The sequence below is a fragment of the Quercus suber genome, unplaced genomic scaffold (assembly GCF_002906115.3).
Source record: "Quercus suber isolate HL8 unplaced genomic scaffold, Cork oak 2.0 scaffold_25, whole genome shotgun sequence".
In the NCBI taxonomy this organism is placed as follows: Eukaryota; Viridiplantae; Streptophyta; class Magnoliopsida; order Fagales; family Fagaceae; genus Quercus; species Quercus suber.
In genome coordinates this window covers 310,751-382,839 of record NW_027069490.1, presented here as the reverse complement: position 1 = coordinate 382,839, position 72,089 = coordinate 310,751, and the positions used below count along the sequence as shown (strand labels likewise).

At 32.9% G+C, this 72,089-nt stretch overlaps 2 protein-coding genes, 1 long non-coding RNA gene and 1 pseudogene across 3 annotated transcripts; 2 read left to right on the top strand and 2 right to left on the bottom strand.

The window, feature by feature from the left end:
* The first annotated feature begins 22,514 nt into the window (after positions 1-22,514).
* LOC111998072 (probable auxin efflux carrier component 1b) lies at positions 22,515-26,635 on the top strand. Its single transcript, XM_024030186.2, has 6 exons — positions 22,515-24,400; positions 24,812-25,088; positions 25,174-25,259; positions 25,522-25,679; positions 25,784-25,860; positions 26,208-26,635. The coding sequence occupies exons 1-6, from the start codon at positions 23,281-23,283 to the stop codon at positions 26,272-26,274; spliced, it is 1,785 nt and encodes a 594-aa protein (XP_023885954.1). The 5' UTR covers positions 22,515-23,280; the 3' UTR covers positions 26,275-26,635.
* Positions 26,636-37,163: 10,528 nt separating this feature from the next.
* On the bottom strand, positions 37,164-40,296 carry LOC136065031 (uncharacterized). The gene is made up of 3 exons (XR_010626678.1): positions 40,040-40,296; positions 38,769-38,849; positions 37,164-37,535 (listed from the first exon to the last, which is right to left on the bottom strand). It is a non-coding gene; the product is annotated as an uncharacterized LOC136065031 (long non-coding RNA).
* Positions 40,297-46,649: 6,353 nt separating this feature from the next.
* Positions 46,650-48,719, top strand: LOC136064774 (transcription factor bHLH106-like). Its single transcript, XM_065766949.1, has 2 exons — positions 46,650-47,090; positions 47,932-48,719. The coding sequence occupies exons 1-2, from the start codon at positions 46,800-46,802 to the stop codon at positions 48,352-48,354; spliced, it is 714 nt and encodes a 237-aa protein (XP_065623021.1). The 5' UTR covers positions 46,650-46,799; the 3' UTR covers positions 48,355-48,719.
* Positions 48,720-65,172: 16,453 nt separating this feature from the next.
* On the bottom strand, positions 65,173-66,162 carry LOC111998066 (probable galacturonosyltransferase-like 9; annotated as a pseudogene).
* Between the last annotated feature and the right edge of the window lie 5,927 nt (positions 66,163-72,089).

Here is a 72,089-nt window from a genome sequence, read left to right as displayed (position 1 = left end):
TTTAATGTTTTCATGCTTTATTATTTTATTTTATTAAATTTCTTATTTAAATTTTCCTCACACATATAGATATATTAGTCAATTTTGCTAATTTTATAAATTTAATATCTATATTTAGGTTTTAATTCATTATTAAAGTAATTATGACATTATTGAGGTTCGATCTTGGTCGAACCTCTGTCTGACCTTAAAAACCTTGAACCTCTTCCTTTATCGGTTCTTTAAATTCTAACAACCATGTTAAATAGAATGGAATATTGTGAAAATAAGAAAATTACCCAATTAGGGAAAATGTTGAGAAATGAAGAAAATATTTTTTGAAAAATGATTTGCACCAAAGCAAATATGTCCTTGGAATAATTTGGTCTTTTATTTTTTATTTTGTACTCTAGTTATAGTCTGAGACTCTGAATTTGTTTCTTATTGTTTGCTTTCCAAAAATGTGGAGGAAAAGGAAGAATTAGAAGGAGTTTCTCTGTCTCTCGAAGAAAGCTCTCTTTAGCTCTCTTGTAGACAGTAGAACAGGGGTCACTTCCTTCACAGAGGTGTTTGAGCCTTTCTTTGAATTCACAACATTAGTTCAAAGCTTGTGGGGTTCCTCTTTTCGTGGGATTTGTGGGAAACAGTTGACCAAAATTTTCTCTAGGTTTTTCAAAATTGTTAACCTTAGTGGGATCATTCTTCCTAAAATTTCTAGGTTCAGCAGTGTAAGTACCTCTTGCCTTTCTATTTGTATTCCTAAGAAAGTTCTTAAAGTTTTTGGCAAGATAGGCAATCTCTGTAGCAGAGAGCTCATCATCAAATCCACCACCATCAACATCATCAACTGACTTAAGAGCCATTGATTTGGATTTGTTCACTTTAGGTAGGTCAGACTCATAGGATTGAAGAGATCCTACAAGCTCATCAACAGGGATGGAGTCCACGTCCTTACTTTCAGTGATGGCAGTCAATTTGGGTCTAAAATCTTCAGTTAAAGATCTAAGAATCTTCCTAACAATTTTAGGTTGATCATAGATTTCACCCAAATTAAAAGCAGAATTTACAATATCATTTAATTTAGCATAGAATTCATCAAAAGATTCATCGTCAGACATTCTAATGCTTTCAAATCTATAAGTCAATTGTTGCAGTTTGTTTATCTTAACTGCCTTTGTGCCTTCATGCACAGTTTGGAGGATTTTCCAAGCAATATGAGCAACCTCAACATTAGAGATCCTCTTAAATTCCTCCATAGAAACAGCATTAAAGATGGCATTCATAGCTTTGCTATTGAAGCTTGCTGCTTCTTTTTCAGAAGTTTGCCACTCACTCACAGGAGTAGCGGGCCTCACCCATCCGTATTCAACGGAATTCTAAACCCTTTCATCAATGGATTTCAGGAATGCTTTCATCCTTACTTTCCAATAAGCATAGTTGTTCCCATCAAAGTGAGGAGGAACAAATAGAGAGTGTCCATGCTCCATGACAACAGGGGTCAAGGATCAGCTCAGAGATTAAAAATCTCAAACAAAAAGAGCTACCTGCTCTGATACCACTTGACAGGAATTTAGACTCCTTAAACAACCAGATTGCGTAGCCTAGATTAATTAGCCAAGTTGTTACTTAGTCAATTAAGCAATTCTAGGTTAAAACAATCCAAACAATCATATCAAGAATATAAAGCAGCGGAAAATAAATAACACAAGATATGATCACCCAGGAAACCACAAGGTAAAAACCTGGGGAGGATTTGACCCACCGATCCTCAAGGCATAACAGAATTCACTATGAAATAATTGAAGTTCTTACAAAAGGACTACAAGCTCCCCGCTCGACTTCCTAATGCTACCCACCAGTAGAACTTCTTGACACGACCACGCGCAGGCTCCGAATCCACGGACTACTTCTTTCTTGAATTCCTCAATCAGCTACAAGCTCCCCGCTTGCTTTTCTTTTAAGTTCCAATGGTTGCAACGGTAATGATCTTCAAGATGTTGAAATCATCTCTACCTTGAAAACCCTAAGTTTTGTGTAAAGAAAAGCTCCTCAAAGATCTCACAAGAGATTCACACAAAACAGCAATGTATGAGCAACAAAGTAATATGGACAACCTCCAAAAACGTGGCTAGGGTTTAGTTTATATACCTAGGGTAAAAACATAAAACCCTAAACGTTTAATGAAGTAAGGCTGAGTTGGAAATTCTGCAAAAAAATCAACCTTTGCGATTTTCGATCGATCGAGTCTATTCTTGGATCGATCGAGCCAGGCCAAAAGTCCCAAGAACTTCTGCAGCCACTCGATTCCAACTTTACAATATTAAACCAACTTTGAGCAAGTAAATAAGACTAAATACAATGTTTTGATCATGGTTTGCCAACATTACAAATTAGAGTTCTAAATACATAAAATCCTAAGACCTTAGAACCTAACAGACGACACTGAACTACTTCGGAGTGGGTCCCAAGTTGCCTCAATAACATCCTTGCATCCTTCCTCCCTCGTCCATATAGCCTCAAACATAAAGCGCTTCCTTATCGGCTTTCTTGGTTGACTACGTTTGAGGGACAGAGCCAACAAACAGTGGTCGGATATCGACATTGAAAAATGGTGGACACTTGCCTCTGGGAACATAGACATCCAACCTTTATTCGCAACCATCCTGCCTTCGTCCATTACACCAAGTGAAGCGTTGCCCCACAAAGCCCATATCCACCAAGTTGCACCGACCCAAACAATTTCTGAACCTTTCCATTTGCTTCCCATCTCTTTCTTGTCCACCTGATTTTTCGTATAGGTGGATTATCTCCTTAAAATCCCCAAATACGATTCACGGCATATCACACTGGGTGCTCAATGCTTCCAGCAATTGCCACGAGATAGTCTCGGGTTGGCTATAAAAACCCATAGCCTACCATAGGATTGACGTCGAGCTTTCACAGACAACCACATCTATATGTGAGTTTGAACAACTTCTAAAATCTACATTTGCGCCTTCTTTCCAAAGTAAAGCGAGGCCGCCACTCCTACCATCACTAGGAACTACAATACCTTGCGTGAAATCGAGCTTCACCTGGATTCCCTTTATCTGACTTACGCTGGCTTTGGTTTCTGCAAGAAAAACTAGCAGTGGATCTCGAGTTCTCACCTCATCGGTGAGGGTTCGAACCACTAGGGTAGACCCCTGACCCCGGCAGTTCTAGGCAATAACATTCATGGGGCTCGGCAATGCTGCGTTGCATCCATCGCCTCATCGCCATCCATTTGCTTCTCATCCTCTAGGATAGGTTTGTTCTGAGTCTTCCCTTTTCTTCTTTTCTAGTTTACTACATTTGGGTCCAACTCTTGGAGCAGGGCTGGGCCCTCACATTTCTGGTTTATTAGGCCAAAGCCCTCCCGAGCTTTTACTCCTTTTCCCTCCCTTGCCAAGCACTTCCAGTGCCGACTTTTTTTTGTTGTATTTGTGAATATAATCATCTGTATAAATTTGATTGGGAACCTAAACTACAACACTTAAAATTTGTACCTAAATTACATCATTCATTATAATTAAAAGAAGTAACAATTACTTATAGGAAGGAAACTTTAAAAGGTGAAGTATTTGACCCAAAATAAAAAAATAAAAAAATAAAAATTTAAGATGGAAAAAAATTTATTTAAAATAATACTACTAAAAAAAGGGAAAGGACGATTTGATTGGGGTGAAAAGGGAGGATTAAAACTAAAAGAAGGAAAAAATAAATAATTTTTTTATTTATTGTTTGGTTGAAGTGAAAATAGAGATAAAAGAAACTAGAGTGGATGGGCCGAGTATTTTTTTTTTTTTTTTCCTTCCAAATTGTGAAGACAAGAGGGAAGAAAATGACATTGAAAAGAAAAATACTAATTTACCCCTCTTTTCATAATTTTATTTTTAATAATAAAGATATAATAAAGTTTTTTATGGTTGAATAAGAGATCTGTGATTCAATCCTTGCCTGTACTAGAAATTAATTGATATCTTTTTTTGATAATAAAGAGCTATTATCAAGAGTGAATGTCATAGGTTAAAACTCTCTAAAAATAATAATAAAGATATAATAGTAATTTACTTTTTATTTTTCTACTTTGTCTTCTCTTTACATACACTAATGGTAAAAAAAAAAAAAAAAACAAAAACAAAAACAAAAACAAAAACAAAAAACAAATTTGCATGTCTTGGAATTTCTAACATTCTAGATCAAATCCCTCTACTTCCAACTTTTTATATGAGAAATGTTATGTTAACAATATTTTTACTACAAATTATAAGTAGCAAGTTCTTACGAATTGTTATAAATGGATAAAGAAATAATTTTATTAGTGAATTCTAATTAAAACTAATAACAATTTATCGTTTAAAATTTATTTTAAAAATGTTGTGAATGTTACTATTATCATTTGGTATATATCCTGCTAACATGTTTTTGTCCTCTCAATCTCTCACTTTTCAAATATCCAACCAAATAGAGCACGGAGAGATTAAACACAATAAATACAATAAAACAGAAAGGAACTGTGTTTTACTGCTTAATGTGAGGAATATTAAACCATACTGCTGCTGCATATATAGATTTTGGTCATCAATGCAGCTTTTTACAGTGCAAGAAATCCCGGCAACCTGCGCGCTTTCATATATACAAATGCCGTCTGCCAAATATTCCTAGACGTCACTTTGATGTAACTCTACATTGCTTTGCCTGTCTTCCAATTCTGCATGCACTGTTTCCTGTGACTTTTGCCATTATCAAAATCCTTTTCATTTCATTTTATGCTTCTTTATTTTTCTTAGATTCTATCCTCTTTTCCATCATCATAGGGTTCCGTGATTATATATATTACTCCAGAATTAAATACTGCACCAACATACAGAATGCTGAAGATATTGGGCAGCCCCAACGGGTCTCCAGCATTGGAATACGAGAATACACTCCGGCAAATACGTGGCGACCGGCTTGGGATATGAGCAAAGAACAAAATTTTTCTTTAAACTTTTCATATATTTCTTTTTAGGGTGTAAATTTTGAAAATTTAACTGTTGAATTTCATGTTCTTTATGTTCTTAACATACATATCAAATTTTATCAAATCAAATATTATTTACTATTTGATCAATTAATTTATTTTTTATATATAACTTTAGATTACAAAAACTTGAAATTATAACATTTATTTGATGACATTGCAATTGATTTTTGATCTTCTTGAAATTTTGTAAGCATCAAGAATTAATAAGAACATGTAATCTAACGGTTAGATTTTCAAAATTCACACTCAATATAAATATATATGATGAATTTGTAGGGTTTCTCTCCAAACCAGTTTGAAGAGAAACTTTGTTCATGAGCAAATGGGCAAATTCATTCATGTGTTTGAATACAAGAGTTTGGAGGATTTGAATTTTGGACATATTTATTGGAAATGGCCTGATGTTAACAAATTGAAAGTTACACAAACATGAATATGTGATTGTTACTTGCAATGCGAGCCGGGGCTTCTATAAAAAAACATTGGTGCCACAATTCCTAAGAAATTTCGAGGTTTAGGGATCCTTGTATTTCAATTATTAGCAACAATCCCATCTAAAAAAACCAAACCAACAATAAACTTTGATCCCAAGATTTGAAGTTGAATCCATATTTTGTTCTCTATTCCATTATTAGTCTTATCAATCCCTCTTTCTCAACTCCTAAGTTTATTTTTACATTTAAGCATTAGCGTTCGGTGTCTAAAAAATATCATATTTTACCATCTTAAAAACTACTTTATTTATTAGACCATATAATTTCACAATACATCCAACATCCCAAACTCAATTTCTTTTGTCACTTTATTCAAATATTCTTTATTTTATTATTTCTCTCTCTTCCTCTTCCTCTCTCTCCCTTTTCCCCTAGGCAACTCACATCCCATTTAACCCACCAGACACTAGCCAACAACCACCATCACAACCACCAAGCCACCACCATGTCAACTTGCAAACCCATAAAAAAAAAACCCACCAAACCTACCACCAATAACAACCACCACCAAAACCACCAACAACAAAAAACACACACACACACACACACACACACACACAAAAAAAATCACCAAAAACCATCAGATAGTAGCCACAAAAACCACGCCACCACCAAGAGGAAAAAAAACACACACGCACACAACAACAACAACCAAACAAAACCTACAACCCATAACCCCACGCCACCACAACCTAGACCTACAACTCCCACGCCACCACTGTGCCACCACTGCACCACCACGCCCTAGATCCACAACTCACAACGCCTTTGCCACCAGATCTGACTCACACCTCAACCAGTAGATCGATGGAGAAGCTTTGATCTTTGCTTCTTTGCTTCATTGGCGTGGAGGCCCAACCACTAGAGATGTGAGGAAAGAGAGAGTGAAAAAGAAAAGAACTGATACTTGAGAAAGAGAATAATAGATGAGAGAGAAACAATAAAATAAATTAAAAGAATGAGATGATAAATAAAAAAGAATATTTTATTTTTGCAATTGAGTTACAGTACCGTCATAAATTTAGGATAGTACTATAACATAATTGTAAATTTTTTTACAATTACAATACCATATAATGCATCATTTTAGTAATTTGATGCTAAAATTTAGCATATTCAGAGTTTTACAACTCCGAATACTGATGCTCTAACCTACATCTTTGTGTTATATATATATATATATAATATACAATTGAATTTTTACATCACTTCTGTGTTAAACAAAATCAATCAATAAAAATGAAGTCATTTAAATGCACTCTGAACAAAATAAAAAAAAGTTCTTCACTCCATTTGTGTGTGTGTATATATGTGTATATATATATATATAGGATTTTATTAACATGTACCCTTATGGCACATAATAATATATCATTTTTTAAAAAGTTATATTGAGAATTGAAAAAATTTTGACAATTTTTTTAGTTTTGGATAAAAAGTTTTCAAAACAAATTTTCACCAAACCATCTATATATATATATAATGTACAATTGAATTCTTACATCACTTCTGTGTTAAACAAAATTAATCAATAAAAATGAAATCATTTAAATGCACTCTGAACCAAAAAAAAAAAAAAAAAAGCTCTTCACTCCATGTATATAAATGCACATGATAATAATGGAAAGCTTTGCATAGGACCACCCAATTATTTTATTTTTCTTGGAACCCCAAATAAAGACTTCATCATTTATAATCATGTATACTCATAAATGTGGAAGGAAGCATATTGGTAAATTAGGTCTAGAGCTTGGGAGACAGTGAAAGGGAAAGATTTTGTCTTTATAGAGGAATTTACAGACAGCATAGTAGACAAGGTAGTAGATTGCAAATAAAGCAACGTATCTAAGCAATAAGGGTCTGATTTTATTTTAATTAACATCAAAAGCACAGCACCTCAGGCAAAATATTGGTGAGCACGTAATTGGTGAGGCATTTATGTATAGGGCGGTGAGTGACTGATGGTACAGCAAATGTTGTAATGTCTCTCACTATATCACTGTCAACAGCGGCGCCGCCTGCGTTTGGGACAGACAGTATTAAAGAGAGCTATAAAAGTCATTTGGACTCACTGCCTTTGGTCAGATTGATTATATAGGAATTGAAATGACAACAAAGGCATGTGTCACGCGATATTAGTCTCGCACAATTGGCGTTAATTCCTTCCTGGTTTTGTTTAATTTTTGTTTTTGCTAAAAAAGTAAAAAAGATTAGTTATTAGCGTTTGCACTGCGATTTTGAGCTATTTTTAATATCGTATTTTGTGATGTAGTTTAACTAAAATTATAATTACATCGCACTTTATTTTTTTAATTATATGTGATGTGCGGTGCGGTGTGGTATAGTTTAGAGTTTAGCCAAAACCATAACTGTGCCGCACCTCATTTTTGCGGTTATATATGCGATACTATATATAAGATGCGGTTTAAAGTCGGTATATTTTTCAAATTTTGAGCTTTTTCTACTCAGCCAAAAACTAATTTTTTCATTTTTTTGAGCCAAGTTTTAAATTATTGAGCTAATTTTTCTTTATTTTTGGTTGGTTTTTCTAGTCAACACATGCTAGAGTTATTAATTTTTTTTTTAAAAAACTAGGGTTATTAAACTATTAAAAATATATTAATATTAAAAATAAATAAATATATTAATATATAGAAAGGGTGCAGTGCGGTGTGGTTTTTTTATTATAAAACCGTAAAGGCTTTTATAGTCAACACTTGTTAGGGTTATTAAACTTTTTTTTTTAATTAGAGTTATTAAACTATTAATAATATATTTAATATTAAAAATAAATAAATATATTAATATATAGAGAGGGCGCGGTTTTCTTATTATTAAACTGAAAACCGCACTACACGCGAGGTGTGATGCGTTGTGGTGTACTATTACTTGCGGTGTGGTGCTGTTATGCCATTTTGATGGCAGTTTTAGTGCGATTTTTGCAGTTTGTGCGGTTTAGTAAACAACCCTAAGTCATGGAATTAAGATGGGGACTTGGATTAAGTCCAGTGACAGAATTACATTTAAATAATGACACGTGTTTAGCAGTAGACACATAGCATTCTTTAGATGGGTCTGATATAATTGGATACATGATTTAATCTTTACCCTAAAATCTAGTATTAATTTATTAGTTAAAGTCAAAAATATTATTTTAGTTCTTATATTTTGGAGTTATTGTCAATTTATCGTGCGTTTGCGTAGCAATTAATCTACGTTTTGCATTTTGGAGCCTAGGTCTCACGGCACTATTCATGGACTAGCCACCTAGGGAAAAACGCAACAATAAGTGTTATATAGTGTTTTCAGCTTTAAAAATTATTTTGTTACAATATTTTCAGTAATAAGTTTTCAGTTTTCAGCAAAATAAGCGGTATCCAAATAGATCCTTAGTCTATACATTTTAATAGCTTATAATTTGGACTATATTATTTTTAATTTGCAGTCAATTTAGCTTCTACCAAGTATCGTCAACTCGCAACTTTTCTTACGTACTTTCTTGCTCACCAAATACAAATCAAATTTATCAATCTCCAACTTTAGTAGAAGCATATATAATCTCAACAACTAAAACAAAACCCAAATTTTGACTTAGAATGAATGTAAATTAAAATTAACAGGGATCAAATTGAGTACAAGTTGAAAATAACATAAACTAATTTGACCACTATCAAAATGTAATGACCAAAAAAATATTTTTACTTTTAATAAATTTAGTAATAAATTTTTTGTTTACTAGAATATTATACTTTATCCCTAAACTTTATATAAAATTCGTTTTAATTTGGTTCCTAAACTTTGTAAAGACTTTTTTTACAATAATTTATGAATAAAAAATAAAATTTTCCAATATTTTAAAGATTAAAACATTATATATATATATATATATTAAAGTTTTAGGACGGAGAATGGAACATAAAATAAAATTTTCCAATATTTTAAAGATTAAAACATTATATATATATATATATATATTAAAGTTTTAGGACGGAGAATGGAACATTTTCAATAGTTTAGGAAAAAAAAAACACTTTAAAGTTTAGTAATAATAATAAAAAAAAAATAATGCAAACTCCATGGACGAAAATACTATTTTAGCACTTTTTTATACTAAAAATATTTAATCATAGAATCAACAATTAGGCTCTATCTCTCTATTTTATTGGGAGGATGTAAAAGTGGGATGGTGGAAGGATATAAAATATTGGGAAGATAGAAAATTTAGAGGATATAAAGTATATGTGTTCTTAGTCATTTGCGGTTGGTAGAAAAGATAGAAAAGTAGAAGGATGAAGAGTTAATTACTATTATGCTCTTATTATTAAAAGCATAATGATGGAAAAGCGGGGGTAAACTTGACATTTTGCTTCTCCAAAGCTTTCTCTCTATTTTGGAGAGAGATTTGCGGGTCCAAAGGGAAAACTTGAGCGCTACCCCCATTTTTCTTCCTTCCAATTTTTCCTTTATTAAGCAAAAGAAAATGACATTTTCTCTCATTTTTTCATTCCACTAATTTGCATCCTCCCTAAAACACCTCCAACCAAATGCACTTTTAAGTATACATGCATGTATTAGTTTTATATTAGATTAGTAGATTATTCACGTAGGCTTGTTTTATAATTAAATTAATATCTATGATAATTAGCCTGTATATGTTTTGGCCTAAAAGGGTTTTCCACAGAAAATGTTTTTAGTTGAAAACATAGTAATGTTTTGATGTTTAGTTGCGTTATTAAAAGAAATTTTGAAAAATATTTTTTTGGTATTTGTTTCATACTGAAAATTACTATTTAACAAAATTTGTATAATTTCTCAAGGATTTCTTATATATTTTTTAAATAGGAAACCAATAGATTTCCTATTACACAATAAATTTCCTCAATTTCTCTTAAAAAAACCCATGAGTGAAAGAAAAGCCACAAATGTATTCCCCCATCAAAATAAATAGTATATATAATCCCGATTCATACTATTGATTTCCTATCAAATGTACAAAGAAGAGAAAAAAATATGTACTTCATTTCCACTCATTTCCATTCTTTTTTACTCTATTTATTTGATTTGATGCCATTCAATTTTATTTATTTCCTTTATAAATTATATATGTATGTATGGATTGGATTGGGTTGGGTTAATGAGATTTTTTTTATAATTCAACTTACCATGGGTGGGTTGAAAAAAATTCTCAGCCTTACAGATTGAGTTGATTTTGGCGAATCGGTGGGTTGCCGCTCGCAACCCTCACCTGAAAGGCTGAAATTCCCCAAGACTGTGTTAGAAGTTAGCATGCACGACGTTATTAACGGAAAAAAAAAATTGTTAATAATGTTGACAAAGAAAATTATTTATTTAATTATCGTCTGGTTTGGCAAAGAAACCATCGGAATAAATGCTGCACAGGCCAAGACCAGACCCATTAACGCACAGGCATGGACCATTGTTACCACAACGGGTAATGGTGGCCCATTGTTTTTTCTAATAATACTGGCAGAAAATGGCCCATAATACTTGCAGGTTCTTTTTTTTTTTTTTTTTTTTTGAAGATAATAATTGCAGCTTGAGTGGGATTAAACTGATTCAATTTTCAAACCATGGTGATAATTAGAGGCAATAATCTTGATTTTTCTTTTTACGCATAAATGAATGAAAGACTTTGGCAAAAGTGGGGGAAAATAATTACTTCTATTTTTTTTTTTTGAGATGCAAGAAAATAATAACTTTTATTAGTGCTTAATCTTTTTGCTGAATGGATGATGTATAATATTTCCCTAGAAAAAGAGTTATAAGCCTTATGGCTATAAAAGTGATACATTCTACTAAATTAAGAATTTCTCATGTTATCGAGTAGCTAATCACCATCCATCATCTAAAAATTTAACATATGATCACCCACTATTTAAAAACATACTTATAATTTCACAATATATATCAACTTCATTATCTATATTACATTTCATTCTTCTCATTGCATTTTATGATCATGTAATATAATAAAGATAAAACTTAGATACAGTAGCTTATGTGCTGTTTCTTAAATTCTCATTTTAAGATCTAGCCATATTGCTATTTAATTAAAAAATATACTTTCATTTCATGAAGAAAAATTCATATGGCAGAATCTTAAAAGAAAAATCTAAAGAACAATAATTAAATATTGTACCTAAATCTTGCCTATACAACAAATAATATATGATGGTTAAGTAGTAGTATAATAATCAAATTTCTAAACATCTTTTCAAGCAGGATTTTCACTTTTTTTTTTTCTTGGATCGAGGAATTCATTGACTTAATTAAAAGAGTATTAAATGTAGCTATTGGAAGACATCAAATAAACCTATAAATTAACCTAATTAAGTAGTGTTATGGGAAGTAAGAAATAAACTGACTTCAATCGGCACATTGGTGATGTGGGATTGGTGAATAATTGTAGTAGTACTTTAAGAATCCGAAAATTTTGTCCCAAAATATAAAATTATTTTATTTTATTTTTGAAAAAAAGACAGGACTACATTGAAGTTTTGGTGATTGTGCGGGCGCTATTAGCTAGTGTTTTGTAAGCTATATGGCAGACAACCCCAACCAAAGGGAATGAATGACTCCCATTCAAGGATTTTAGCGTGTAATATTCTCTACAGCTTTTGTCAAGATTATGAATAAAGTGTCTCTCAAGCCTTTTTTTTTTTTTTTTTTCTTTTTCTTTTTTCGGTTTGAGATCATCTATATATTAGAGGCTAGGGTAGTTTAATTAGTCATTTTCCTAATCTCTACTTCCCATAAGACGATTGGGTGCTTTGTGATGATAAAAGGAAGGGGTTCACTTTGTTGTTGGAAAAACAATTTTTATGTCTTCTCATGATTGAAGACAAGTGCACAATCAAATTGATATTGATAATAATTTAAGAAAAAAAAATGTTATGTTAACTCATGTTCTAAAGGCATGTATTAGTGAATCATTTTAGAAAAATTTTTATGGAAAAAGAAAAAAAAAAGCAATTAGTGTTTTGATAATTTTTCTATTTTTTATATAAATTGTGTCGAAATTTTCTTAAAATAATTTGTTAATAATGGCATTAAGGTTACCAGTTAAAAAAAAAAAAAAAAAACAAACAAACAAAAATGTTTACATGTTGCATAGTTGCTCCCTTAGGAGATAATGTCGCATTTATTTATTTTCACAACTTATCGAATCTTTGTATAATGGCCTAGGTAGTATGTTAAATAACCAAAATCACTTTAGTCTATTTGTTTACCAAAAAGGAGAGAAGGAAAAAAACAAAGTAAAAGATTTTATGTTTTGAAACAACTAAGATTAGATGATAAGCCATTAGTCAATTGTTTAAAGTAATGGTCATCTAGAAAAGCACTATACATGGTGTGGCTTTTTAATCTGGTTGGAAAGGAATTAGTTCTTTTCAAGCTGAAACATGCAAAGTCGGCATTGTTTTCTCAACTCTTTTGCTGACTGACTTTATATTTACTAATGAAATACGCAATTCCGAGCATTTTGATAAGTAGCATCCGGTGCTAGACATGCACTCACACCTGGGCTGATCTTTCTTTAAAGAAAGTAGTTACTTTTTTCTTTTATACTCATTACTTTGAGAGAGAGAGAGAGAGAGAGAGAGGCAAATTAAGATTTCAGTTGAAGTATGTTGAATTGAATTGAGTAATTCTAGAGACACATCTAATTACACACTAAATTTCACAATTTGTTAATTTGTGCAACTGTGAGTGATCAACACTTTCTGTTCATATAAATTCATCACTTTTGATCGACTGCTCACAATTATACAAGCCATTAAATTTAAAATTTGGTGTGAAAATGGTTGTGGATAATATTGTTGAGTTGAATTTGTCTTAAGGCACAATCAGGATAGATATTTAGACAGACCATGCGGATTTAACAAAGGCCAAAAGAGAAGTTCCAATGATTGATCACCGTGATGACCGAAAGACAATGATGCATGATGTTCATAAAAAAAATGATGCATCTCATAGTGGTGACAAATATTTGTTTGGTGCACTTTGACTTGTTTTCATAGGTTCACTGAGATCATGCAGCATATTCAACGTTTGTGGTCAATTTTAGGTAAAAACTTTAACTAAATGTACTTATTTATTAATGAATGTTAGGTAGCAGTACTTTCAAAGCCCTAGCCATTTCTCCGAGTCTCATTTATGGCTTTGGAAAGTTAGCTCTTACATGAAAAATGAAAAAGAAGCAAATTTATGAAGTGCAAACTTATGTCATATACTTTATGATTGTTGTTCTTTATCGTCATGTTAAAATATCAATTAGTTTTTTTTTGTGTGGGTGGCATTCAAATTCATGTCCCTTATTAGATGACAAGAGTCTTTGAATAGATTATTGACAATCACATTAAATTTCAAGGGCAACATTAAGCACTCGTTAGCATGACCCTTAATAAAATACCAGTTATTTTTTATATTGAATGTCAACAAATCGTTTCACCACATTGCCACATATATGTGTGTGTATGTGTGTGAAAGGTATTGATGATGTTTGAAATTAATGTTGTCCCACTCAACTTTTGGAAAACCTACAATAAAACATGACAAAAATCTCAAAGTAGACCCTAGTATAGTGTTGGCCAAAACTATTCTAATACCTAAGTTAGTAGTCATAAGATGATATTTCAAGATATCTAGTGATTAGGGGAGTTCTTCATACCTTGTCATGTTAAGACGATGATATTTATACAAAAGACATTTTCGACATGCCCCATGATTCTAAGCACATCCCATAATTGTGAGGTAGGACACGGTTTAATATTTAAATTTCATAAATATTTAGTTTTAGTATTTTATGTATTTTTTTTTTTTTTTTTTGGTTTAGGTTATTCATTTCCTTTTTTTTAGGTGCTTTTAATGTTGTTAAGTCAAATTAGGGTTTTATATGCTTTCGTAGCCGCCTTAAGGTTTCTAGTTTCTCTATGTTTTCTTTTTACTATTTAAACGCATTGTAGCATCCAAAGAAAATTCAAACTTTAGATTTATAAAAATACAGACTTTGACTATTTCTCTCTGGTGGATTCCAGAACCCTATTACCTTGTGGATTCAAGAGATCTCTCGTAGATTCGAGATTTACTACCCATAAACTTAAAATTTAGTTTATGTCCATCAAAGAGAGCATCGTGTGTACTTTCTTCATACTTCCACGACATTAGTTGGTATCAGAGTCTTGACATACCCTGGTTTGATGGCTAATACGCGAGACAGTGACCACCATAACAATGACAGCGGCAACGACATTGACAACATAGTCCTCACTAGGGCTGCGTTCCTCAAGTTTCGTGAGGAGGCTTGTGATGAGAATCAACAATTTCATGAAAAGAGTCAGTAAGTTATAGGCAAAATCCAGCAAATGATTGCCACACTTCTAGCTAGGAAATCATTTCACAACAACAATGATCAATATATTCAAAGACGCACTCCTAACTACAAAAAAAATTCCATTCTTTGATGGAGATATGTGTAAGTTGGATTTTATTAATTGGCTTCTTGATTTAGAAGAGTATTTTAATTTTTGGAAGATTTGTGATGAAGAGAAAGACATTCAAATTGATAGAAAGCGACGAGATAAGCATCCAATTCGCTCTTGGCAAAGAATAAAAAGGGAATTAATTGATTTATGATTTCCTAATGACTATTATGATATACTAGACTATACAAGTGTTGATTATAAATTTGTATATTCATATGAAAAGCAATATGTTCAAAACATGAAAGGTCAACCACAAAACCAAAATTATCACAACCAAGTCCATGTGTCAAGTAAAGGAAAGGGTTTGAGGGTTGAGAAGAAGCAGCCTATTTCTAAAGTAAATTTTGAAGTAATTAAAAAAGATTAAGACTTGCAACAAGTTAATGAATTGAAGATTGAAGATACCACTTGTCAAAAGTTTGATGACGATGTCAAAGAAAAAAAAGTTGAGTTGATTGTGGATAATGATAGAAGTCAAGAGATAGTAATTATTGAGAATATTGTGGAAGATCCAATTAAGGTTAAATATAAGGATGAGTTCATCACCCACAATCCCTAAGTTCCGGTTGATTTGTTGAAGATGACTACACAATATGTTGATTCTCTTGGAGTAGAAAATATTAATTTTATTATCAACCCCTTGTTGATTGATGTTGCAAATAAATTGAAGGTAGATGAGAATAAATTTTATGAAGCAAGTTTTAAAACCGGATCAAGTTATTAAAGCATTCAAAGTATTTGTTTATTTGCAGCAGAAGATTTCAAATTTCAACCATCAACTCGATGACGAGTTTGTTTCAAGTGGAGGGGTCTGATGTAAGACACGGTATAATATAAATTTTGTAAATATTTAATTTTAGTATTTTTTATGTAATTTTTGTTATTTTAGGTTTAGGCTATTTATTTCCTTCTTTTTAGGTGCTTTTAATGTTGTTTAGTCAAATTAGGGTTTTATATATTTTCGTAGTTGCCCTAGGGTTTCTAATTGCCTTAGGTTTTCTTTCTATTATTTAAACACATTGTAGCCTCCAAAGGTAATTCAGATTTCCGCTTTATAAAAATACAGACTTTGTCTATTTTTCTCTAGTGGATTCCAGACCCCTATTACCTTGTGGATTCAAGGGATCCCTCGTAGATTCGAGGTTTACTACTCAAAAACTAACAGTTTAGTTTTTGTCCATCAAAGAAAGTATCATGTGTGCTTTCTTCAAGCTTCCGTGACATCAAGGTGGAAATAGAGGAAATAGTTTTAAGAGCTTGTATTAATTCCTGGATACAACGTATTTCTGGCCAAAAGCACAATGCAAAAGCTTCTAGATTTGGGCTCTCTTAATTAAGATGGGTCGTTCACATTTCTTCTCCACATCGTGGTTAGACATGCTGTATAAATGAGATGAGCTATATAGATGACCTTGATTTAACAAAACTGATACCCATCACTCCATCGGATGATATTTATCATTAGGCAAAAATATCAGAGTCTTTCTTTTTGGTGTTGGCAGAATTCGATTCCAAATCTCTAAGGGCCGTTTGGTAACGTTGTTTATATTTTTTTGAAATATGTGTGAATGAAAAAATATGTAAAAATACATGTAATATTATTTAAAACTGAAAATATGTGTTTAAATACGTCCCAAACGAAAGTGTCTTATATTTATGTTGGGGTTTTGGTTTTTTTTTTTTTTTTTAATTTTTTTTTTAAAGGTTTTGGTTGGGGTCATCGGCCATTTTAAAGGGCCACGCGGCTGAGGAAACACAAACCAAAATAGGCCCCGTCTTTAGCTAGGAATTCAATGATTACATGAGAACGTGACACATGCCTATTGTTGCGGATGAAGTTGTGGGATTCGGAAATTTCAGATTCCCTTTTTTTGCAGCAATCATTCCCAGCATTTGAGGGTTTTTATGCTTCTTCTTTTGATCTGTTCTGTTGCTATTGTTTTTTTTCTTAATTTTGTTGTTCATGATTTGTTCTTTTCATGGTCCTTCTTCCTGTGTTGGCACAGTGGCAGAGACTATTGTCTCTTCCCATTGGACTCTTTCCAAACCTCTCCATCTTCTATCAGCGTATTCATATTTTTCTAACAAATGAAAAAGAAAAAGAAAAATTATAAGAAAAGATTAGTATATTATTTAGAGTTTGTTTGAAATCAACTTATTTTATTGAAATTAATTTTTTTTGCTAAAAGTATGGTAAATAAAAGTAAAAGTAGCTGAAATAGTACCGTAGAACTCATAAATAGTCAGGGACGGAACTATTCAAGGGCAGAGGGGGGCCATTGCCCCCCCCCCCCCCCCCCCCCCCCTCACAAAAAAAAAAAAAAAAAAAAAAACCCAAAAACCCAAAAACCCAATAACTTTTATCCAATTTCTCCGTCTCTCTTAAGAGCTCTATACCCCTCTCAAATGACTCCACCCTCATAGCCATAGAGACAACTCCTATGCCACATATTGATTGCTTCATCCACACATTAATTAGACTTTAAAAATATTAAGTCGTGTCAATTGACTTGCAAAACTCTTGATTATAAAATCCTATTATTAATTTTTTTTCAAAAGAAAAAATACAAATAATAATTAATAAATTAATATTAATAATGCAACTTTGTCAACCTCTAGTGTTGATATTCCAATTTTTTAAAATCTAAGAACAAAGAACTTTGGCCCCCCCTAAGTTTGAATCCTAGTTCCGTCCCTGCTATTGCCCCAGTATCTTCGATGTTTGGGGTACATTGGGTGATCTCAGGGGGAGTCATGGATGTAGTTTTGGGTGGAAGAACTGGTTTGGTAAACATGGCAGCCCCTTTGCTTAGAATATAGCTCCTCTATGTTTTATGCGGGCAATGTGGAGAGCGAGAGGAGCAACTATACTTTAAATGGTGCAGGGAATTTAATTATGGAGAAGAAATCTTCATTCTTGAGTCTTGATGTCTTTGTTTGAGTGGTCTCGTAACCTTCAAACTAGTAATTTGCATTAGGTGTTAGATTTCATTGATTCTCTTCATTTTAGATTGTAATTTTTTGTCTGTAATTCTTTGGATGCATCCTAAGTACTTAAAGCTGTTCCTCTTTTTTATAAAGGTTATTGCTTCTTCATTTTCTTTCCCCTTACTAGTTCATGACAAGTGATTTACCTGAAAGAGATAAAGAAGATTATGAAACATCTACCAATGTATATATTAGTTGCATTTGTAGGTGGGGTGGAATTGGAACCGATTAAGAGAGAGGTGTCTAAGGTGGTTTACACATGAAGAAACAAAGACTGATGATTCCCTCCCCTTATAGCCAAAACTCGCTTAAAAAAAAAAAAAAGACTGATTATTGCATATAAGTGAGAAATAGTAATATGATTAAAATTGGAGTATGCTTTTCTTTTCTTCTTTTTTCGTCATTTCATAGAAGATATATATTCAATGCCAAGGTCTTTTTGTCAGGACTGATCCTACATGTTATGATGTACTGATATTAAGAGTCCTTTAGCCATTTATCAGCATTAGGAGTATGCTTTTCTTCTTTCTTTCTTCCTTTTTTCTTCTTCTTCTTCTTCTTCTTCTTCTTTTTTTTTTTTTTTGGGGGATCATTTCATAAAAGAAATATATGCAATACTAAGATCTTTTTGTAGTACTGGTCCTCCATATTATGATGTATTGGTATTAGGAGTCCTTTTGCCATTTATTTATTTTAGGCGAAACTACACTATTGGTCCCTGAAGTTTACCCTATGTGCGCAATTGGTCCCTTAAGTTTAAAGCGAGCACAACTAGTCCCTTAACTTTTAAAACTGAGTTGTATTGGTCCTTTTACTAATTTTTGTTAACGGTGTTACTTATGTGGCTAACTTCATAATGATTTGGCATTTTCTTTAATGACGTGGCATATTTTTAATTAAAAAATTACAAAATAAGTGAGGACAAATATTAACCGGTACCAAATTTAAAAAAAGAAAAAGAAAAATTCTGCCCACTGTAAAACCACAGCGAGAGAGAAAGGGAGAGGAAAGAAATCAAACCCAGCCGCCGCCTGAAACTCCATGCCCTAGCCACCGCCGGCAATAGCCCAAGCAGTAGCTGCCGCCGGCGACAGCACAAGCCCAAGCAGCCGCCGACGACAGCCACTGACCCACTGACTCGCCGCTGCTCCTCCTCTTATTGAAACCCCTCTCAGGTATTGCTGATTGTTGTCTTCGCCGGGGTGTTGTCATGTTGGGTGGGTGTTCAATGGATATTTATAAATAATTTTGAATGGATATTTGTTAAAGCCTTTTTTTTTGGGGGGGGGGGGGGTCTAAGTGGTAAAGAGTCGATGAAGTTGGGGAAATCGCACATGGGTACTTTTTAATAATAATAATAATAATTGCGGGAGCAGGTGATTTAAGCACATTTTTGGGCTATGGGCCTTGTCTAAGGCTGATTAAAGATCCATGTGCACATAGGCAGGAAGACCGAGGAGAAAACGGAAAAGTGGCGCATGAACTGAGGATCCCGAGGAGTAGAGGCATCTCAAGAATACTTTAGGTAATCAACCATACTAGAAAGAGGAGCTCCAAGGAAGGTAATAGAGTTGTGTAAGCAATGGAAAAAGAAATATTTGGGAAGGTGATTGCCACCTCCACATTTAATGCATTGTACCAACTGAACTGACCGCATTTATGAGGAAATGACACTTGAATAGTGTCTTCACAGCTCATAGCCTCTCTTACCACCTCTAGAAGGGTCTTGATGAGACAAGCATCCAAAAGGTTCCCTAAGAATTAAATAGATGGAGGGCTGGGATATATTGGAAGGAATTATATAGGGAAATGACCCCCCACAAAAATGGGCATGTGATACTAAAGAGAAGAGAGAGAAAAGAAAATACAAGAACTCATTGTAAAAAGATTATACTTGATCAATATATGAAAAATATGTCCTCGGACTTGCCTGAGGAGGGATTTTATGTTGAATTTATGTCTCTTACTCTTTTAACTTAAGCCTAGTTGTTCTTGAGCCTGAACTTACGCGGCCTTATAGTTTGCTTGTAAAATCCACTATTTAACAAATTTATTGTTTTGGACTTATTGGACTGGTTCACACTGTTCTAAGTGGGTTTAAGCCGTGATTTGAGTCCTTACAACAACAAGAACAACAACAATAATAATAATAAAATAAATAACACGTTTAGTGTTCCTAACAAGAAAAAGAACAAGGAAAAAAAAAAAAAAAGGAAAAGGTTTCTATGCAACTGGGGTTTTAGGGATTTTTATGCAACTTATTACGTGGCAGTTAAAAAAACCATCCACTTATACTTATAGTTACTCGACATTTTAATGAGTCATGTGATTTATTTAAATAATACATATAGATGGTTTTTTTAATCAACACATAGTGGGTTGCATAAAAATTCTTGCAATCCAAGTTGCATAAAAACCTTGCTAAAAGAAAATTCAGAAGCATACTCAATTTAAAAAACTGGTGATGAGTATAAAGAAAAGAAAATTTGAATTTCTCTCTTAAACATTGATCTACATAATTATATTTCCAACTTCAAAACAAAGGCTCATTGTACAACCCATCAAACTAGTAAATTAGTTCATATTTATCTTTCTAGGCAATGGAACATCTTGGCTCTACTATTGATAGACTATCACTCAATACCAATATATATATATATATATATATATTTCCTAAGGACAAAGTTTGGTTACAAACTTAGTTATAGCTTAATTAATTAGATGTGAGTTTTTGACAAATTTACCTTTGGATTATATTTTCTTCTTATACCCTCAATGCTTGCAAAATTTTTAGAAGATTAAAGATCAATAGTTATGTCATCAATTAATTGTTTAAATAACAAATTTTGTAGTCTAAAATTAAGCATAAAAGTAAGTTTATGGATCATATAGTAAATAACATCCAATTGAAACAAAATTTAACATGTGTGCTAAGAGCATAAAAAATATGCTATCCAGTAGTAAAATTTTTAAAATATATAGTCATACTACTTTTTTTTTTAATGAAAGTTGTAGTCTTAGACTATAATCAAATTTGTAGTCAAACTTTATCCTATTTTAAATAAGTGACAATTTATTATAGAATCAAAGGAGATGGCCATTGGTTTAAATTCTCTCTCCATTTACATGTGATATTAAAAGTTAAAGATTTCACATATTAGGTATACTTATGCCAAGTGCCATGTATTGCAGCCCTAAAAAAAAAAAAATCTTGTGGCATATGGATCAGTAACATTCCATTTTCTCTTTCATGACAAGAATTATGGTTTGAATAATTTTTCTCCATTATTGTAACTGTCAAATAATAAAAAAATTGGCACATTTATTAAGGGAACCCAAGGGGTTGGTCTAATAGTTTAAAATTGGCTCTCAAAGTGCTCCGGATAAAGTTTAAAAGTCGTGGCATAAGGCAAACAATTCTCTCGATTTCTCTCCAATCCTCCCTACCTTTTCCTTCTCTACTTTCATTTTCTTCCATTCTCACTCAAATCAAACATAGTGCTGTATGTTTATAACCTTGGACTAAATTTTAGTTTCTACCTCTTAACTAAGGGGGGTAAGTTCATTTTGGCGTAATGACACTTTCAAAGTTCCTCCCTTCTCTCTCCAAATAATTTCGCTGGTCATTTTATGGGAGAATTAGGTAGGTTGAAATGTATAAAAGTATAAATTGCATGATGCAATTGAAAAAAAAATGGTAGTGCCTAAAGTACACAATGTGTTCATCAAGGGCTTCATCTGTGCTTATTTCAAGCTTCTTAAATACAAACTTATTGCTCGTGATTGATCCATGAACTTGCAAGAGTATATTAGCAATAATAATGAAGATTGTAGTAAGGATCAATGAAACCTTTATCAAAGAACCAATGCGGACCAAAGAAGCAAGGATCAAGTGCCTAATGATGGTGCCAAGAGTCTAGTAGCTCTCGTGGTTGGCATTTTTTGGTGTTTCTAATAAAAATATCAAATGTTCAAATTCTCCCTCCTCCTATAATTGAATTATTAAAAAAAAAAAGTATATAACGTTAGAAAAGTATATAATGATGTAATAATGATTATGCAATTTCTAATCAACTATCATGTAAGAAAGATATTAAAAGTTAGATACATTCACACTTAAAAGAGATATATTCACACTTTAGTGTATATTTTCAATTTGAATAATTTTTTTTATTATATAAATAGATATATTGAGCTAGTTATTTAATGCCTTGAAAGCCCATCTAAAAAAAACTTTGTGTTAATTTATTACTTTTTCATTTATAACCTTGGGCTAAATGGCATTTTGTACCTCTTTCCAAAGGGGAGGTTCTTTTGGGCTGAATGACCCATCCTAGGTTCCTTCCTCTAGCTCCCATAGGGTCTTATGTGTAAATTAGGAAGTTATTAGTTCACTGGGTAGGGATATTACATATATATTAATAAATAAAAAAATTGAAGGGGTCCACTCCTAGTGCCAAAAATATTAATATGTTCCGACAGAGAGAAAAAGAAGAAATATATTTCTTATCTATCTCATTCTCATGTGCTATAAGGACGCTATATAAATTGCAGAAAGTGGAGAGAATCTTGTGAAGCTCTCCTGGTTTCTACTTTTCTTACCCTTTTCCTCTTCTCTCTCTTTCTCTCCGATGCTGCTTGGTCTTTTCCCTCTCACTCGCAGACTCCCTTTTACTTTCCTCTGAGGTACTCATTCCTCTCTCCCTCTCATTTTTCCAAATCCAAAAAAAAGGCTGAAAAGAAATAGAAAAAGAAAACAAAAACCTTCAGAAAAGCCCTCAGCTTTTATTTCTTTGTCTGCCATTAAAATACCATAAATATAACCCTTTGCTTCCCTTTCCCATCGCCACTTGCTACCTTCTTTCTCTTTCTCTCTCTCTCTAACCCTCGCCGGAAAATAACCTTCCAGTCATTTTCCGGCGGTTTCCTCTATTTACTACTGTAACTATTTTCCCCCTTATTTTCTTAGCTTTGTTTCTTTGAGTTTATAGAAAAATGGGTTGACTTTATGTGCTTATTTTCTTCTACAAATTTTCCTCAACATCAATATTGGACTCTTTTAACTCCTAAAAGAACTAACTTTCCTAAGCTGGACTGGTTTTCCGAATAGAAAGCACAAGAAAATCTCAGAGAAAATCCTGGAAAGTTAATAGTTTTTCTTCCACTTTTTGCAAAACCCCATCTGGGTTTTCTCTTTGACCCCATTTTCTCATCTTGGTATCATTCAAAACCCTCCCAAAACCCCATCTGACAAAAGAAAAAAAATATGATTACTCTCACAGACCTCTACCATGTCCTCACAGCGGTTGTGCCTCTCTATGTGGCTATGATCTTAGCTTATGGTTCTGTAAAATGGTGGAAAATCTTCAGCCCTGACCAATGCTCAGGCATCAACCGCTTTGTTGCCCTATTTGCAGTCCCTCTGCTTTCCTTTCACTTCATCTCCACCAACAACCCCTATGCCATGAACTTCAAGTTCATAGCAGCTGACACTCTTCAAAAAGTTATAGTCTTGGTGGTCCTAGCCATTTGGTCAAGGGCCAGCTCAAGAGGCTCACTTGAATGGTCCATCACGCTCTTCTCTCTCTCCTCTCTCCCCAACACACTTGTCATGGGCATCCCCTTACTCAAAGGCATGTACGGTGATGCCTCAGGGACTCTCATGGTTCAAATAGTTGTCCTCCAATGTATCATTTGGTACACACTCATGCTTTTCTTGTTTGAGTACAGAGGAGCCAGGCTTTTAATCGTTGAGCAATTTCCAGACACTGCTGGCTCTATCATTTCTTTCAGAGTTGATTCTGATATCATTTCTTTAGATGGGAAAGAACCGCTTGAAACCCAAGCTGAAGTTGGTGAAGATGGTAAACTCCATGTCACTGTTAGAAAATCCGCTTCTTCTCGTTCCGAAATCTTCTCTCGCCGCTCTCATGGTCCAAATTCTGGTCTTTCACTCACTCCTCGACCTTCAAACTTAACAAATGCTGAGATTTACTCTCTCCAATCTTCAAGAAACCCAACTCCTAGAGGTTCTAGTTTCAACCACACTGATTTTTACTCCATGGTGAATGGTAAGAATGCTAGCAATGTGAGCCCAAGGCAATCCAATTTTGGAAACTTGGGTTTTGATGAAGAGAGTGGAGTAAACGTGTTTGGAAACGCAGGGAGAGCTAATGGGGCTTATCCAGCTCCTCCTAGTGCTGGGATTTTCTCACCTGGAACTACAAAGAAGAAGGCTAATGGTGTTGGTGGTGGTGAGGGAGGAAAAGACCTTCACATGTTTGTATGGAGCTCAAGTGCTTCCCCTGTGTCAGAAGGTGGCATCCATGTTTTCAGAGGTGGAGAGTATGGGAGTGAGCTTGGGGCCGGGGTTGGTCACCAAAAAGGTTTGAAATATTAATCTTTGAAACTTTAGTAGTTGTATTTGTTTTTTTAGTGCATGTTGTGCTTGACATTGTGGACTATTAGGCATGATTTGGTTTTGTTTTGAGTTACTCTTGGAATTTTGTTAGTTTGTGTAGTTGAATATGGGATGTGGATGAGTATTAAACGTTGTTTTAACTGTGAAGTGGGGTTTGTTACATTTTGTTTGTTACTCAACGTGTCTTATCGTTTTCCCATTCAATCTAGGATGGGATTTGGCTTGTTTTCCTTGCTTTTTAGGTCAGATTCAAAACAGAATCCCCTTTTTTTGGTGGGTCTTTGAAACAGTTGTCATCACTGGAAACATTTTTCTTCTTGTTTTTGTCATTTCCTCCTGTTTCATATGATGGTAAACTAATTCTTGTGTTTGGTAGATTATGATGAGTTTGGTCGGGATGAGTTCAGCTTTGGGAACAGGCCGGTGACAAATGGTGTTGACAGGGAAGGTCCTGTGCTTTCCAAGCTTGGTTCAAGCTCTACAACTGAGCTTCATCCCAAGACTGGCGCTCATGTTGAATCAAAGCCGGCAAATATGCCGCCTGCTAGCGTCATGACCAGGCTCATTTTGATTATGGTGTGGCGAAAGCTCATTAGGAATCCCAATACTTACTCCAGCTTGATTGGCCTCACTTGGTCTTTGGTCTCATTCAGGTATGTAAAATTAAGTCTGGCACTCGTTTTGAAGCAATTTCGAATTGTTAGCACATGTGTTTTAATCAATTCTGTAATTTTACAGGTGGAAAATTGAAATGCCGGCCATAGTAGCTGGTTCGATAGGCATTCTCTCTAATGCTGGTCTCGGAATGGCCATGTTTAGTCTTGGTATGTTAACCCTTCAGGATTTCTTAGCTTTCTACTTGGATGGCTAATTTAAAGATTGAATAATGTTTATTTAGTGGTATGTTAATTTAGATTATTTTACTTGCGTTTATAAAAACAAAAAGATTATTTTATTTGTACTCCCAAGTAAAATTAGGATTATTTTGTTCGCACCCCAATTAAAATTGGATACAATGAACGTAGACTTGGTCACAGCTTGATTTTTACTGATTTTAATCTTGTTTTTGTTCCCGTGGTGTTGCAGGTCTTTTCATGGCATTGCAGCCAAAAATTATTGCATGTGGGAACTCCATTGCTGCCTTTGCCATGGCTGTTCGATTCATCACTGGTCCTGCGGTCATGGCTGCTGCCTCATATGCTATTGGGCTAAGAGGAGTTCTGTTGCACATTGCTATTGTCCAGGTAAATGAGGTTCTTTTACTAAATCATGTTTGATTATCTACCTTTTCTGTTGTACTCAATTTTAACTGTGATTTTCATGGGATAATCTGTCCTAAATTTTTCAGGCTGCTCTTCCCCAAGGGATTGTCCCCTTCGTTTTTGCAAAGGAATACAATGTTCATCCTGACATTCTCAGCACTGGGTTAGAGCACTGTTCTAATTCTCATATAATTTCTGATGAACTGCATTTATGTGATCTCAAATCTACATGTCACTGCATGAACATTAATACTGATATGTCTGTCCATGTCTCATTTGTGGAGACATGCCAGTATGGACATTGGTGGCCGTGGTCCAAAACTCCAAAATATAGTCACACACAACTATATTGTATGTAATCATAAATAAATTTATTGTGTATGTTAATTCCTTTGAGAGTATCCGTATGTATATATTGACTAGTATATGTACTCTGCAACAATACTAGCGCACACACTCTCTCTCTCTCTCTTGTATTAATGATCAATTTTGGTGTGCATATTGGTGCAGGGTTATATTTGGGATGTTAATAGCTCTTCCTATTACACTAGTTTACTACATCTTGCTGGGACTTTGAAGCTGAGTCACTGAAGCTACTAAGGAAATAGTTATGGTAGAATATGTTGTTGTAACCCTTTTGAAAAGGATGGGGTGTTTTTTGTCATTCTCTAACAGATGAACAACATAGAATTTCATGACTCTAGAGAGGAAGAAAAAGTAGGGGAGCAAGAGGAAAGAAGAATGAGAAAATTGAAGCCATTGGGGAGTGCCCTAATTTTTTGTTGTCATTTTGCCTTTCGTGCTGAACCTAGTGCTTAGTGCCTTACTGCTGCTTTTGTTCTTTTGACGAGGAAAGTGAAGTGTATTGTAGCTGTAGTCTTGTAGATACGTCTACTTTTTACTGCCTTTTTGAGGTCAAAAAAAAGATTTTAACTCAATTGGAATCTCAATTCAAAGAAAAGTCCAGCAAAAAACTAAAAAGTGCTTTTCTTTTTTCTAGAGAGAAACGTGTGAAAGTGAATATCAAATATCAAAGATTGCTTGCTGGTTTTTGTTTCTATAATTTTCAGCCTTTTAGGCTGAAGAGTGGGGTACAAGCTGTCTCTCGTATTCAAATCTTTATTAAAACCAACAAATTTAGGTTTGGTAACTTGAAAAGATTGCAGGACTAGCTCTCTTTAGGGTCATAGGTTTAGGACATGGCTGGCAAATTCCGTTTATCTTCGTGACAGCATTTGATGGGGGCTTGCTTAGTGTAGTCTAAGAGGGTATAGACTTCTGGAAAGGTTAAGACTAGGGTGCTTCTTGGCTCTCTTTTTGGGGTCATGAGGACCTATTGCTGACACTGACTATCTCTCTCCCAAGCGACAAAGCCAGTCATCAATTCTTGTCTTTGGATAGGATCATAGGAATAAGTTGGCCGTTCAAACATTTCGACCCGCTTTGCATATGAATATTGATTATGGATCAAGTCTTTAAGCATTGGTAACCTGATATGTTCACAAAGCCAAGTAACCTGCTAGCAAAAAAATAGAATAGAAAAAATTTCTTCTGAAAACGGTCTTATCAGACATTTTTCTTACCATACGTGGACTATATGCATGTGAGTTTCACTTGTGAGAATGTTTCTTAAATTCGCCTCATGAGATACTTTATATTGCGTCTATGCCGAAAAAATTATTCCCTAGGAAGATGGCAATGTCGTGCATCTAGTAGTACTTATGGTGTTAGGGTCAAGGAAAAAGAAATTTCTTTGAATTTTGGGATTTAAATAAAATATACAATTGGATTCTCAAAAAAGAAAAGAAAAAATTGCATTTGGATAGTTTTCACTTTTTAATCACTCTTTATGATTCCGAATTTATATGCTTTTGATACTTTCTGGGCTTTTTATCTCGTAAAAGCTTTAGTGGATCCATGAGGATTGCATTTTAATGTACAGTGTTACAGTGTGTGCGTGTGAGAGAGAAACAAAGAGAGAGAGTAGTAGCACCTCAATTATCAATGATGCTCCAATGCTCCGCTCGTTAAAATTTCACGACTCCCTAGCTCTGAAATATATTTTCATTTTACTTTTTTTTTTTGAGAAGATATTTTCATTTTACTTTATTGCTTTTTTGTTTCATTTTTTAATGTCTTCAAATATGGCACCTTTTATAAAGTTATTAGAAACAATGATGGTAACTTTCTTCATTTATGTGTAACTTTATTTAAAATATCTATACATTTTCATTCGCTTTTTCTAGTTTGAATTAAAATGAAACTAAAATTTATAGTCACTTTAATTTTTTTAAAAATAAATAAAGGTAATACATTAAATATAAATAAGGTAGCTACTTCTGTTAGATTTTAAGACTTTAGAAACTTATATAGTAGAACTTTAATTTGTATATATTGGCAAACCATAATCAAAACATTTTGTCTAGATTTAGACTTGCTCAAAGTTTGGTTTAAATTAAGTTTGGAATTGAGCAATTGTAGGATATTATTATTCAATTTCTGCAATACTTGATTGATCGAAAATTATTCGATCGATCGAAAGTCGCAAATCAACAAAAATTGGCAAATGTAAAAAGGCCATAACTTATTCGTTTGAACCCCAAATTGCGATCCATTTTTTCCAATATTTAAAGGACATCATTAGCTAACTCTAGGTAGGGTTTTCAAGGCTTTTCAGAGAGATAAGAGTGTGCCTTTGTTGTATCTAGGGTTTTGTACCCAAAAACTCTCTAATGTATTCTACTGGTATTATTCCTTGAAGAATCTCAAGATTCGGTGTTGTAGAAGTTGTTGTCTTCTCTAGTCATCAAAGGTGCTGGTGATCTAAACTTTCAAGGATGGTCTTGGAGTTACAAATAAGAGAGTTTGTATTTCTTTTTATCACAAGTGTGGGTGCTTGTATTGCAAAGGCCAAGGGAAGAAGTAGCCTGTGGACTCAGAGCTATTATGGGGTCGTGGTAGTAAATTTTCTACTCGAGGTAGCAATAGAATGTTAGTGATCTAAGTTCTATTGTACAAACTTCAATTCTTTCATAGTGGATTTGTTTTTTACCATAAGGATAGCTAGGTTAAATCCTCCCCAGGTTTTTTACCAGTTTGGTTTTCTTGGGTTATCATATCGTTTTGTTATTTACTTTTACGTTGCTTTACTTGATATGATTTGTTTTGTTTTAACCTCGATCTGAATAATAAACCTAAGTATTCACTTGGTTAATTAATTAGATTAAACAATCTAGTTTACAGGGATCTAAAAACGTACAGCCTCCACAATAATTAAACAACAAATTCTAGATGACAAATTGTTACTAGTTCTAAATTTTGAACCCACCACTAACATCATTTTTGTATCTATTAATAACATATTGCTACAAAATATTTATTGTGAAAATATTATAAATTAGATAATATTAGTCAATTTTTAAAATAAAGAGAAATAATATAGTATGGTCTATGAAGGGATAAGAGCATCACCATTAGGTGTGCCAAATGCCAAATATTTGGCATTAGGCACACCAAACACCAAAAATCCTCCCTCATGAGGTGTGTCAAATGCCAAAACATTTGACACATATAAACAGTGACGTTTTAAAGATGGCACGGTACGGCCATAAATGGTATATGAAAATATTAATTTTTTAATTATTTTTCTCTCTCCTGTGTCATTTAATCTTTTTTTTTCCTCTCTCCTATATGCCTCACTTTCTCTCAGCCCTTCTCTCTCCCCTCTCTCTCTATCTTAGCCTCTCTCACAATCCACCACAGTGATCTCTCCACGCCGCTCACTAGAAGCTCGCCAGCAGCTCACCTCCTCCTTCGCCAAGCTCACCTCTCCTCCGATGCCAACGCTGCTCGCCTGCGTTGATGGCGCTCGCCAAGCAGCTTGCTTCACCTCTGTCGATGCCGCTCCAAGCAACCTGCCTCCACCGAAATCTGCCTGATCTTACTAAGATTTGATTCCCCTCTTTTTTTTGCCATCCACCAACACAACACATGAACCTGACCCACCACATCCACAGCAACCCATACACCGGTGGGTTTTGCTTTTGGGTTTGTTTGATTTGGGATGTGGGTTTGTTTGACTTGGTTGTGTTTTTTGCCGTGCTGATCTCTCGTCCTTTTTTTTTTTTTTTTTTTTTTTTTTCTTAAGGTGGCATTGGTGTATGTGGGTTTGTGCCGGTGGTGGTTGGTTGGTGTTGTTGCGGCAGTGGTGGATGTGCCATTGTTGTTGTTGATGGTTATGATAGGGACTAGGGAGGAGATAACATATTATTTTAATGTGTAGTAAATAATATTATAATGTATAGAATTGAATGATAAAACATCTGATGAATGAGATATTGTAAAATGATGTAGTAAAACAATAAAGTTGACTTTTGATATGTCAAAATGACATTTTTTATGAAACAGCTGAGGATGATGTTTTAATAAGCAAGAGAAACAAAGCATGTGATTTTGTCCAAGAAAATTAGAGAAAACATTAATTGCAGTCATAATGGATGTCTCCAAAGGGGTGGAATTCCCATATGCGTACTTGTACATTTAAATAACGTTTTAATCAATCATTTTTGTTTCTAATTATACTTTTTATTTTTATTTTTCCCAATGAGATTAACAAATTTTTTTTTTTGGCTCCTAATGATGTGTCTGGATTTCATTGAGAACTTGATTAATCTCCACGCATGTGCTGTCTCTTAGTCTCACGCATACTAGACAATTACCGATGTAAAATCTTATTTGGTGGTCCCAAACCCTAATTTTCGGCTGTAAAAATTAGTAAAATGGTAGAAAATCACGGGTCAATGATGATATTGAAATAGTAAAATTTGTACGAATATGATTTGTACTGGTGGTAGGGTTTGTGTATAAATACCACAACGTAAAATGCATAATTTACAGTTTTACAGAAAATTAATACATCTTTTGGGATTATATTTTCTCACTCTCACATAGGAGTGGGGCCTCTCTAGTTTTACACTGCCTCATTCAAATCTTGGCTCTGTTTGCAACTACTCTCAAGCTTGTTTGAGTTTGATTGAGTCAAATATATCTAAGGGAAAAAAAAAGTGTTTTTAATGTTTGGTAGAGGTGAAAAGGGAGTGAATGGAAAATAAGGGAAGAAAAATGGAGAAGATAGAAAATGGAGGAAAGAAATGAAGAGAAAAAAAAAAAGTAATTTTCCATTAGTTGGGATGGAAAGGGAGAAGAAATAATATTGGGTTGTTGAGTTTTCCACCTGGCTTCGTTGTTTTCTCCAATTGGAAGAAAAAATTGGGAGGGACATGTTATTGAAAAGAAAATTACAAAATCACTTATCTACTTTTCCATCATTTCACATTTAATAATAAGGACATCATATTTCTTAAAAAAAAAAAAGGACATCATAGTAATTTATTATCTATCAATCTACTTTTTCATCCTGTCTACCAAACACATGGTGAAAAAGAAAAAAGAAAAAGTTTATATCCTCTTACTTTTCTATTATTGCAACATTTTCTATCCTTCCAACCATATGCAACCGAGGGAGGGGGGTGGGACTTTTATAAGTCTAATGGGTTCCATCATCTTGTATTCTTGCTTGTTAAAGCCCTTTTTTCTCGTGAATATTGTTTGATGATGAAGGCCTATCGTTGAATCAAAATTTTATCTTAAATAATGGTAAATAAATGATATTTTAATATAATCTCTAAGCCGTTAAACTTGCTTATATCTTGGACTTTTTATATTGATATTGTCTAAAGTTGTAATTGAACTGAGCTGCTTATGAACAATTTGAGTTTGGCTCAAGAAAAATGCTTATTTACCATTATTTAAGTTCTCTATGGTAACTCTTATCTCCCTATGTCAAAAGTTGCTCTGGATTCTCTCTTTTGCTAGAATTTTTCTTTGTTTTTAGGGATGTTAATATCATTTCTCACAACTAATTGACATGATGGGCTACATTTTGTAATTGGGATGGAGTCATTTCCATTTCTTCTCTTTCTCCTTGGGTTTTTACCCTAGAAGATTTGAGATGGGTTGGGCCCATTCCTTGTTCTCTAGATATCTATATAATTATCCTTATTCATAAAAAAGAGGGTTTGTTTATGTTCATTTGTTTAGTAAACAAGCCAAGCTCAAGCCATAATTTAGTCTCAACTATTAAATGAGCCTCAAATTATTTATATATAATATTATATTTTTATATGTATATTTGTCTAAAAATATATTGGTATAGACTTGGGATTGGATTATGTAAATTTGTAAATAAGTTCATATGATATCAAATTATCATTTGTAGTTTATTGACAATAAAACACTCTATTTGCAGAAAAATTCATAGATTTGTGAATGGATAAAAAATCTAGTCATAATTTTGCTATATATATGTTAGTTAATCAAGTAGCTTGTTGTGAACGAGTTAATGCTTGTATGGCAAGGAAATATATAAACCATGCTTGAATATATTATCTTATTTGACGATGAGCTCGTGTTAGTTGGTGCCAGAAATTAAATTAAATGAATAAATATGAACTTTTAATACTCGGTTTAACTTGGCTTGTTTCCATCCCTAATGTTGTATCATTTGTTAATTATCTCTAGCTTAAAAAAAGAAAATTGTTCATATAACTTTTAATACTTGATTTAACTTTTAGGGTTTTTTTTTTTTTTTTTTTTTTTTTGTGTTTGTTGGGGGGGGGGGGGGTGTAAATAAATTTCTTAAAAGGTCTGTAAACGAAAAAGTAAAAACTACTGTATACCTCATTGCACCCATGTTGCATCATTCTTATTTTAGTAGAGCAGATTTTTATTCTTGGGTAAGTATGGTCCATCATTTCAACCCATCAAAAGCCGTATTTTCAGTTAAAGCATGCTAAATTTAAGGGACAGCAATAAAATACCCAAGAGGGAGAGAGAGAGAAAGGGAGAAGCATTTTTAATCCTTTGAGTTCCACTCATGACCTGCAACTGCAAATGCAGTAGTATTATGATAGCGATTACTTAAAAGAGTGCTTTTTATGTGTGAGTGACACCAATCTATATCAAAGCAGACAAGAACTGCTGTTTTCATTATTATATTTAAATGCTCTCTCTTTTATTCCATTTTTGTTTCAGAAAAAAAGTAATGCTAAACCATCAAAAGCAATGAGCTTGAATGATCATAGTGAATTTAATGATGAAACCAGAGCTTATTTCATTATTTGTCACTGTGATCTTTTAATGAATGTGTTGTTAGCACATGTGCCACTTCACCACTCTTTTCCGAGGTTTCGTTTGGTTTTTGCCTTTTTTGAGTTTCAACATTCAATTGTTTAGTTCCTTTAGCAAAGTGAAAGTTGTACTTGGGAGGTGTTAGGAAGAACCAAACCAGTACTCTCTTTTGTCTATATGATTAATTATTAGTTATACAATATGTTATTAGTATAGTTGTAAAGTTTGATGAAAGTACTGGTTCTTCTTTCGTGGAGGCCATGAAGAGAATTTTTGAATGTGAAAAATTGGTTTCAGTGGCAGCAGAAGTATATGTTTTTACTTAAAATAAGAAAAGCTAACTCTAATCAAAAGCTAGCTATTGTGATAATTTTATTAAATACTTCTATAGGCTTATTTCAAGCATGCACCAGCACAACTTAATTATCTTATTCAAGCTTTCCTTTATATGCACTATAAATATTTCTATAAATAAAATTGGAAACTGACATCTGTGGTACAATTTGTCAATTGAGAATTTATTGTACAGGTCGAGAATCAAATGGGTGGATACCATAAATTATAATTGGCATTACTACGAATAACCTTGTTAATTAGCAACCGAATAATAATCAAGTTTTAAAAAGCCTACCATTACTCGAAAGTAGTTGATGTTGAAACACCCATTCATTCACTTCTTTTAATATGTTTGCTTGATGAATTCTTTGTTCTTTCCAACAATTGATGAGCCTGCATCATTCATTCAAGGGGCATGAATCTTTCTATTATAAAAGCACAAATGAGTTTAGAGTATGAACTTAAAAGTCATTCTCAATTCCCCTATAAGCCTAAGTTTGTTCATAAAGAATTTAATCCGATACTCTTTTATTTTACCAATTGAGCCAAGAATTTCTAAGGTGGGACGAACCTGAATTGTTCATTATTCAAGTATCATTTTCTTCTTTGACACAACTAGTAGCTATATAGCTAGCTACCACATGCATGCCCATTGTCCAGATTACCCGAAGTTCCTAGTTGCCAAATCTTAAAGTATACATAGTTTTTATAACATGTTTCCAAAAGGGACCTTTAATGAACTGGATGTGGACTGCAAAGAAATTCCATAATTGGTTAATAATGGCAAACACAATATACGTGCATTCTTAGGGAGAATCAAATATCAAAATGGTGAAGCTGTGCTGAAAGCAACCATAAAGAAAGAGAGGAATGACTTGTAAAGGGTCCCATTTTCTTTAGTTGAGTTGTGCTCCTCAAATGAAGTTCAACGGACGTGACAAGAAAATTTTAATAGGATGATGAGTGAGAAGCGTGATATTTCATGAACATTATTTCAATTAAAATTTATATAATAAAAAAAAAATTGAAGTACATTTTTTTGCTCTTAAAGAATTTAGGGGTGTTTTCATTGTAGTCTTTTTTAAGTTTTAAAGTTTTCATTTTAGACCTTCAATGTTTGATTCTTTTTTTTTTTTATATATTGATCTCACCATCTATTTCTGTTAGTAACTTGACTGTTAGATCACCCTTTATGATTAACTATTTCATAAAATACTAGTTCAAATTATTGTAGAATGCAAAATTTTCATTGTTATAGGCAAAATCTTTTGTCTTGTTAAAATAATGATTTTTCCAAGCTTAAACTATTGGAACATGGCAAATTTAATAATTTAAATAAGAGGTAAAGTGGAGGAGACATGGATTGAATTCAGGATTTCCTATTCTGATACTATATTAAATAATTGATTCTTCCAAAAGTTTAAACTTTTGAGATATGATAAATTTAATCATTTAACTACACAATTCTAATATAACTAAAATAGAGAACTCACTAATATAAGGGTAAATGCTTCCGTTTTGTGTTTGTGGGATGTTTTTTTAAATTTATTTTATTTTAATCTTTTTTTCTTCCTGGTTGGTTGGGATGGCTTCATACTATAAAGATAAGGGGCCGGGCCTGGCCTTCTGAAAAGAGAGCCATATATATAAATAGCAGTCTACACATTCTATAAGTAGGCCAATTTCCAGCCCAGGTTTTTGGCCCTGTAAGCAGGCCTCTCCATGAAATTACGTTTGGAAGTCCACACCCCCCCCCCAAAAAAAAAAAAAAATTTTAAACTAATTTTGGCACATTTCACACTAATTTTTTTCTCCTTCTACGCTTTTTACAATACTTTCAAAAAATAAATAATCAATTAATCCAAATCCACCTTTATTTGTTTTTATGTTGTTTGGCTTGCTTCTCATGAGATGGGGGGGTTCTTATCCTCCACTATATGGTCAAATGTTGGAAAACATGTATCGTGACTTCATCATGATTCTCAAAAAGGTTAAAAAAAATTCACTTGACCGTGTTACACACAATTGCAATAACCATCTGATTGATTATCAAAAAAGGAAAAAAAAGAAAAAGAAAAAGAGATAACCGTATGATATTCTTTCTAACCCTAGACATATTATTTATTTATTTATTTTAAATACTATGTCTACAACATTTTCACGATACTTTCACAACAAATCTTAATTGGTAGATAGATTGTTATTGGTTGTTATGGATGGGTAAAAAAGTAATTTAAGTTATGAATTCAAATTATAACTAATAACAACTTATCACCTATGATTTATTGTGAAAATGATGTGGACGTAAAACTTTTATTTTTCTTTAGAGTTTGTTTGACTGGGGAGATGGGAAAAAAAAATAAGAGAATAGAAAATTAAGAAGGGATAGGAAAGTGAAATAATAGAAGAGATTTTAATTTATCTCATTTGAGTTAGAAGTACCAAGATGTGTTAGTCAAGTTGTAAGACTTTTTGACAAGGAAACTCACACTTTTTTGTTGAATAAGAAACTCATACTTAAGTATGAAAGAAAAGAAACAAGCATAAGTGGAGGTAATTAATTGGTTTTATTTTTCATATAAATGGATGGTGAAGTCAATAACTTATGCATAAGTAGTTAAGCACTATGCATGAGTGTGGTGGGCCTTTTTATGTTTTGGACTAGATTGCTCCTGCCGTACTACGATCCAATGATTCTGGGATTGAAGAGTCGGGACTGGCTTAATTGAAACTCACCTTAGGTCAGCTTGTGCACAAGTTAGAACCCCTGGTAGGAATCTTGGTGTAGTCGCGTGCCCACGGCAGGAAATATTGTCACAAAAAATGTTATAGCAGGAGAAACATAATACAGCAAGATAACTAAAATGTTTTAACTAAAGTACTTGCTACTGACAACAATAACGCTTAAACAATTCCACGAAAGGAAAATATGATAATGTAATTATGACAGGAGTAAGCTGATAACAAGAAAATAGCATTAGTCTTTGATCAATCATAACAAAAGAAGGAAGAGGATTAGTTTGCTAAACTTGGCTCCTTGGTAGATTCAAGTCCAAGAAGGGAATCAATCTCCAATGTGGGTTGTCACACCCAAACTCAAAAGGGTCCAAAGCATGAAAAATTGAGCCTTCAAGAGAGATTGTACGGGATCTTTTTCTTTTCTTTCCATTTTGATGAGAATCAACAAGCATTCAAGGATCCATTGCATGTTCCAGTTGGGCCTGTTATTAAAGCAAGATCCAAGAAGATTAAAGAAGCACTTAATGGGCTTGTTCAAGAGATTTGGGCTGATTCTAACGGAGGACATTCCAAACTTGGCCTAAAGGAAGATGAAGGCGTAATAAATTTAATCCAAGCTATTGAGGGCTAATCTGGCTTAATTGGGCATGATTTATGGTGTGGATTAATGGTTCATTGATTTTTCAGCTCCATATCAGTTAATAAATATTTTTCCTAGTCTGGAGCATCTAGTTTTGGATCAGATCTACCTTAATTTTAGGCTTTTATTATTTAGAACGTTTTTAGCTATTTTTCCTATTTTGGATCTGCTAATTTCAGACCAAATCAACTTTTATTTAGGGTTTTATTATTTAGTACGTTTTTTATATTTTCTATTTCCAGTCATGTCATATAAATAGCATGCACTCATTGTAATAAGGAAATTAGTGAATAAAAATTAGAAAAGGTGAGGCTTTGCTCTTCTTTTGGTTCTTCAGGAACTATGAACTTATCAGGGATTCTTCCTTGTGCGTTCAAACTTTATACCTTTGGTTCGTGATTCATTATAATCATTGGTCAAGGTCATTGCTTAACCTTTGGTTCGCGTTTCGATTATAAACGTTGGGTCAGGTTTCTATCAAAAAAATGAATTTTTAGCTTTCTTGGGCAAGTATCCATTATTTTTGTTGGGTCTCAAAGCTGTCGATTGAGGTTCGCATCACATTAGATAAAGTAAATAAATATATTGATATCTCCAAAATACAAGTCAGAGCTCTATGACATATTTACAAGTAATACAAGCTACAAATCATGTGTCTCCAAACATACTTAACAATCCAACGCTCCAAATAAAATAAACACAAAGTCAAGATCCTTTCTAAGGTATGCAACCTCAACAGAAAATCTAGGTCTACCACACCCAAGGTTAACAAACCTTAAGAGCCTAATCTCTAGTAGTATTAGCTATGGCCTCGATAAATTCAATAAGTTGAGTCACCAACAATTTTAGAACAAATCTCCCGCTTAGCATAGCACTTTAATCACCACCAATAAACTAAGCTCCACACCTGATGTAAAGCTAATTTATCTGTAAAACTGTTGGAAAGTGAAATGAGCTAAAACCCAGTAAGTAGTATAATTAATGGGGGGCGGGGAAATGCAAGTTTCATGATAATGATCATTTTACAAGAATGCTATAATTTGGAAATTTCCATTTAATTTATGTAAAATCAATTTCATTAACAACATGACAAGAATGAAAAGAAATAATATAGCACCAAGCTTCTCAAAATAACAATGAAACTATTTTTTATTCAGTGTGACCATAAAAATATCCAATACCATTTCAAAACCAAAAACCTCACCCAAGGTGCCACAAAGATGGAAATGTCACCAAGATGTCATACTGCCACAAAGAGGTTAGAACCCAAACACACTAGCACGATATGTACCTCTTTTGGTATATGGTCTATTGGCCCTGCCTAGTCTCACCCACACCCTCAAGGATTTACCTATCCCCCCCATGGGTAGCAGGGGATAATGCGTCATGTAGTACCTCTTTTGCATGTGGTCTCTTGGCCCTACTTAGCCTCACCCGCACACTTAAGGATTTACCTCTTTCCTCTATGAGCAGCAGGGAATGACGCGTCACACAGTATCCCTTTTGCATGTGATCTTTTGGCCCTATGGGTAGCAGCCTCACCCACACACTCAAGGATTTACCCGTGTCATGCAAAGTGGGAGCTACCAACTTGGCTTGTCATCACAAAGACAGGTTAATCACATATCACAGAGACGTTGTCACAAGGATGGGGTAATCACACGTCACAAAGATGTTGTCACAAAAACGGGGTAATTACCAACACCATAGCACAAATGCAAAACCACATCAAAGCTCACAAGTTAAATGTATTCAATATATATAGTTTACTTCCAAGTAGTTTCATGAGATATTTCAATAACCAAATATCCACAATTTTCTCAAAGTCCTCAAAACCATTAATTGTCAAAAATGTTTTGCATCAACTTTCTCAATCATCAAAGCATCTTTAAATTTTCCAATATACCATAAAATCCATGAATTCCATTCTCATGAATTTAATCAAAGATGCTAGTCTTTTTCATGCTAACAAATCATGCATTTCCCTATAGGCAATAAGAAATATGATGCACTTCTAATGCCTCATGCTTTTTCCATAAATGATTAATAATAACAGTACAAATAGTAAATTTTAGGAAGACCATGAATAATGTTCCAAAGTTTTAACTATAAAACAATTGAGTGCAATAATGATTCATTTTCAAAAATCCCATTAAAAAGCCACTTACCTCGGAAAGCCAACCGATTTTACCTCAACCCATAAAATCAACCTATCCAGTCACTAGGACCATCACCAAGAATCTCGAAACCTAGAAACATAAGGATCAAGCCTATTAATAACAAGGCCTTTCGCAAAGTTTATCATCACATTTGTCTCCAAAATTGAAAAGGATCCCCTAAATAAAATCAAATGCACTAAAGACTAGTTTGCCTAACCTAAGACAAGTACCCATTCCTAAACAGGAACCAAACAAGCATACAAACTTATAGTGCCACAGCACAAAACCAAACCATTTTAATTATCCGTATCAAGCAATGAGCACATATAAACATAACATAAAACACATCAATTCAAAAAGAGAGGTAGCATATCTCATGAGTTTCCCTTTTGTGCACTAAATGATTAAACCAAACCATTATTAAAATTAACTAAGTAAAGAAAATGTCTAAGAAAGCACATGAATTAGCAAGCCAATCCATTCAACAAAGATTTGAAGTAAATTCCACAAAATCTCAGTGTTTTCATCGCACTTTTAGATTCAATACATAGCAGGCCAGCCATTTTGTAAAAATTGTTTGGTCCATGAAAAGTTATCCGATTAAACTTGAAATTAAATAGGGATAAGCTCTTATATGTATAGTATGTACCATCAAAAATTCAGCCCAAAATAATTTTTCTATGATTTATTAAAATTCACCTACTGCAGCTGACTCAAATCTGTCAGGGACAGATTTAGAGTCCCAAAAGAAAATTACTATAATTTTAATACTATTCCAAAAGTTTTGAGACTTGATTAACTTTAAAGCTACATGTGTTAGCACACATTAACAACTAAAAATGCAACCCATAACATCATATAACAATCATCATAGCGCAAGCAAGAAATCCAATCCCATAACTCATATAGAAAATTTATCAAACACTTAGCATGCAACAAGCATAATGTACATATCAATGAAACAATTTCAAATTCAATACCAACAGATTTCACATATGTCAAAATATTTCCCAAAATGCAAGGAGCTCACTTTCAAAAAATCAATCCAATCATCAACATAAATTAAAGACCCATATGATTTCTCAAGAAACCCAACTCACACGGTTGCCAAACATAACATCCAATTCACCTCATTAAATTAATAGCCTCCAAATAAAGTCTTAAATGTCCCAACACCTCAATAAAACATCCTCAAAACAAAACCCCAACATCAAATAGCAATACAAACAAAATAGGATAAATACCCATGACATTCGAAGAAGGGTCTTAGGAATTTTTACCTTAAATTATTGTTAGGAAATGGCACAAATAAAGGAGTACATGGTGGCTAGAGGGATGATCTAATGGTGGTTGATCACGAGAGATGAAGAGGGAGTGAGATTTGGGTGAGAGGAAGGGAGAGGCTGGCAACACAAGAAAAACGAGAGAGGGGGAGAGAGATCAACGTGAAAATGAGGAGGGCAAGAGGGGAGGTGACTTAAGTTGAAAAGCTTAATTACCCATTTGCCCCAAAAATATCTGGTGAGTAAATCACCAATTTCCCCCCTCAAGCTTCTTCTAAATTACACTTAATAACCAGGGTGTTACATGGGTAACCTCGCAGGAGAATCTTGCCATAGAAATTACTCAATTTGGAAAATGGACCTAAGTGGCTTAATATTAGATTCTTAACTTGTTAGAGAGTGGGCTATTGAGAGGGAGAGAAGTGGGTAGCCTACTGGTGCATGCTTTTTACTTCTATCACTCTTATTTTCTTGCTCACTCTTGGTTATCTTATTTTCTTTGTTTATCCCCTCTGTTTTTCTTTGTTTCCTATATTTCTCTGTTTTTCGTGCTTTCCCCTATTCCCTCCTCTTTGTTGTTTACTGTGCACCACTAAGGCCTTTTTATACTGCCTACTGTGATAAGATTTAACATTTTTACCCCTCAACTATTTTTGGTCTATTGTGGGTGTCTTTCCCAGACTGCCTACTAGTTTGCTGGCTGCTCAACCACCACCACTACCTTGTGTTGGCCGCGCCATGCTTCATTCTCAGGCAAAAGTAGTTTTGTTTTGTTTTCTTGCTTCACTTGGCACTTCCATCCGAATAAGGGCTGGGTTTCTCTCTTATTAACTCTTATAGCATGCACCTAGTGATTCCAACTCATGTTTACTTCTTTTGGGTGGTATGTCATCCTAGCAGGACATTTCCTCCAAAAGAGCTTGAGCCGAAACCCCAGAATAGGCTCCCCCCTTCTTCCCACCGCTAGATTACACATTCTCTTACCTTTGATCCATAACCCACTTCCCCTGTATTGGTTAGATACAAGTAGGTGGTGCCTGAGCCTTGTGTGCGCGCTTCACTCCTATATGAGTCTATTTCTTTTTTGGAACTCATGTGTTTTCCATTGCCTACAGATTTGTCTACTCTGCTGCATGTTCTGGTGTTTGTTTAACTTTTGTGGCGTGGATGAGTTCTTAGGTCTTCACGCTTTGCATCTCGTTTCTTCTTTGGTCTGGGCATTGCTTGGGTGTGGGCTTTCTCTTCTTTAATTTGGCCCCTGTCTCCTTTCACTTATAGTTTGTGGGCTAGCTAGTACTCCTGCTATGCCACTGCATTGTTCTTGCTATGATGTTGTTTACCCTTGTTTACTGTACCATTTCTGGGCTTGCGGGCTGAAGTGCCTGCCGTGTTCATTCCTACATTGCCCAGTATTTCTGTTGGGTCAGTTCTTATAACATTCTTGGGTTTCCCCGGCTCATTTTATTCCTTTGGACGTCCTCGGCCCGTTCCATTCCTTGGGGCATCCTTGGTCCATTCCATCTTTCCTGCTTTTTACATTCCTATGGGCTTTTGCTAAATCTTTTGGGCTTCCCCGGCCCAATTACCATATCCTTTACCTTTGGGCTCATTGGCCTTTTGAACCAATCCCATTTACTAATTCCCTTCTTTGGGCTCCTCCGGCCTATTTTTTTGCTTTCTTTCTATTTCTCATGATTCCCATGGGCTTGCTACTTCATTATTTGGGGTTTTCTTGGCCCATTTGCTTTCTTTGGAGCCACTTTGTTATTTTATGGGCTCGTAGACCATTATTCGTGCCATTCGGGCTTAGTGATTTCTTTACTTTGCTACTTTTCTTTCTTCACCCCTTTTTATATTGTTGGGCTTCTTTTGTCATTGGGCCTTTTTGCCAAAATGGGCATAAACAATGAGTATGCTTCTTTCTTTATCCTTTTTTTTTTTTTTTTGGTTTCATTTCCTTTTTTTTTTTTTTTTTTAATTTCGTTAAACAATTTTATGAAAACTAGGTTTTCACCAATCTTTTATTCGTTATGTTGCGTGGTGTGGGTGTGATCTCTTAATACAAACTCGCTTATAACCCCATGCATATGCATGGATACACTTAAAGATATACAATAAGATGCATAATATAATTTCTATATATAATTGAAATACTATTGATAGTCATTTTTATATTTTGTTAACTCTTTAAAAAATTTTGTAAAGATATTATTAGGTATAAAATGTAAAATTTTTATTTTTTTATTATTATGTGAAGCACTTTTTTTTTTTTTTTTTTTTTTTTTTTTTTTTTTTTTTTTTTTTTTTTTTTTTTTTACGATTAATTTATTTTAGACTCTTTGGTTTTTGTACTTAATAACTCACTTGAATGAATATTTATGATATGGTCCCATATTTGATTCTAAAATTAAGAAATAAAACTCTTTGAGAATAAATAATTTAGGACACATGGCGAAAAATTGGAACTCTAATTTGAAATTCTAATTTGAGTTTCTCTCAGTTTCACACACACACACACATATATATATATATATAGATGAGCCTCACCAACATTTATGTTGTACACATGAACTTGAGAGGATCGAAATCTAAAAAACTATTAGCTTCGTTTTTTAACAAGAATCAAACCCTATCATCAATAATGTTAGTTAAAATAAATAGATAGTAGGAAAGGGAGAGGTGGTTTCGAACCACATATATGAAGCACTACTAAAAATGTCATATATTATTATAATACCACTGATCATTTGAATCATAACCATAGCATCATTGTTTGAATACAATTATGAAAACAAATTCATAATACCAATTATTTATTTCATAACCGATAAAATACTTGATGTGGCTTATGTGAATTAATTTTGCTATTGATAACCTTCCTTTTATTACCCAATCCCCCCTAAAAAAAAAAGAAAAAAAGAAAAAAAAGGGATTAGGATTGCCTCTGTAGCTGATCCAATACAAAGGCTTAAACCCTAGCCCAGAAATCCTATTGCTATAGCCCATAGAAGTATAAAATCGAACATGTCACTTTGTACCTTGAAGAGCTTTGAGGCTTTGACTAATCATATTCCGATTTTAAAGCTGAAAAGTTTAAGGGTCTTGGACTGCTTTTGGCCCAAGAACTCAGATTGTATAACATTTGGGTATACAGAGACAGTACCAGTGTCTCACAGAGACAGAGAGAGAGCAGTGTGACATGTTTTCTTTTTTCTTTTTGCCAGCGCAGTGACATGTTTCAATTCAACCTAACAACTGGCGCAAATTAACCTTTTAAGAAATCTAGTGGTTGAATTACAAAATATTTAAAAAATTTTGTTATAAAAACATTGGGAAAAAAAAAAGAAAAAGAAAAAAAAGAGAACGAACACTCATATGTGCTTTTAATCCATCAAAATCTTATATATGTATCCCTCGTGCTCCCTTGGTGCTTGCTTGTAGACACCGGAGTTTGTTTGCGAAAAAGGATGTATAAAATAATGGATGTAAGAGAATCAAAACGGCAAAACTCTTTGTAAATTGGGTAACTTTGCTTGGAAACCCATGTAGTCCCATTTTGACATTTTTGTGCTTGGGATTTTTTAACTTATAGACAACAATGGTGATTTTTTTTTTCCTACTTTGTTGCTTGCGAGTTAGGTCACATTGAATAGAAATAATGAAAAAGTGAGTAGTTAAAAAATATAATTGAACGGTCCAACCTCATTGATTTAAGCTTTTGGATTAAGTGATGTTCCTATATGTTAAATTTTCCTTCAATTAGAGTTTGTCCAAGGTGGAAAATCACGAACTTCATGCAGTTACAGATTCACCTTAGGCTTCCTTTGAGCATTCTTAGCAAAGGTGTCAAATGCTATAATTTAACATCAAATTTAAAAAAGCGCCCTCCATTAAAGGTGCTAGATGTTATCAATTTTGACATCTAACTACAGTGGGCTGGATGAGAATGCTCTTCCATGCTCTTCGAATATGGCTCTGAAGCGGCTGATGAAGACGTTAGGAATTCGAGCATGTGGACATTGCTACAAACATTAGAAAGCTAGACAGTGATTAATTTGTTGTGTGATTTCAATTTTTTTTAAAGAATTTTTTAATTTTGTTGTGTTTTGATGGATTTTTGTCTGCCTATTGTGATGGGTTGTGGGTTTTTGTTGACCAATTGTGTTGCGGTGGCAAACTTATTTGCCAAAGAGGGAGTGATAAAAAAAAAAGCTGAAAATAAATTATTATGACACATTTATAAAACAATTTTTTTGCTATTTCACATTTCAAAAACTTTTTTTTTTTTTTGAGAAGCTTCAAAACCGTTTTTAATATTTTAAAAGCGAACATTATTTTTATGAGAAAACATTAAAAAAAGTGTTTTGGAAATTCATTTTAAAACTAGTTTTTAACCTTTTCGAAAACATATTTCAAAAGCGCAAACTAAACCTCCTCACATGTTTAGCATTTTATTTTATTTTTTTCAAATAAATTTCACAGTTGTAAAGGTGTCAAATTGTGATTAGTGTAATATTATTTATACATATATGACATCATTACTGGCATCAATTTTACTTACACCAATCTTAATTTACCATCACAGCAATATAATTTTTTTTATGCTCTAGACATATTATTTTGCTTTTTCTTTTAACTATTTTTTAACTCTTAGACCGTCTCTTCTTCTCACTGATGGCCATTAGACAGTGGAAGATATAAAGGAAGAAGTTAGGGATGTCTTCTTTAACAACCATTTTTTGCTTTGAATTATTTTATATATGTTTGTTTGAAAAAAAAAGAAAAAAAAGAAAGAAGATCTTTTGGAATTCCTAGATACTCTACAATGTAGAGTTCCTTAAATTTTAACAATTTTTTTTAATAAAATAATAAATGGTTAAAATAATGCCACATTATCAATCTAGTAATACAATCCTAAGTTGTTGTTGTTGTTTCTTTCTTTTTCTTTTTTCAAAAAACACTCCTTTAAAAAGATTTGTATGCATAACTCCAATGAACATGCGCTGTTAAGCTAAGGAGATTAGAGATCCTAGATTTAATTAAATCAATTGTTCTAAAACGTTAATTAAGCCGATGAGACATTGGAAATTTAGTATTTGTTTGTTGTAAATTAAAATCATACCTTATTTTCAACGCCAATTAATTTATGTACAATTTTTTATATCTTATTTTTCTTAGGTGTAACTATATTTTTTAAACAAAATAATTCAATGGAAAAAAGTTCAACTAAACACACTCTTAATACTTTAATCTATTTCAATTAAAAAAGATATTGTACTCAACAAGAAAATTTTAAAAATAAAAATAAAAGAATCCTTAATTTCATGAAGTGGAGAAATACTATGTTGATGAGTGAAATGTTACTATACAATTTTAACTTCATATTGATGGTGTGAACTCTAAATTAAATCATGCCCAAGTTTTTCTACTGCTATTTTACAACTTATCTTTATATTTTTATTTAAAAAATAGAATTGAAATCCTACAATTATTTAATTAAGTTTGAAAAACTTATAAGGTGAGGTAATTTCATGTTCTAGCTAATTCTCTACAAGAAGAAGGATGCTCTTTATCCCACCTAATCTTATGAGAGTGACAAATAAACAATAGAAAAAGAAAAAGGAAAAGGTAAGGTAGAAAGCAACTCAACTGCTTCTAGTTTATAAGTAAAGTTCTAACATGATACCTTATCTATCGGAAAAGGAGGTGTAATTGGATTTGTGATATAAAGGAAAATGTTAGAGGAATTTTAAGTTATGTTGCAATTTGTTAAAACTAAATTGGCTTTTGAATTATGATCTCATGTACTCCACCAGTACTACTAGACGCTATCTTGATCTGTCCGTGGCATTGTGGCAAGTTGTTTAACAAGTTGCAAACAGATAGAGAATAACAATAATTGCAATCAAATACGATAATAATAATGATAGGGACAGATTTTTAAAATCTTTATTTCATTAATGTTGATGTTATTATTAATTATGATTTGTGTGATATCACTTTCATATAAGTCTATCACTAACATCACTTTTATTCAATAATTAATTATGGAAAAAACTGTAAATTAAATTTATTGTGCCTCTAAACTATTTTTTTGGTGGTGGATTAGTGCTTAAAAAACTATATTTTTTAGATAGATAGTATGAAAGGAGGATTTTGGATTTGAACCACGTATTTGAGACGCTACAAATAATACCATTGCAGCTAAACTATTATTTAAACCCCTATTGTATATTTAGATAGAGCAAATATGCAAAGTCATGAAGATATAATAATTTTTTAGATATACGTACCGTACATTTACATTAATTTTACATCATCATATCACATGAGTTTATAATAGATATATATAAAAAAAAAAAAGGTTTTAAATACACATAACACAAATATATAAAGTATGATAATAATTGGCCCACATTTGACTCAATTTATTGAATGATTTAGACAACTTGTCATATAATATGTGAGTTGTTTATTTGGGTAGAATAATTCAGAGAGCGAGAAAATGAAATGAAAATATCAATACACAACAAACAAACAAATCACAATCATGCATATATATATCGTGAGAAATCTCACCAACTTTATGATAGACAACATTATTAAATCAATGCAAAAAGGGCCCAAACGACCCAAAAATTCTCAGATAAAAACCCTAAAGACAAAACCCCACCGAAAGCTTCCAACACTTTCTCATTTCAAACACACACACACTCTCTCTCAGTCAAAAAGCACCATCATACCCAAAAACTAAACCATGCATCAGCCGGAAAACCATGATCTCTACCGCTTTCTCGCCGGAAACGGTGTCTTCAACGTGGGTCCGTACGGTTTCCCAGAAGTGAACTCATGTGAGCTTGCTGGGATGCCGAGCTTTTGTAGTTCCAGCTCGTACTACCCTTTGGAAGTGTCAGGTTTGGCTGATACACCACCCCAAGATCGAGCACTTATGGCTTTGAAGAATCATAAGGAGGCTGAGAAGAGAAGGAGAGAGAGAATCAACTCTCATCTTGATAAGCTGAGGAGTCTTCTTCCTTGTAATTCTAAGGTAATTTGGCAATTTATGTGAGTCTGTGTTGTGTGTGCGCGTATGTTTTTCATTTTATTTTAGTGTGGGAATGATTTTTTTATTTTTTTATTTTTAAACTTTTCAAATTGAGCAACGAGGTTAAGATTATGTTTCATTAACTTGTATTTTTTTTCAAATTAATTTTGGTGTACAGGTTTTGAAAACCATGAGCTTTTTGAAGGGTCACAATTTGGTGTTGTGCTACATTAGATTCCTGTGTTCTATGTGATTGGCACTTTTTTGACTGTTTGGCTACTAAGAAAAGTTGGAAAAAGAAAAAGAGATTAGGATATAGAATCATAGACTTTTCAGTGCTATTTTTGACCCAATATAGGCATAGTTAAAGAACTAGTTTCCACTCAAAGACTTCTCTAACCTTAGTCTAAGACCACTGTTTGGGTTAGTTGGCACGAGCTTAAATTCCATCTTCAACTACTTTTCTGTTTTTCCATTTTTGTTTGTTGGACTAGGGAAATAAACAGTGTAAAACAAATTAAGGATTCAGAGTTTCAAGTTTGTGTTGTTTTTTTTCCAGGCAATCAAGCGGAGATTTAGGACTATTCTGTAATAGAAACAAGAAAAAAAAAAGTTTATTTAGATTCCGAAATCTTGGATTTATAAAATTCTTTGCAACTTTTGAATGGTCCAATCTGCAAATACAGAATCTGAAAAGAAAAGGGATCGATATTCGAAAACCCTTTTCTAGCTTCTATGGTTGGCCATTGGTGGTTTAATTGGGAAAGTTTCCCAGCTTTTCAAAATTAGGGTTTCTGACCCTTTACTCACTTTTTATTTTTTTTTTTGGGGTTGTTTTTTTCAGACAGACAAAGCTTCACTACTTGCAAAGGTTGTTCAACGTGTGAAAGAGCTTAAAGAACAAACCTCCGAAATCACAGAACTCGAAGCTTTACCTTCTGAAACCGACGAGATCACTGTACTCTCTGGCGACTATACTAGTGATGGAAGGTTAATATTCAAGGCCTCATTATGTTGTGAAGACCGGACTGACCTAATGCCAGACCTAATTGAGATCCTGAAGTCTCTACATTTGAAAACTCTCAAAGCAGAAATGGCTACACTTGGTGGAAGAATCCGCAATGTTCTGATTGTCGCGGCTGATAAAGATCACAGCATTGAATCAGTACATTTCTTGCAAAATGCATTGAAATCTTTACTTGAACGTTCGAGTTCTAGTGATCGGTCCAAAAGAAGACGCATATTAGATCGCAAAATGGTTATGTAAGAGATGTAGTTGCTTGTTTCCATTGTCAAATTTTTGGTCATTTTTTGCATTTCATTATCTTTTTAGCTTTCTTGATCAGCTGGTTTGTATGTGTGATGGGTTTGTTTGCTTTTAGCCAAGAAGAAGAAATTTGAAAATTTATGTGTGTAAGTTTGTTGATTGGTTAGGGTTTAGGTTTAGAATCTAGCTAGTGCATGTGAAATCTTGCATGCAAGCAGGAAAAGTTGAAGAATCTCAGTCTGAAGTGATGAGAATTAATGAAGTATATGTACGTGAAATGTGTGACAATGAGGTCTGTAAAAGCATTTCTTTGTGAGTTTCCAAGCTCAAAATCAGTATATATATTATTTTTCTTCATTTTCTGAGTGGTGGGCGTGTAATGTATGACTGAGTTTTTTTTTTTTAATCCAAGCATACACTGATTCTGAAGAATGAATGACAGTGGTTGGGAATTCTTGTTGGGAGCTTCAGTCTCATATTTGAGTATTTAATGGGTGTCAATTTTTTATTGAGAGAGAGAAAAGGGGAGAGAGAGTGTGCTTCCATTCCAGCATAGGGAAAGCAAAATTCACTGAGAGAGAAGACATTCTCACAGGAATCAAGGAGAGTATCTCTGCATTTCTGAGCTTTTTTAATTCTGGATATTTGAAGTTAAACCAGATGAAATGAAAGTTAGTATTATAAAACCTCATCTCTTTGACTCATTTGAGCATCTCTTTTTTTTTTTGGGGGGTGAAATTTCTTATTGAAATGGTCCTAAAAGATGGCTTTCTGAAGATAAATTTAAATATTGGGGTCTGGCCTTAATTATTTCATTTTGCTCTTGGACAATTGGACCATGCTGTTTAGCCCCTTTTTAGCATTTCTTATACTTGTATGTGGACGCATGATTAGAATAAGAAATTGGATAACGAAACAGATATTGAAAAAAATTGAAAGCATGATTTTGTATTAAGATTCTTTTGGTTCAGCAACTATATATTAGATTCTTCTGAATTACATTTAAATTTCATCCTATATTAAATCTTGTCCAATTTTCTCGAAACTCAAGGTACATCACCAAGAACTTTATTTATTTAAAAAGATAAGAATTTGACAAAATTTGGAAGTTGTGGTTAGCTAGACATGCAATGACAATGGTCACAATCTACATACAGTCAGGAAGTTTTGGTTTACTTCCAAAAGTTCTTTTGAAAATGCAGTCAGACACTAGCTCATGGTACACTAAAGATTAAAGTCAGAACTTAGAACTCATGATAGGAGTGGTTTGGTGCGTGTAGAGCCTTTTCTGATTCGACAAAACTCTGGTCAACATGATGACAAGCAGATCATTAAATCCACCACAATATTAATTAACAAAGAAAATCTGCCTCCAACTTGCCTGCTTATGTCGAAATATTGTGTAGGGAATCTTTTGACCATTTCATTAATTTGGTTCGATCTTTACCCAACCAGAAACTGCACAATGAATCCAACTCAACATAAATCCAACTTATTTATTTGCAGCAAATCTATTACCAATTTAGTACAGCAATAACATTATAGTTAAATAATTTAATTCACAATTTTCTAATTGCTTAAATTTTTAAGATAATTGGTAATTCAATTCATCACGTATATTTTCTGTTTGGGAACCAGCTTTTGCATGAACATGCAAGAAATGAGCATGATATTTGCCAACTGAACCCTATAACGTCGTAATTATTTTCCTTCAAACTCTTTATTTATTTACTATCTTTCCAAAATTTCAACTAATATTAAGTTTATATCTGATATTAACTAGTTGTGTTACAATGGATATAGTAACCGAATGGATATATAAGGAATTTTTATCATTAATTCATTGCCAAGTTGTCCATCATGCATGATGGGTTAATGTCGATAGAGGGGGAAGCAAAAGAAAAGGAGGGATGTACATTTAGATAAGGGACAATGATGGTGATGAGGATCAGTTTCCATGACTGACTGGATAAGTGAACTAAACTTTTGGATTAGACTACAATGTCATTTCCAGTGCCAGTTTCTCCTTCCTAGCCTCCTCTTTCTTTGTTTTTCAAAGTAGTAAAAACAAAATCCAATAGTTTATTTAATTAAAAGGGCATGCATAGACAATTCTTTCAGGCCTCAGTACTGCATAACTTTTCAAAATACTCAAATATATGGCTTAGATATCAGTTCCCTTTACCCTGAATTTGCAGCTTCAAAGGGACATTTGAAACATTTGAGATAGACTTAAATAATGAACAAAAAATAAAAGACAGAAACCTAAGCACTTGAGAAGAGTGCAAGGGTGGATATTTGGTTCAACTCTTGGTTGCTGCTAGCCTGCTATAGAAGTATCACTTTTGTCACCAAGGCATGTGTGTTCTGTACATACCGATCGAATACATTCCTACTACACCTTTTCTTCCCTCTGACAATAGGAAAAAGTAACCTTATCCCGTGCTCCGACCGTATGTATACCATACCTAATAGCTAGGCATCATAGTTTAGGGATTTCATTCCAGCAAAAGATCTGTGTCCTGTGGTTACCATTTGTTTATGATACACGCATGACACGCGGTAAAATATGTATGAAATTTGTGTTAGGTAGCAGATGTCTTTAGAATATTTGTTAATTGACAATTTTAAGAAAGTTTTGATATAACTTTTTATGAGAAATAAAAAAAAAATTGTAAAAAATTAATTATATTTTTATTTTTTCATAAAAAGTTTTTAAAAATATTTTCTAATTAAATCAATACTTTTAAGATATTCATTAACCATTCTCAATTAAGTATAGAAAACCACCGCAGGGTGTGGGGGAGAGGAAATTTTACACAAATATACAAAAGTTGCACTATATATATTTATATATATATATATATATAAAAAGAGTATAGAAAACCTTTTTATTTTTTTTACAATTTTGTCACAACTACTAAGATAAGTTGTTGTGCCTGTTTGGTGCATAATAAAATAGGTAAAAATAATATTACTTCAATTAGAACAAATCATTTTAGCATTTGTGTAAGAGATTGTGAAAATTTTTGTATATATCAATAGCATTGCTCTTAGTTAAATAAAATAAAATAAAATTTAGTTATAAAATTGGTTGTAACCTTAAACTACAATCTTACTTAATATCTTTTTATAGGAGGTGAATTTTGACAAAATTCACCATTAGATTACTTATTCTTCTTATATCTTCAATGTTTACAAAATTTTAAGAAAATTAAAAATCAATAGCTATTTTATTAATAAAATTTCTAAATTACAAGTTTTTGTAATTTAAAATTATGCATAAAATATAAGTTTATAGATTATATCGTAAATAATATTTGATTGACACAAAATTTGACATGTGTATTAAGAGCTTAAAGAATATGCAATTCAACGGTTAAATTGTCAAAATATGTAGTAATATTTATTTTATTGAGTGACTTTATAGTCTTAAGTTACAACCAATTTTGTAGCTAAAATTTGTCCAATAAAATATATATATATATATATATATATATATTGTTTTGAGAATCAAAAATATATATCTATATAATATATAAAAATGGAATCATAGTAATTAATTCGGCTACTTTCTCATTATGTCACATCACTTTCTTTCTCCTTTTTTACTATTTTTCTTCCTATTAATTTCTCATCTTACAATTACAGTTTCTCCAACATTTCTTTCTTACTTTTACATTTTTGTTTTCCCACAACCTTATACCTTAACGTTATAATTCTTCAATCCTTTCATTTTTCTTTTATTTTGACTCTTCTTCTATCCATTTTATTTGCTATGAAAATTTTCTATTATTTCTTCCATTTGATCCATATTTTGTCCATACAAAAAAGCAAATTCTCTCTCTCTCTCTCTCTCTCTCTCTCTCTCTCTCTCTCTCTCTCTCTCTCTCTCTCTCTCTCTCTCTCTCTCTCTCTCTCTCTCTCTCTCTCTCAGTTAGTTATTCTTTCTTGCAACTCTACTTTAGAATATTAATGAGATCTCTACTTCATATTGATACATTTTGGTGATGTGTTTTTGAGTTCTCTCTCTCTCTCTCTCTCTCAGTTTTGATTTAATTTTATTCTTTAATATTTTAGAAGTGAGAATTTGAATTTATATCAAAAGACAATCTACATGACTATATATTTGAATGTGCCTATCATTTGTAAATTTGTGATGAAATTTGATAATCATGATAATCTGCTTAAGAGAATGAAAATTTTGAATAATAATTTGAAATTTAAAAAAGTTTAACTGTACCAAAGAAACAAGGAAAACATAATGGACTATAACAAAATTTTGAAGAACATAGATCACTTTAAAAAATAATAATATCAATCAAATACACCCATAAAATGATATATTTGTAAAGATAGAGAAATGAAAATCACTTTTAAAGATAGCTCAATTTTTAAAGAGAAAAAATAATTTTCAATAAAGTTTAGAAAATAAACTATACATTATACTACATCACCAAATAATTATATATTTTCACATGTCACGTGGATCTATGACAAAAAAAATATTGACACTGGTGTGACATTGATCCCTTAGAAACTTAAAAGTTAAAAGATGGAATTTGGAAATGTTTAATAGCTAAGTTGAAATTTGTAAACGTTTTAAGAAAATCATGTTGAACTTTGGAGTGAGCTCCTTTCTTCTCTTTCAAGAAAGAACTTTGATAAACTTTAAGTACAAAGGAAGAAGAAGCATGTGGTCTTAGAGGACATGCATTTCCATAAGTCAATGAGTGGCCTCACATTTACGGAAAAATTTAAAAAACGAACCTCTATAGCAAATTCCTTATTTCATTTCAAATTTCACGCTCATTGTTTTTTGTCACGCTGAATGTTTACTGGCATAATCATTTGGCTGAAAATCTTCAAGAATGGTTAGCAAACTAGCAAGCAACCTCCACTGATTAAATTTCATAAAATCCACACGAAGGTAAACCAATTTCACTTCCCCATGAAACACACAACTCAAAATTGCCAAAATTCAAAAGATCCATTAGTTAACTTAAGAGCAACCCCTGGGGATCTTACACACCCTTAGAATCCTCTACAAAAGGCAAGTATATGGGAACATGAAGGAGGGAAAGAACTTACAAAGAATTTTTATAACTTCAATTTTTTTTTTCTTCTTGATTTAGAGAACAATTTGTTTATAAGTAGCAAGATAAGAGACTATATACATATAATTTACACGAACACGTATAAATTTTTTTATATTATAAATTTCATATATGCTAAAATGGTCAACTATAAGTAATGGAGCCAGAGGTAACTAACCCTCATACACACTACTCACAATTGACCATTTCTATAATTATGAAATTTGGTGTGAAAAAAAAATGTTCATGGCATTAATTTTTAAATTATAATGTTATTGATAAACTCATTTCATCTCTATGTGTTTTTATTTCTCAAAAATAAAAAAGAGTGTCTTTCATCAATGATGATAAATTGAGAGAGAGAGAGAGAGAGAGCCAGAGAGGAAGCGTGCGTAAAGGAAGCTGACAAAAGGTTGTAATCATGGGCAAGGACAAGAAGACAAAGAAAATAGAACGAAGAGAGAGAGGTGTAGATAGTTGGGTTGGTGTAGTGTGTCTGTGTGTGTGGTGTGTGGCTATGGCGTGGAGGGTTTCTCTTTTTTTCTTTTGTTTTGTATAGGAGAGAGAGAGAAAGAGAGGAGACAAGTGCTTTGCGAATTGGGTGCTTGTGTCGGGGACGTGCTCTCAGTCTCTGTAACCTTTGCCCCCACTTTGCCTTCTAGGCGTGTTGCTTTTTATACTAATTCTCAAGCATTTGTTAATACTTATGCTAGCTAAGTCCTAACCCTATATATGCTGTCTCTCTCTCTCTCTCTCTCTCTCTCTCTTTGACCAATCATTACTTCCACTCTCCATTCTTTCTGCGGATTTTGCAGCCAGCACACAAAATAGCATCATCTTTTCATCTAGTGCATCGTACATTCACACACATTCCTTTCAAATTTGTCTGTAGGTGTAAGTGTAAACACTCTTCCATAGACCACTATATAATTAAGAGTATCTGTTTTTATAGGTTTTGTATATTCTTTGAAAAAGCGGGAACTTTATGTTCATATTGTTAGGATTTGAGCAAATTAAACACGTAAATTAAGAATATCACACCTACCGACATACTATTTTTTACACTTAAATTCACACTTTACTTATGGGTCAATTTGTAATTATATTTCATTATTTTTTCATGAGTCCGATATGGGTACATGAGCATTTTATGCGAGCTTATGCATTAATAACAAGTTGACATTTATAGATTTGGATGTGAAAAACGATGTGTTCCTAACGATATTCTTTCCACCCGTGCAAGTAACAGTCACATTCCTTTAAAATTTGTTGGTAGGATTGTAGTCGCAAGTGTAACACTCTTCTGTAAACCACTGTGTATCCAATTAGGAGTAACTTCTTTTATAGGTTTTGCATTTTCTTTGAAAAAATGGTAGTTTGATGGTCATATTGTTATTATTTGAGCAAATTTAAAATTAAATATGTAAAGACTCTCACAGGCTTCGGCCATTAGAGTTTCAATTCTGGGAAATAGAACATTGACGGGAATAGGCTCTCTTACTTAAATTCTGGCATGTTTTTAATATCCGACAAGTATGCAAGTGACCAAGTGTTTGGTAAAATTTGACTTTGAATTGATGCTTAAAGATGAAACAAAATGAAGACAAATTCAGCACATGAAATTAATTGAATAAAGTTTTTCTATACCAAGTGTAAATCTCTGACTTCCAAACAAGATTTTATATGTGGAAGAAAGGTAGATAGGGGTAGAGCAACACGCATTTGGCATGTTTTTGTAAATACAAGTGTAGGTGCAGACCAATCAAGCAAGCGAAAAAGGATGAGCTTTTTGAATAACCTACAACAAAAACAAGTCTATACGTCTTTGCTTTTCTCAGACTTTTAAGCAAAGGTCTTTGAATCCAATTCAAGCTTTAGCAGCCCAATTCGGTTCGACTAGTCTTATGTGATTAAACATAAAATCAAATATGAACTGGTATATCAGATTACGAATATAGTTAAGAATCCATAACCCATGTTAAAATCAAGGAGAAATAGAAAACATAGAAAACAAAGTAGAGAAGTGAAAGCATAACAGAGAAAGAGATAAAGAGAAAAGATAAGGGTTACATTGTTCGGCTTGACAATTTATGTCAACGCGGTGTAAAGTCCTAATGACTATATTTTTGATATATAAGTAATGTACATTATATAGAGAACCCTAAACAATATATGTAGGAGATAGAAGATCTAAAGTTCGAGTTAACAAGTTTTACAATAAAAGAGAATTTGTTAGAGTCAACACCTAAGGTTGGTTGGTTGGAATCAAAATCCAATGATTGGAAAAAAAAACAGTAATTTTATGTGGATTTAATCAATAAGGAGGTTGTACACATTTCTTCATATGGGTTTAACTATTACTTACCCTTAACCACATAAGAGTTGTGATAATGTAAATCTAATTAAGGGACCGACCTGAAGAGGGGGGGGGGGGGGGGGGCAAGGGGGCCCGGGCCCCCCTGGCCCAAAGGAAAAAAGGCAAAAAAAAAAAAAAAAAATTGGGCCCCCTAACCCAAAAAAAAAAAAAAATCTTTTTAATAGTTATATATTTATTTATTTCTAGAGTTGTGCCCCACTCTTCCAAAAACTTAGACTCTCTTCCTTTTAATTAGTCTTGCCCAATTAGCAACCACCCAACTAAAAAACTTAACAAAAACAAAATTTTAAAATAAAAAATCTCAGCCAGCCCAATATTAGAGTACTAACATTAGGTATTCTAAATGGTAAACATTTAGTATTTAGAACACCTAATACCAAAACATTATTGTATAAGACATTTCAAATGCTATGTAGCAAAAGTAAGTTTTGGTTTGTGAACATAATTTTTTTTTTTGGCAACAATTGATGCTCTTAAGACACAATATTATTTTGTATTTTTTGTCTTTGTTAGTAAATGATTGCATCTAATGTATTAAGAAACAATAATTTTGTGTATTGATCTTGGTTGATATATAGTTTGTTAGTACTATATGGATATCTATTTGGATTTTTTTTTCTTGTACTTCGGTCCCCCTAACTTGAAATCCTAGGTCCACCTCTGGTCTAATATATATATATATATATATATGGGTATATTGAATGAACCAATATGGCACTTCTGAAAGTTTAAACGCATTAACGTTCATTTAGGCACTAATTAAGTTGTGTATTGTATTTCCACCACAAAGATACAACTTTGATCTCGAAACAATAATAATAGGTTATAAAATCAATCACATTGGTTCCAAATCCAAAAGCCATTAAAAGTTAGTGTTTGTTTGGTAATATTATTTTAGTAACATTGTTTGTATTTTTAAAAAATACGTATTATAAAAAAGTGTATACAAATACGTGTAATATTGTTTAAATATTAAAAATCGTTGTCTAAACAACATCAACAAACATTGGTCTGAGCCTACCCAGCCAAATATTTAATTCCTTATTGATCATAGAGGCCCAATCTAAGACAAGCAGGCGGGCCTCAGCACAGCCCATTTTGTTTTAAATTCTTCTAGAAGTATAGATATTTGATGGCCACATAATAGTGCAATAATATTTTTCAAATGACCTCAAAGTTTCTAGATATAAAGAATGAGATAAAGTGGTATTTGGCTTGTAACTCAATAGTATTACTTGATCTTCTTTATAAGGAAAATTAGGGTTTAAATCTCTCTTTCCATAATAGCAGTTGCATGGAATTCAAGAAAAATTTGGTTGACATACCTAAAAAACTAATATATAAAAAATATTAGTCAAAACTAGCCTAACTTGTTGAGTGAAGAAAGATAAATTATTCATTGTATTTCCCAATTTTTTTTTATACATCTCTGTTGTAATATATTTATTTACTGAGTGATGTTAGAGTCTTAGAGATACTATAATTTTACCATATCACTATATTAGTTTTACAAATAAGCAATATACACACACAAAAATTGACAACATTTTTTTACAACAGTGGTTGAGTTGCAAGCTTGTACTAATTCTCATATAGTCATATGATATGGGTCCACCATTGACATTATGTTATAAAGCCAAGATTTCAATTCATAGTTCCAAAGGGTTAACATAATGGGTTCATGCTCACATCTCATGAAGCAAATGTTACTAGTTCGAATTTTCTTTTCCCTCTTTGATATGAGAACTTATTTTGTTTTTTGTTTTTTTAAAATATATTTTATATAAAAAAAATTAAAAAAATCAATTCTGAAAATGTTAACTAATATAAGTAACAAAATATATGTAATTGTCATATGAAACATAATCTACATATAAACTATAATTGTGATTGAAGTTTTTTTTTTTTTTTTTAAGCAAGGATTCCGATGTGATTCAAAAAAGATCATGAATTTGAAAAAGAAAAAGAAAACATTTGGATTCAATTATACTTTTAAATAATTTGAACAAAATATGAAAGTAAAAATTCTTTCTAATAGTACAATTCTTGGATAGATTTAAATTCTATTTAATATGTGAGCTTGAAATTATTTGTTGTAAGACATTACTTTCAATTCATAACACAAGTGCATTTGTTGGAGCAAAATCTTTAAAGGATGAATCCTTCATTTGTTGTTTAATTTCGCTTCAAGGAATTGAACCTATTGTTAGTCAAATCCATTAATGAAATATTTATATGTCAATGATGTACTATATAATAAAAGTTGGGTTATAGAAATCGTGGTCATACCAAGTTGTCATTTTCTCTATGTAACAAGTGATTATAATCTCTTTGCTCTGAATGAATATCCTTTGTTAAAGGGTTGAGTAAATTAGATAATTCCTCTATAAATATGTGATTTTAAATTAAACCCTTAAAATTTAGAGAGTTTAACTTAAAATCATAAACTTTTTAAAGTCATTGTAAATAAAAACAATCCACATAAGTTGTGAGCTGTAACTAAAATCTTATAACGCAAAACAATAATAAAGCCAATGAAATTGGACCCGGTTATATTTTTTATTTTATTTTAATTATTCACTCTTTTTTGAGTATCTCATATGAAACTTTAACACTTAACTAACCACATACACCAGTCACATATGGATATTACAAATATTGCCAAATTTTATAAATGTTTCTCTAGCTTTTTCTAGCCTTTCCAAACTTTAAGATCAATTAACATTTTATAAATGCCAACTTTTGGTAGAAATGGTGAGAAGTTAAGAAGCCTATCTAGATTCACAACTCATATAAGCTAAAATAGGTAAAGCAAAGAAGGGGATTGGCGAGGAAGAGAAATTCAGGTAAGTTAGGATAAGAAAAGCGAAAGAATATTTTGAAAGAGGTCCAATCTTTGGGCCACCCCAAATCATGTGGATGTTTGGAGTTTTGAGCAACATAGTTTTGCAGGAGGAGGACCATTTTAAAAGTCATTCATACGCTGCTTTAAGGCCCAAACCAAATTCCCAAGAATTTGGATTGGGTTTGATTTTGTATTGGCTTGGGCTTTAGGTTAAATCTGTAATCAGCTAGTTTTTCACTCGTGAAATTATCTAGGATTTACAATTGCACCACTGAATTTTGAACCAAGTATTGATTTGGTTTTCATACTTTTGTTAGGTTTTAATGAAAAATACTAATAAAATATTTAATTTTTCACAAGCAAAATATTAAGGGGATTCAATTCATGGTGTTCAAATTGACACAAATGGCAAAGTTTAAGGTAAAATTTGTGGTAAACGTCAAGTTATTTCAAGTCCTGTAGGCTCAGTATCCCCAAACCAAAGTGCAATGAGAGGCAATAGCAGGTAGAATACTACAAGAAAGCATTATGTTTGCACATGAGACACTACCACTTTTTATATATTTATTTATTGGTAAATCCGGATAGCATTAATGAATAGAATTAACAACGAGAAATTTCAGAGGACTACACCACTTACAATAAAAACCCACATTTTATTATTGTTGAGAATACTAAGTATTTTTAACACACACACATAGAAAGAGGGAGAATGTTTTTTTTTTTTTTTTTTTTTTTAAGAAACTTACAATGGTGTATATCCAAATACATAATATCCTAATCTAAAGTTTTATTTTTTCTTTTGGCTAATGCATTAGCACACTCTTTTGTTTTATGGAAGCAGTGACTCATTTTCATTTAAGGAATTTGGCTGATAAGTGTCTTGCAATCCAAGATAAGAAAAATATGATGTAAACTACTACCATACTCCTCATATATCCAACCAAACATAGGTTTAGCATCTATTTCAATTTCCACTGCCCTGAGATTTAAATTCCCACATATTATCAACCCTTTCCTTAAAGCCTACAGCTCTACATCAACACTGGTCGAGACCCCAATAGAATGAGTGAAGCCTTTTATCCAAGCCCCATTATGGTCTCGAATAAGGCTTCTCCACTATCCAAACTCGGATTGCCCAAGGAGCACCCAACCATACTCAACTTAACCAAGCCAGTTTTAGGTTTATTTCACCTGACCTTTATGACCTGCTTCCTTTTAACGAGTCTAGTTGGAGAGGCTCAGTGCATAAACTCACTGGCCACAGCCCAAACTTCCCCGTTTAGCTCTCGATTTAGAGGAGAGTTCCTAAACACCTCTTTATTTCAATGAAGCCAAAGACTCCAAATAGCAAAAGAAAAGTACATATTCCAAGGCATGGACAAATCAATCCAGCTAGAGATATTGGCACCTTTTTTTTTTTCTTTTTTTTTTCTTTTTTTTTTTCAGCCACACACAAAGGTCCAGTGAATAAAAGTCATGCAAAAAGGAACAAGCTTGATCAGGGGTGGAGCTAGGAATTTTTGTTTGGAGGGGCCAAGTTGCGGCACTAATATATTTATCAAGACAACCTCCACATACATACATACATATATATATATACACACACATATGTATACACACTTTTTTATTCGATAAGTTATATATATACACACACCCAGCAAAAAAAAATAGAGCTTAATATTTTCAATCAAAATTATGTTTGAAGGTGATCTTTCATAAAATAAAATTAATTTTTTAATGAGTCAATGACTTGTTAATCGCCACATAACGGGTTAAAAAAGATAGATTTAAACATGTTTAATACAAAACTTTATCAAATATTTAACAGATATAAGAGTACATTTTACAATAAAAAATAAAATTGTAAAAAATGAAGTTAACTATTAGACCAATTATTTTTTTTTTTAAAGAGCATTATTGGACTAATTCAAATATTGGAAGGGGGGGGCCAACTCTTATTTTAATAGACTAAAATTTGAAAACATTAAAATAATTATATATATTTAAAAAAAAGATTCAAAAATTGGGGGTGGGTGGCGCCATGGCCCCCCACCCTTCAACACAGCTCCGTAGGGAGGGGGTGATAGATGTTAAACATGTGCTTTTGATTTTTGGGCCTTTATTTTTACCGCTAGGGAGGGAAATAGGTTTGCCCACAAACTTACTAGTTGGGGCGCTTAATGGGTTTTTAATTTTCTGAGGATGAGGAGATAGTGAGGTCCCCTGTGGCCCATTTTTTGTGTAAATTTTTGTCCCTTTTGCTGCAATCATATACGACTTCCCTTCGCTAAAAGAAAAAGGACATTTCATTTCAAACTAGACATGAGATTTTAAGATTGTTTTATAAACAGTGAATCAGTCAAATGAATAATGCATATGTGCAATCCCGTGCAGAACTAAGATCAATGATGAGCCAAAAAGAAATTAAAAAAAAAAAAAATTGTATCCATTGAGGGGCCTTAAGCAAGGATGCGAAAAGCCAACTAGGATCATTAATACAAGTACTGAGAAACAAAGTTCTTGCCACCAAACTAAAAACAACTTCAATGTTTCTTCGTATTCTATTTGCAAATAGAGACTTCTTTGTGAAAGCTACCTAGCTAAAATGCCATGCCCATCTCCATATAATTATGAATAAATCATCAAGAGTCTTGTTACTCAACTAACACCTTTTGGTGTTTTCAATGAAGAGATTTTTCTTCCATTGAAACTATCAAGTTTATCCAACAAATACAAAGAAGCATAGGTCATGTAAGTTGGGTTTCATTAATAAGGATGTGTTTAAGCCAAAGGTAGGAGTGTGAATAGGTCAAGTGGAGTTGAATTGGATGATTTTTTCAAATTTTTTCGGGTTGAGAAATTCTCAATCCGATTCAACTCATCATATGTGTAGAAACCAATCTAACTCAATACATATAAGTTGGGTTGAATAAAGAAATTGTGCATACTTATTTTATTCCTTGTAACAAAAAAAAAAAAAAAAAAGGTTTTCATAAATCATATAAGTACTTTTTTTTTCAAGAAATTATTACAATTTATTTAATATACATCAGTTACATTTCAAAATTTCAAATTCATTGTAACTAATTCATAAAATACCAAAATTAATCAAACTAAAATTAAAATAAGGGTAATTTGGTAGAAGCTGCAATATGAAATGACCAATTACAACTTTTTTGTTTATCGTCAAATAATCATCTAAGCCGATGAAGCACGTGTTAGAGTTCAATTTTATATATATATATATATATATATATTTTTTTTTTTTTTTGAGAAAGTTTTGTCCATATATTATGGATTGTGTCAATTTAGTAATTTTAATTCATGAAGTTTGAAAACGGTTGAATAATACCCTTGTCCTCGTTTACAATGAAAGTTGACGGTCAACATTTTAATGTACTTTCTTTTGAACTCTTTGGTCTATGACTCTATATTCAGCAACATTTAAATCAAAAAGAAAAAATAAATTTTATTTCATGATCACAACTAATTTCACACTTATTACAACTATTTTATGTAGTAGGTTGTGATTAGTTGTCTATTATTTTTATATAAACTTACTATTTTTTTACTACTCACAATTAGTCACATCAGATAATTGTAAAAATTGATATGAAATTGGTTGTAGTTGTATAATTTTTCAATTAAAAAAATGTTAACTTTATTTTATTATTTTGGGTAAATTGCAAAATACACCCTTGAAGTTTGGGGTTGCTTAAATTTTACACCATGAAATTTGATTTTACATCTTTTTTTTTAGAGAGTTTCAACCTATGGCGTTTGCTCCTAATTATAGTTCTTTATCATCAAACCAAAACACCAATCAGTTTTTGGTGTAGGCAGGGATTAAAACTCAGATCTCTTATATAACCATCAGAGACTTTATCAGTTGAGCTAACTGAAACCCACAAAATTTGATTTTACATCTTGATGTTTGGTTTTGTTAGCAAAAACATACTCTCAATTAATTTTAATTGTGACACGTCATTATGCTGACATATTTTTATTTTCTAACAAATTATCCCTTAAACATCGTTGTTTTGCCCAAAAATCAAAACACAAAACTTAGCTATTTACACGACATTGTTTCACCCAAATAAAAACTATTCCCAAATCCCTACCCCATGAATCCATCCAAGCAGATATGGTGCTTGACAGCTCTTTGAAGTTTCAAAGGAAGACCAGGGATTAGGTTCTCTACATAAACGTCTTCATCTTCGTCAAATCTCAAATACATGAACTCAATTATAAGACTTCTCATTGCTCTAGGGGCCTGCTTCTTGGAAAAACACGATTTTTTGTTTTCTTTTTTGTCTTTTTCCTTCTTTTACTTGATTTCACAACTGTCTAGTACAATTTATTTTTCAAAATTTTGAAAATAGAGTGAGAATTTTAAAAGTTGGTTAGACTTTTAAAAAATCCAATTTCAAACCCCTAAAACAAATAGACCTTTCATCTCCTTGAGTCCTTCTTCTCTTCTTCATATTTTTCAATTAATGTTGAAGCTACCTCTCTATTGCATGTACATCTGTCCCACTTCTATAAATAGTAAGTTCAATTCACGATATTTTACAATATATATTTAGGTAGTAAAAAAAAATATATTCATAAGTAGACTGGGATGAGCTTGTTTGTGGGGTCTGTTATCAGAAGTTGGGGTTCGTGAGTTAGGAATTTGGGAATAGTTTTTATTTGGGTGAAACAGTATGGTGTAAATAGTTGAGTTTTGTGTTTTGATTTTTAGGCAAAACTGCATCGTTTAATGATTTGGCAAAAGATAAAAACCTGTCAGCATGATGATGGGTCACTTAACAGCCAAAACTAACTAAGTGTGTGTTTTTGCTAATGGAACCTGTAGAGTCATGATTTGTAGCTCAAGCCCAAAAGATATGGGATGTGAGCTCAATACAATGAATTTGTAAAAAGTGGATGAAAGAGCTGGGCTATTTGTGAATTGAACAACTACTAGTAAGGATTTAAAAGATAAACAAGCATAAAAACACACTTAAAACCCGATGAAATTGGTGTCCGAGGAGATGAACTATGAACTGAACCACTGTTCCTGAAAGCTAATACAGTCCTTAGTGCTACAGTAATTCTTTTTCTCTCTTGTTTCACTATCTTTTCTCATCCGATTCTTATGGAAGGTCTTTTACATTATATAGTTTCCTTTCAGACCATCTTGATCGTACATTTGTTAATCATCCAAGCCTTCACTTGAGTATATGTCCCATCAAACATCTTTTTTGGCTCTCTGTGAATGGTAATAGTTGAGACTGCACTGTTCAAGATTCTTTTCCACATAAATGCGGTCAGAAAAATTGCTGCAGTGCATTTAATGCAGCGGTAGCAGCTTTTCTTTTAGATATTTCTGTATTCTTACCACTTTTGTACGTGTCTGAAGTTCATCCTTATCGTTGGAACTTCTTAGAAGGTCACCTAAACCGCCCAAGTACCTGCTTGACTAATATTCATTGTATCCGAGAAGGATATACTTCTCGGACTATATTCTTCCATCCTTTCCTTACGTGATTCTCAACTTTAGACTTCTCTAATCATTTACTCCTCCTCGAACATATTCATGTCCTCGGATAAGGCCCAAGTCCCAATATACAAATTTGGACTCTTATCCTCACAATAGTTCCTTTTATTGTGGGCTACTTTTTTGCTCCAGGCCTAGGGTGTCCTTGTAGCCTTTGGCTTTTTTGCAATCCCACATTGAAAGTCACTCCCCCCCACTTTCTGCCTTATAAGCGTGAGCCGAAGGAGTAGTGTATCATCAGTTATTAATAACTGTCCAATACCACTTTCTTTTTCCTTCATTTACTTAATTTCACAACTGTCCAGTACAATTTATTTTTCAAAATTTTGAAAATAGAGTGAGAATTTTAAAAGCTGGTTAGACTTTTAAAAAATCCAATTTCAAACTCCTAAAACAAACAAGCCTTTCATCTCCTTGAGTGCCTTCTTCTCTTCTTCATATTTTTCAATTGATTTTGTAGCTCTCTATTGCATGTACATATGTCCCCCTTCTATAAATAGTAAGTTCAATTCACGATATCTTACAATATATATTTAGGTAGTAAAAAAAAGTATATTCATAAGTATACAAACTAGGATGAGCTTGAATGAGTTTGTGGGGTCTGCTATCAGAAGTTGGGGTTCGTGAGTTAGGAATTTGGGAATAGTTTTTAGGGATAATTACAGTAAACCCACCTGTGGTTAGGCCAAACTAGGATAAGCTTGAATGAGTTTGTGGGGTCTACTATCAGAAGTTGGGGTTCGTGAGTTAGGAATTTAGGAATAGTTTTTAGGGATAATTATAGTAAACTCATCTGTGGTTAGGCCCGTTTTCACTACTTTGCCCACCTAAAGTACCTTCCATTGGGGATCTGTTACCCACCTCTCCCTTTGCCATTTGAAAAACATATTTTTAGGAAAAAAAAATAAACATAACAAAGATAAAAAACTTGGGGTTTTTGATTGCTTAAGAACTTCTATGGTGGCAACGAACCCAACTCGTAGATACTCTTCTTTCTCTGCACTTCCATCAAGTTCTCAATTCTCTTCCTGTAGTTCCCTTCTCTCCACTTCACCAAATCCATGACCATAACCCCAGTGTTGAAGTAGCATGGGTTTCAGGTCGAAAATATGTGGGAAAGAATCGGTCGGACCAGAATAGGTCTGTGAAGTACTTGGTGAAATTCGTGTGGCAGTATTCGAGGGCTCTAATGACACGCGTCAAAGTCAGGTTGGTCTCCCAAAGCTTGATTATGTCGTCGACCATGACCACATCGAAGTTGAGGTAAATCACGCGGTCAATGCAAGAATTAAGAATGTCTCTGAGGTAGTTCTGAGTGTAGTTCAACAGGTTCTCGAGAGCTTGTTGAATCGAGGAGGAGATTAGGTTTATCACCGTGTCTTCGTGGAAGATGTAGACCTTGAAGTTGAGGGAAGGGAACGTGGATCAGATGAGGACATGTAGGACTCCTTGTTCTTCATTAGTGGGCACTCTTTCCTATTACAGTAGTCCAATGCTTCAGCAAACCGCTACAACCCATCAAGCCCAAGCCTAAGCCCATCTCCGTCGTCGTTCGGTCTCGTTTGAAACGACCATATATTGAGACAAAACGGCGGCAAAAGAAGCGACACGAGAAGAAACAAAACGATGATGCTTAATCTGAAAGGAAGCATTACTAGGTTTTTTTCTTTGTGGGTTCTTGAAGAAGAAGAAGAAAGAGATGGGTTTTAGAGATTGGGTATAATGAAGTCTAAGACTATAATAAATTTCTTTCTTCTTCTTCTTCTTTTTGAGAACTTAGATGAGAACTTTTATGAGAAGTTCTTAAGCAATCAAAAGCCCCAACTTTTTTTATCCTTTTTTTTTTCTCCTAAAAATATGTTTTTCAAAGGGCGAAGGGAGAGGTGGGTAACAAATCCCTAATGGAAGGTACCTCAAGTGGGCAAAGTGTAAATGATTGAACCATGGGTAGGCAAAGTGAAAACGGGCCTAATCACATGTGGGTTTACCGTAATTATCCCTAGTTTTTATTTGGGTGAAATAGTATGGTGTAAATAGCTAAGTTTTGTGTTTTGATTTTTGGGAAAAACTGCATCGTTTAATGATTTGGCAAAAGCTAAAAATATGTCAGCATGATTACGTGTCACTTAACAACCAAAACTAACCGAGGGTTTGTTTTTGCTAACAAAACCAAATTTCAGGATGTAAAATCAAATTTCTCAAATTTCAGGGTGTAAAATCTAAACAACCTAAAACTTCAGAGGTGTACTTTGAAATTTACCCTATTTTTTCTTAGAAGAAAACTTGTGAACTCTTTGGTTTCATATTAATGAGAGTTCAAGCTAATTACGGACTATATCATTCAATTTGTAAAGGAAGTTGACAAAAATATCTGTGTAGTAAAGTGAGATCATATATATGGTTGTTATTGTTATTGTATCGTGCATATTTTATATGGTACATATTGATATTTTTTATTTTAACATTAATTATTCTTGATTTTATATATTTACTCTACTTAGGATTGACTATAATTTTTAATACAATAATTCTAATTAAATACTAAAAATGTAGAAGTTAAGGTCTTTCGAATAAGGATATAGGCCGTTAGGTTGACTTCGTAATTGTCCTAACTTTTTCTCTTTCTTAATTTGTAATCAGGGTCACATGTCCTTCTGTTTTTCTCCCTTTTATTTTAACCATTACGTATATGTTGGTGTACAAAAATATATGCAAATATTCTCTATAGGCAACCTTGTTAAGAAAAAAGAATTTTTTTTTTATCGATAATTTGGAACATTATGTCATTAAAAATATTTTATGGATTGCAATTAGGGATGGTAAAAATGTTTTGCCTTGCTTGATTCATCCTACGCGAATTTTCCCTACCCCAGAGAGGTGATAAGATGAAGACGGGCTTTGCTTCTCCGGCCTTGCGCCTGAATGTATATACACACATTTTATTTATTATATAATTAAATTATTTATACATATAATTTAATCTTTTAAACAAATATCCTAGTTATAGTTTTTTTTTTAATACATATTCTATTACTATCTTCAAAACACTTGTTTCTCCTTTTCTCTTATTTCTTTCATGGTCACCCTTTCTCTTTTTGTTTTATCTTTATCTCATCAATGGCGAAACCATCTTAATAGAATTGGTAAAATACCTTAAACCTTGAGCCTCACCAGCCCACTCTTGCTCTGTGTGGGTTTTTCAAGGGGACATAGTTGGGACAAGGGCATCCATGATCCAACCCCACCTTGCTTTGTTGTTATCCCAAAGGTTCTAATTGGTTGAGAGGATGGTAAATGTTTGTGTTTTTCACCTTGTGTATTTTTGTAAAGAGGATGAAAAAGTAGAATGATTGAAAATAAATATAAATTTCTTTTATTTGGTTGGCAAAAAATAAATCTAAGGATTAAAAAAATTAATTTTTCTGAATTTACTACTATGCCCTTATTAACAAAAAAGTCACATATGTTTAGTAGAAAAAAAAAAAAAAAAAACACAATCACATATATAAAGTATTTTTTTTTTTTTTAAAAAAAAAAAAAAAAAAAAAAAAAACCCACCAAATCGCCCCTCTCCTCCAAGCAAAAAATAAGCTTATGGGGAAAAAAAAATCTAGTAGAATCAATTGAGTTCACTAATAAAATCTGCATACCACCATCAACTGGAGGTCTATCAAGCAAGTGAGAAAGGCGTTAATTTGCGAGGGGGTTTTGCCTTGCTTTGTAGAGAATTTCTATTCATTTGGGCCAATGAGAAGGGCGTCGATAGCTTTGATAGGCCCTTCCATGGCCAACATGGTCCCATCACTGACAAATCTGGTCATCTCCACCGTTAAGGCCAAGTGACTCAAGGAAACCCCAATCTCTCTCCATAAGTAATTTTTTTCCCTCATGAAAAATAGAAGTTTTGTGTGTAAATTGTGTTTAGCTATGAAGAAATAGTGAAAAAAGAAGAGAAGGTAAGTTAATTCAAAGGACAATGTAGTAATTGTTTTTTCTTTCTATATTATCTTTTCTCTTTAATTAAGAGGGATTAGATTCTAAAAAAAAAAAAAATTAGAGGAATTAAAATTTATGGGTCCTATCGAGAATCACCACCTTATTTTCTTTCTTTCCATTTTTCATCCTCCCGTTTAAATATTGGTAAAAAAATATCTCAATTGTAATCCCAATGCTATCAATCACCTTTGATTTTTTTAAAAAAAAAAAAGACTTTTTTTTTATTTTTATACTATATAGTTATATACCTAATAAAGTTTTCTAGAATTGAATACATTGGAGGGCACAGTTTTTATACAATCCACTAGTTTACTCGTGTAATTCTATAACGATTATAAAACGTAGCTATTCTCAGTTTTTGTCTGTTACTAATTGTTGTTTGGGAAATGAAAGCAATGGCCAAGAATTGATTGTAGCTAAACGAAACCTCATGTCTAATAGTGTCCAGTGAACCTTGGGTTAGCATTACAAAGTCGGTGGCCTTGGCCTGCACGTCTCACCTCATTGGCTCTAGACTCCACAATAGGACGGGTTCCGATGATGTCGCTTGTCTTATTTGTGTTGGAACTTTCTGCTTCTTAATTTGTTATGGTTCTCTTTGTTTTCTTTTGCCTGTTATAATCTTCAGAGTTCAGACCCCAAAAACAAAAAAGTACTAGAAAAATAATACAGTTTATTTTTCTATTATAGAAAAGAAATATGTGTGTGGGGAATAAAAATTAAACAAGTGAACCACAAAGTTGCATTTTGGGGAGGACTGCTTGAGAATCTCAAATCCCTGTGAAAGCCCAACAAAGCATAATCTTTTGAACAAGGAATTGTCAGAGAATCAACCATACCGATGTTTGACATGTGTCATTGATGATTGCTCTCACACACAAAAAAGAGAAAAAAAAAAAAAAAGAAAAAAAAAAGAAAGAAGAATAAACTGCCATAGTTTTCTCAAGTGGTACAAGGGACCCTATTGTGACAAATCCAATGATCAAATAACCCCAAATGGCTGTCCCTTTCTCTCCTTCCTCTGGTCAGAGCAATTTTTAACGAAATGGAAACTGCGTTTTGGTGGGTCACCTAACAAAATCATAATGAAGATAAAGTGGGGGCTACCGAATTATGATTATGCACATAATAATAATGACATTTCTCACGGCATAAACATAAAATTGTTCCTAAAAATAATGACATTTCTCAAGGCATTACAGTCCCCCCCACTCCCCAAAAAAAAAAAAAAATCACATTTTTACATCCATCTTATTTAGACTTTGTGGTTGCCAATATATATATATATATATGGGCTACTCATCGTGATTACCGCTTGAATTGCCATTGGATTCTTCCTAATAATCAGATGGGTTTTAACCAACATTTGACCAAGTTGGATAATAGCGTATTCTTTTAGTCAAGAAATTCTTTGCAGTGGCTTGGAAAACATCTGTACCCCATGTTCTTCCATGTTCACATGCAATTTTTAATTGCACCATCTCTCTCCCATTCTAAAACTCAAAAAAAAAAAAAAAAAACTCTCTCTCTCTCTCTCTCTCTCTCTCTCTCTCCCAATGTGTGTGTAGTGGAAGAACACATATACAAACACTTTTATTAACTACTATTTCTATACCAGCTTTATTCTGTAGAAAAGAAGGGGTGGCAAGGAGGGTATCAAGGAATAAGAATTTTTTTTTTTTTATCTTGCACAAAGCTCCACTCTGCAATAAAGTAGCATCATTGGAGTCCTTGTTTACCTTTCCCTAAATTGAGGGTATCATATATATCTAGTGGCCCAAAAAAGAGCTTACCAAATCTAATTCATATTCTTGTGTATAAGAAACTTTCTTTGTTTCAAGAACTTTATCATTGCATAGTGATGGTGTCACAAAGGTTCACATTTTTTTTATAAAAAAAAAAAAAAAATCTTATTTTAGTGTATTTATCTCTAGGTGACGACCTTGTTTCCTCTTAGGTGCTTTAAAAGAAGGATTAGACACCATTAAATAACAACCATTTGCTTTTCCACTTCTTGGCTTGCTTAATAATGCACCGAAGGATTGGATGCACTTATTTGTGATGCTTCAATGACACACTACAATATAATATTGAATTCATTTATATATAAAAACTCCAAAGTAATTGGTGCATGACACGCGTTAAGTGCATATATTTGTTTAAGTCCTGGTTTTCGGGTAAGAAGCATACAAAGTCAACCTGCTTAAAAAAACCTAGCTGCTTGCATCATTAATTTAAGTATTTAGGATAACAAATTTTATAGCTGTACACAAACAATAAAGAGAGAAAATGAAAAGAAAAGAAAAGAAAAGGCAAAAACAAAAGAGGAGGGGTTCAATTGGTCGGATTTGGACCAAATATTTTCTTCTTCTACTTCTTCTTTTTGGTCTTTATACATAGTCAAACCAATAAATGGCAAAGCCCATAGACCATAGTGACGGTGGTCCCTAATTTGCGAGAACACACAAGGCCATTCATAGGATAAGAGACTAAAACCCAGCTAGAAGTTGTTGGTAAATCAGTGAAATTTCAACATAATCAATAAATGATACACTGTTAGTACTAAATATTTCTTTCTACTTTCCCATCCTACATTATTTGGATGCTCTCTGATTATTTGGTGAAGATCTGTAAAGTCAACTTCAATTTAATTAAGACAGAGACTGAATTGAGATAGAGTTAATGAGTTAGATATGGGAATTGGGATGTAATTGTAAATCTTTAAATTACTTTTTTGTCATCCAAAATAAATTGAGTACTGTGAGCTCAGACTACAACATGCCAAGTCTGGATTACATGTCCTTTCCTAATCATACCAAAACTCTTTAAGCATGTATCTACAACCACATTAGATTAATTAGAGGGAACCTTATTCACTCAATTTATTTGAAATTTGGTAGTGAACTATTCATCCTCCTCACCAGACACTTATTAGCAAGAGAGAGAGAGAGAGAGAGAGAGAGAAGGTCACTACATTGTAGGTTGTATTAGCTTTAGATCTAAGGTAAGATGCTAAAGAATAAAAGGGTGCACCTTTTACTTTCCTTTAATTCAAAATAAGATGGAGCACCTCACATTTATAGTACTCTCTATCTTACTTTCATGCATCTAAGTGCTCTCAAACATACATGTATTTGAGCTCCTAAAACTTAAAAAACAAAATTTCCACCAAGCAAGAAAATTTAAATGAAAAGGTAAATACAATAGTTGTTGTGATTGGTAACTGATATGATGTTCAAACCAGAGCTACTATTTGCTTTTGAATAAGTTTATGTACACAACTTCCTTTTTTCTTTTTCTTTTTATAACTCTCCAACAGGGTAAGTGTGTGAGTGATGAGATGTTTCATGCAAAATTATTGTCTATCACTCATAACTTGTCACGTTAAAAAGTTGTGAACAAAGTTACGAAGAAATGTGTATTAGGAATAACTAGTGTGTAGCCCCGCGCATATGCACGAAAACAATTAAAAACATTTACAATTATATGGTTCAAATTATACATTTTTTTAGAAGATATTTAAATTATACATAATATTAGCTTACACTTTTTACAAAACCATACATTTCTAAAATATGAAATGGTTTTTAGATTTTTTAGTTTTTATACCCAATAATTTACTTGCTATAAAAATTATAAACTTAGATAGATTCGTGGCAGAAAATTGAACTCCAATTGAAATCTAATTTAGAATTTAATTGGATTTGGACTTTTTGATTTTTACACTCAATAATTTATTTGGCACAAAATTAAAAATTAAATGGGACATATAGTGCAAAATTAAGAATTCAATTAAAATCTAATTGAATTTTTTCTAAGTTTTGTCTATATATATATATATATATATAAACGAAATTGTTTGCCTTTTTTTTTTTC

Bases quoted from the DNA above. Each gene is read 5' to 3' on its own strand.
- LOC111998072 (XM_024030186.2), top strand. From the start codon at position 23,281: ATGATTACTCTCACAGACCTCTACCATGTCCTCACAGCGGTTGTGCCT. The intron at 24,401-24,811 runs GTTTGAAATATT...TGTGTTTGGTAG, and splicing joins CGGGGTTGGTCACCAAAAAG to ATTATGATGAGTTTGGTCGG. The intron at 25,861-26,207 runs GTTAGAGCACTG...ATATTGGTGCAG, and splicing joins CCTGACATTCTCAGCACTGG to GGTTATATTTGGGATGTTAA.
- LOC136064774 (XM_065766949.1), top strand. From the start codon at position 46,800: ATGCATCAGCCGGAAAACCATGATCTCTACCGCTTTCTCGCCGGAAAC. The intron at 47,091-47,931 runs GTAATTTGGCAA...TGTTTTTTTCAG, and splicing joins TTCTTCCTTGTAATTCTAAG to ACAGACAAAGCTTCACTACT.